The sequence below is a fragment of the Lathyrus oleraceus genome, chromosome 1, assembly GCF_024323335.1.
Source record: "Lathyrus oleraceus cultivar Zhongwan6 chromosome 1, CAAS_Psat_ZW6_1.0, whole genome shotgun sequence".
Classification (NCBI taxonomy): domain Eukaryota; kingdom Viridiplantae; phylum Streptophyta; class Magnoliopsida; order Fabales; family Fabaceae; genus Lathyrus; species Lathyrus oleraceus.
In genome coordinates, this window is record NC_066579.1 from 262829802 (window position 1) to 262901890 (window position 72089).

Here is a 72089-nt window from a genome sequence, read left to right on the forward strand (position 1 = left end):
TTTTCTGGAAACTTATGACAGATAAATGCGTGAATGCATGTATGTATGCAAAAAAATTGATATGTGCATATTTATTTATGTTATATTCATTTTTGTAAAAGGAAGAAATTTCCAAGGAATCCTTAAGTTTATTTATCAACATAAGCAAATACAAAGCATAAAGAGAGACAGTTTATGAAGCCAATAGCCAAGAAACTCTTTTATTCATATATCAAGAAAGTGGAATACAAGTACATATCAATAAGTTGCCCACTGGGCTACATGAGTCACAACATCAACCCTATCAGATATCATCCTAGAAACAAAAATGAAATATAGATCAAGCCCAAAGGGAATTATTCAGAAACATCTCGACAACAACTTCTTATAACAGATTTGAGAAAATTAGATGGCTTGTTCAGCGAACGGGGTCAGGCGTGTACTCCTTTCTCCCAATACCATGCTTCCTTCGGGGAAGTCAGTTGGTAGATCGTGATCAGGTTCATCTAAAATGCTTCGCACGAATGTTTCCTTCTGGTTGAGGAGTTCTTCAAGCTGTCCATTGTGTTTCTTCAGACGATCATTCTCTTGTTCAAGTGGGTTGGTGCCTTCCAGGTTCTTGCGTGATTTCTCTTTTAGCTTGCGGATCTCCTCAAGGCTCTGGTTTAGCTCATACTGATTTTGGCGAAGAGGGATCTCTAACTGCTTGGTGCGGATTTGGTTATCCTTCAGCTCTTGCTTTCAAGCTTCCAGCTGGTCTCAGAGCTTCTTGGTTTGTTCTCTGTAGTTAATCTCTGCTTTACAAGCCTGGTATTGAGTCTTAGCTAATTGTTTCTTCTTTGCTGTCAAAATGGAATAAGTTCCCTTGAGTGTATCACCCACCTTGATTCTTTTGAATACCTCAATTTGCACTTCGTTGTAAGACCCCAATTTTGGCCCTAAGATCCCTCATGGCCCATATCATATCGTATCATGGCCTCAAGGATCATTGCATGCCCTAGCTTCCCTCCTAGTGGGTGTTTTGCCTTGTGAGTGTGGTTCTTGATCACCAAGAATGTATTGCATTTGTATATCTTTGCTTTTCATATGTTTACTAACCAAAAAGTACAAAAATATTGCCAGCTAACCATGTTACTTGCAGATGAAGCAATCATCAGTCAAACAGTCAAATCAGTCATTAAACAGTGGATGGTGGCCATTCTTGAAGAATTTGGGCACCATGATCATTCATCAAGAGTTCATATGAGTTGTGACATCATGTTGGAGCAAGATCTCAAGTGATTAGGGTTTGGAATTCATCAGAACATGGTTCAGTCAAGCAAAACCCTAGAAAAGTCAACCTTGGTCAACTGTGCATTTAATCAGTGATTTGATGATGGGAATTGGTCTGAGAGGTCTCACTCATGTCCATATAAGCCTCATATATCATGTCAAACACCATCATGGAAGAATTTGAAGTCAAATAGAAAATTTCCAAAAATAGAAACTTGACCTGTAATTGGAATTTGCCAAAAATGGAAACTTCTTGATCCTAAACCTACATCATGATACAAGCTTCAAATGAATTTTTGCCCAACATGAAAGTTGAAGATCTTGTTCTCCCATTTCGAAAAAGTCCAAGAACACTCAATTCCCATGTATGGTTGGCAAGTTATGATCAATTCATTCTCAAAAATTCTTGAACTTCAAAAGGCCATATCTCTCAAACCATTTGGCCAATTTGGGTGGGGTTTTTTGCAACAAGTCACATTTGATCCCCTCTTTCCAAAAATGTCATCATCATTCATCAAAACTTCACAAATCAAAATGGCCTTTTTGCACTAGCATGAATTAATTTCAAGTGAGGGTGAAAAGTGAATTTTCAAATTAACCAATTCCAATCCATTTTTCCATTCAAATAAGTTATGAAATGTTGTTTAAGACATGTTGGAAGGCCCATTTTCGTGCAGCACATACACCTCATGCAAGCTTGGTTGTTTTTAGCAATTTTGTTATTTTGGCAAATTGGGATTACATTACCACTAACCATGATTAACCAACATAAAACAGCACATATATACTGCATTTTTCTCTCTGCAGAAGCCCTAGCAGCCTCAGATACCAAACAGAAAATCATTTTTCTCTCCATTCTTCATTTTGCATTTTGAACTTTTTCTTGAAGAAATCTCAAAGAGCACGATTCTTCTTTGTCTGCTTCATCATTTATCATCCTTTGTGAGCTCATTGCAAGCAGCATTCCACAACTGTAAGCCATTTTCCAGTTCCGTTTCTCCAAGCTCCATTAATGGCAATTTTCGATTTGAGCTAAAGGCAAGGTTGCTGAGCCAAAACATCTTAACCATTCATCATCTGGAGCTTGAACCTTCATCTGTTTCGGACCAAAACCATCAAACAACAACTATATCACAGCTGCTCTTCACTTTTGGTAAGATTTCGAGTCTCTCTATTTCCTAAATCATGCCATGCTTTAGTTAGATTATGCTATGCTGGTCACAATGAACTTTAAATCACTAAAAATGGTGGAGCAATGTGTGAGAAATCTGGTTTTTAATTTTTACATCCAAACATGTTTTTGCTTGTTGCTCCTTTGTTAGCTCGATTTAGGATATATGGATGTTGGATTATGAATGTGTGTGGTCTGCTGGTTCGAATGCTATGGCTGTTGTTTAATTTTGAGACAAATTTTTCCACGATTTTTGGAGAAGATGAAGGAAGTACTGTAGCTCACAAACCCTAATTTTCCATGTTTGCCCAGAATTCCTGTTCACGTGTGTGCATGAGACTTTACTGTTCCATTAGCCAACAGCCAATCAAAACATTTCCAGCCATGAGCCAATACGCCGCGTTTCATTAAGTTGGCCCAATATTTACAAATTTGCCATCCCCGTGCCATTGGTCTCATTAAGTCATGTGTGTTTTCAATATTCATTTCATTTTGTTACATCATCTTGCAAAAATCATATCACATTCATTTTAAATCCAAATTTCATGGGAATTTTTGCATTGTGTCCATATGGATCTCTATTATTTAATCATGATTTTTCCTGATTTTTTTGATGAATGGTTTTTAATTGGTATTAGGGTTTGTGACATGTATCCATATTTTGTACCTTTTGCCAAAACATTTGTGAAATGATGATGCATTATCCAATGGCCTTGAAATTTTTTGTGCATAAACTAGACACATTCATGGTGATTTTGGTATAGAGTTTATGAATTTATCATCTCTGGTTGCTGAGTTATGATTTTTTGAATTAGGGTGTGACAATTTGTGTCACACCATTGATGTGCAACTTGATGATTTTCTATACCATGCTTCTTGAACTCCAATTGGCTTGAATTTTTGCATGATTGAACTTATTAATGTCTAGTTTACATGTGAATTTTTCTGGAATTATTGATGGCATTTCCTAATTGTTTGAGATTTTTCTCCCCTGTTTGGTCTTATGTTGACTTTTTGTGACACATCATGCCATTTCATTTGTGAAATTCTCATACTTAATTGAATGAACTTGAAATTTGACATGTGATTGGTAGACATCTCAAGCTTTGTCATGGTGTTGATCCCATTCATTTCTCATACGTTGTCACTGATTTATGATTTTTTGAAGTTGATACATGTTTGGTTGACTTCTTTGAGCATGCTTAAACTTGCCTTGCCTTTCTGATTTTCATTGACCAACTTCCCTTGATCCAAATGAGCTGAAATTTGATATGCATGCCATGTTATGGATTGTGATTGATCATGAATTATTTGATAATTTTTTGAATTGTTTATGATTGATTTTGAGTTAAGTCTTGCTGTTGACTTCTATGAGCTTTCATTTGCCATGTCTTGACCTAATTTGTTTATGAAATCATGATGATGAATGATATGAATGTGGAACCAATTGAGTTTGTTTCTTAATTGTTTAAACTTGATTTTGGTTGAATTTCATTTGCTGTTTTGACTTTCTCATCCCTTTTTGACCCTAGGCTTGTCCTAGTGGTCCTGTTGCTCATGTTTGAGTTCATGTTTTCAGGTTGAGAAGCAATTACCCAAAAAAAGATCAATACAAGTTGATTGAGTTTACTTGATTATCATGAGCTAACCTCTTTGTTTTGTAGGTTGCTTGGCTCATATATGCCTTGAGCCTTGTGCATTGTATATTTGTCTGTTTGTTTTGACTGTTGATTCCTACCTCCTTTTGCTTTAACTTTTGAATTTTGTACTGATTCTGTTTGACTATTTCAGGTACCTTTAGTTGCTTAGTTCTTTAAGAACTTGCTTTGCTTTGCTTTATAGCAATTTGCATTGAGGTATAATCCCTTTTCTTCATGTAGTCTGGAAGACCTGGCCTGTTACTTGGCCAGGCAACTGTCTGAAGTCCTCCTTAAGAGGCAATGCTTGTGTGTGTTTACATTTGTCCCAAGCAGGAAAAGTCCTTCAAATAAGGCAATTGGTAGATCAAAGAGATAAGCAACCTATCTCCTACTATTCTGTGAGTCTTCTCCTTGCTCCCATTACATGGTTGTAGCATTGAGATCCAAACCCAAGATCTATCGAGTCAATAACTTGTGGAGAGAGTTCCTACTTTCTGAACTCCCACACCTTCTGATATTCAAATGCTCTCCCTGACCAGGGATAAGAGCAATGAGGCACACCCCTCATATCCTTTCATCTGCTTCACCTTAGCCCCTCAATGGCATGGTTAAGAGCACCACTGACCCTATTCCAGTTGGCTTCAATGCCTAACCTTTTGTATGAGCCTCATTGTTTGGTTATAGTGTGTGCTGAATGATTTCATTGATTGATTGCTTATCTTCATATGCACATGTTTGCTTGTATGCTTTATGCATTTATCATCATTAATTGCTTATTAGTGCATGATCATCTCATTTGTCTTTGTGACATTATCATTGTTGATTTCCCCATTGAGAACAATTGTAAGACCATTCCTTTGGCCATTGTTTCTATGATATGGAAGTGAGTTGTAAGACCATTTCATTGGCCCCTCATATTATCTTTGCATGTTGCATTTGTTTGATTGTATGTGAGGATACAATTATAAGTCCCTGTGATGTGGCATTTGTATTCCCAGGACCATACTGTGGAGTTTAGAATAAGCCCAAATAAATTGGCATCTGACATCCATGTTTTGCTTCTGTTTGTTTATGTGAGGATGCAATTATAAGTCCCTGTAAGTTGGCATTTGCTTTCCTATGATCATAAGTTGCTTTGTTTGATTGTGTGTGAGGATACAATTGTAAGTCCGTGTAATTTGGCATTTGTATTCCTATGATCATATGTTGGAGGTTAGAGTAAGCCCAGATAAATTGGCATCTGACATCCAAGTGTTTGCTCCCTTTGTTGGAGATTGGTATAAGTCCAGACAGATTGGCATCCGGTATCCACTTTCTTTCATTTTCTTTGTTGAGGAGATTAGTGTAAGTCCATTGAGTGGCCTCTGATATCCATTCCTGTTTTAGGAGATTGGTGTAAATCCATCTATTGGTATCCGGTATCCGCTTTTTGCTTGTGAGATTGGAGTAAGACCATTGAGTGGCATCCGGTATCATTTGTTTGTTTATGTTATTATTGCTTATTGCCCATCCCAAAGGACACACTTGAATCATCTTCTATATGATTTCAAGAGGTGAACTTTCTAAGAAGTTTTACAATCCATCTTCATCCATTCATTCCCATTATGTCCTAGACCTTTTCACACATTACTTTCAAACTTGAGATAGATATTGTGCAAACATCTTCATGCTTTTCAAATTAAAAACCTGGACCCAAGTCCTTGACTTTTTTCCAACTCCATTTCATAATACTTCTTTGAATTAATCTTAATCATACTTTGACCCTACTTTCATGAATACTCATAATCAATTAACTTCACCCATTCAATGTTTTTGTGGCTTTGTCCATTCTTGTTAAGTTTTCATACATGAGTTATAGGTTTGATTTATCTTAGTTGGTTGATGTCAATCTCACCTATTTGTCCTTAGTTGATTGAATTATAAGTCTTCCTTGCTTATTATAGGGTTAACCCCTCACTAGCAAGTTGAAGCTGTTCTCACATGGTGGACTTGTTGTTTGTATAAGGTTGAGTTTTCTCCCCTGGATAACGTAAGACCTTAGGGCTTGTGTTTAAAATTGAATCCACTAACTTTTGGAAATCTGTTAGCCGAACTACGGCGTTTTGATCCTTACCTTTGCTGGAAGATACGTAGGCAACGGGTTCATCCGTTCGAACACAAAAACAATAAAAATTGTATATTCTTTTCTCATCATCCCAATCATGTTTGCACAATAAATATTTCATAACAAATAACAATTTTATACCACAAGTGTGAAAAGGGCTCCCTAGGAGTACCTAGGACGTAGTGGGTGCCTAACACCTTCCCATTGCGTAATTTACCCCTTACCCAGACTCTCTGATCTTTTTATTAGTTTTCTACGTGTAAAACTTCTTAGGCTTTTGTTCGCTTTTTAGCCAGTCCTTTGGATAAATAAAAGTGCGGTGGCGACTCGAAATATTTGTATACCTTGCTTATGATTTAATCAATAGATCATATAGCGACGAATACACCGCTACAGAAAAGTGGCGACTCTGCTGGGGAAAATAATCCCTGGTTGTATTGCCTACTTTTCACCCTTGTTGTGCTATATTGTTATTTGTTATATGACATATTTTTGTACAATTTGGGATAACTGTATTGATTGTAATGTTTGAATTGCTTGATATACAATTGCTGTTTGCTTTGGTGATCTGTGAGATGAGTTCTATACCCGAACTCGAGTGCACTCTAGGATAGGAGAATGGCATAGTCTTGTTGACTGGTGTGGAGTATTCCTTAGCCAGTTGACTTGCGAGTCCATTCACTTGGTGGAGGTCATGTTGATTTAATAATGTCACACAAGTTATTTGTGGTTAGGCATTATTCTTTCAATCATTTTCCGCAGAAGCCAAGGACCGTAGTTTACCAAACCCATATTGGCCTATTATTAGGAACGTAGTGCGGAGGTCGTTCAGATGTCAGTTCTGATGCGATTGTTACGCGATACTACACTCATAAGAGTTTCTCTTGAGAATATTCTTGGAATACGAGTATTCGTTCCTCCGATAATATTCGAAAGATGGAACGATGATTATGGGAACCTCTGATAGAACATGTCTGGCAGGTCTAAACCCTAGTACACTCCCTTTGGGTGGTTCTTAACCGAGACTCCATGCTCGTGACTCTCAACAAACCCGTGATTCGTGGTTGAGTCGTTCAAGCACCATTAATATCAATGGAACCCGGATCAGGTGTAAAACCTAAATCCACCAAAGCGGCTGGTTGATATTAAGGATGTCCGAGCCGGTTCATGTACCGTTAATATCAATGGAACTTGGGTGTCGATAAGGTGAAAACCTAAATCCACCAAAATGGATGATTGATATTAGGGATACAATGAGCTTTCCCACGACCTTTGTTTGGTGTGCCTTGCTTGATCCTTGAGTGTGATTGTTACATTCACGCATTCATGCATTCATATGCATCCATATCATCAGAAAAAAGAAAATTTTCAAGGAACTCAAAGGAGTTTATTTGCAAAAAAATTTCAAACATGAAAAAACCGGGAAAATTTTTTCACCTGATATATCTGGTGAGATATTCTCATATATGATCAAAATGCTTAAATATTTCAAAGTTTGCAAATAAAACCCTCGGGTTCCTTTGATATAAAAACAAGCATATGCACAAACACTTCATGCATCATTTGCATAAGCGGGTGTTTTGTTCCGGTCTCCCGTCCTGTGGTCTGACCCTGCGATCTTCATTTATTTTGAAGACGCACTTCCCGGTACTATACCAGAGCCGATTCTGCCAGATTGATGGATCATCCTGAGCAAGAGCGTTGTGAACTCGAGGAGGATTTTGCCAGACTTAGTACTGTTGATGGATTTATTCCTGAGTAACCGATCCCGGGCTGGCATTGGCTGCTGTTCTGGGGCACTTAAGGAGCAAGGTTTGTTCACAAGTGGAGGATTCATCCATGCTGATCAACCTGAAGAAGAAGAGGCTGCTGCTATCTTGGAAGAGGATGCAGAAGACCTGAACAATTTCATCATTCCTGGTGGTGTCTGCCACAATTGGGTCGCTGTGGATGTTCCTACGGTCATTCATAAGTCAGTGTGATTTGTTCACTTTGTTTAAAACCCTTCTCCCATGCCAAAAGGAGAAGTGATGACATTGTTGGCAGCATTTAATACAATGATGTTTTCATTCAATTAATGCATTGCTAAAACATTTGTTTTTCCATTTGTTTTCACTTTTCGCTTTTTGCATGAAATCAGTGATCACAAAAAACCCTGAAAAACAAAAACAGCTTTTTCATCTGCATAAATGATTTGCTTGTTTAAATTCAAAAGCTTTTCATTATCCAGAATCATTAGGGATTTCTAAACCCATTGAACATAATGATCCAACGCCATCTCCCAATCTTGAATTCCTTGTATCTGAGGCAGAGGAAGATGATGTTAAAGGGGATTCCTGACGAGATTACCCGTCTTCTTGAGCACGAAAGAGGCTCATTCAGTTGTATCTTGAGAATCAGCTAAATAGTCAAACTTGGGCATTAAAAAAAAAAAAAAAAAAAAAAAAAAAAAAAAAAAAAAAAAGGAAAGAAAAAAGAAGAAGAGGGGGAAAAAGAAGAAAAAATCAAAAAATCAAAAAAAAATTTCAAATATTTTTTCAAAAGAAAAAAGAAAACCCTCAAGTCCTTAGTTGACTGATGCTGAATGGATTCAGAGTCGTTACGACCAACTGAATTTGATTGAAGAGAAGCGGTTAACTGCCATGTGTCATGGTCAGTTATATCAGCAAAGAATGAAGAAAGCATTCGATAAGAAGGTCAAGCCTCGTGTGTTCCGAGAAGGTGACCTCGTGCTCAAGAAAGTTTTGTCTTTCGCGCCCGATTCCATGGGCAAGTGGACTCCAAACTACGAGGGTCCATATGTGGTTAAGAGAGCCTTTTCAGACGGTGCTTTGATGCTTACAACAATGGATGGGGAGGACTTCACTCGTCCTGTGAATTCAGATGCAGTCAAGAGATACTTTGCCTAGAAAAAAAAAAGAGTATATGCAAATGAAAAACAGAATAGCTCGCTAAGTTGAAAACCCGAAAGGGCGGCTTAGGCAAAAATGAGCGTCTCGGTGGAGAACCCGCAAGGGTAATCCAGGCAAAAATTAGAGACTTAAAAAAGAATATATTTGCATCCCGCTAGATTGAGTACCTCACCCTGGGGCAATCTAGGCAAAAATTAGGGATTTGGCAAGTAACTGCATCCTGACAAGACTTTCTGTTCGCCAGTCGTCATTTCGTCAGAAGATTCTCGATTCGTCGTCAACCGAAGCTTCGGATACATCGAGATTCAAATTGGTAGAGAAAGGATCATTATGTTCAATGTAGCCCTCTTCCAATATATATCACTGATTTCAAATTTGTACAGATCTATGGAGTCTTGCCATTTGCAGGCTACCATTCCATCAAATCAATTTGAGCTTTTTATCCAATTATTTGCACTCTTATTTGTTTCAATTCAACAAATGTTTTGCATGTTTTTAATTGATAAAATGTCATTGTTTAAACAAAACAAATCTTTTCAAAATCATTTTTCAAACAAAGTGAACATTCACAAGATTGAAAGGATACTCAAGAATATCTCAGTGCTCTCCCGAGGGTGGCATGATCTCCAACAGGTAAGACATTTGTTCATATTCCTGGTTTGGTTGTATCTTCTTTCTTCAGACCTTTGTTGGGGTTGTTCCTCAAAGCAGATTTGTTGTTGGGGTTGTTCCCCAGTATAGTCGCAAGTAGAGTGTTATTGAAGACTTCGTTTTCTCCGGCAGCAATCTTCCCTAGCATGGATGTTTCCTTATGGAAGTTTCGGCGGTTGACAGTTTGTCATCTTGGTGCCCCGTCACTTTCTCCAGTGGGTCAACATTCCCAGACTTTATTTGTCTCCTCAACACAGTCACGAGTAGAGATGTTGTTGATATCCCCATCGGAGTCGCGAGCAGAGTTGTTGTCACTCTTCCCAGTGCAGTTGCCAGCGGAGTTGTCTGTTTCCTCAGCACGATCGCTTTCTTTTTGAAGACTCGGTAAGTCGGCGGTTTGATACCCGGTACTTTACCTTTTCCCCGGCAAAGTCGTTTGCGGAATTGATGCTATCTCTCCATCAGAGTTTTTTCTCTTCAGCAGAGCAGGATTTATTTTCCTATTCAGTGGTTGATTGGGTTGATATCCCAGTTTTTCATCCATCTTTTCCTCAGCATAGTCTGCAGAGTGTTTGTTGTGACAGTTTTGCCTGTTGAATACGCCTTCAATCCCCAGTATGGTCGGATAACGGCTCTAGCATCCAGAGAACGGATTGATTTCCTGACTGTTTGTGATCCCCAGTAGAGTGGCTTATATTGCAGAATCTACTCGTTGTGATCAGTTTGCTATGTGTATTCTCCCCAAGTGGAGTGGTTTGTTGCAGAATCTGCTTGTGTGATCTGTCCTCCCTCAGTGGCTTGTTCCCCAAGAGAGTAGCCGACAGTTTTCTCCAGTAGAGTTGCTTATGCAGTTAGATTCTATTTGGGATGATATCATTCTCCCTCAGTGGGTTGTTCCCCAGTGGAGTTTTGTGGACTTGCTTCTACAGCAGTTCGTGCTTATGCAATGCACCTTTTGTTTCTCAGTTGACGCTGGGATCCCCTGCAGATACCTTTGGGATTTTCTCTTGTGCCCCTACAGATTTGTCTTGGTGGCTTTTCTGCCCGTTGTGACTTTCTGTACCCTGATTTGGTTGTTTCCTGATATCTCTGACCCTCTGCTTCTTCAGCAGTACCCGCAGATCTTTGCTTCACAGCATGTAGATCTCCGCAGATTGGCTCTCCAGTTGGTTTTACCTCTGGAAGTATAATACCGGGCGTTTGGTTCCTGGACCTGTTTGTGTTAGAATTGTCTGTTTTGTCAGCATTCATCAAATATAAATCACGCATATTTATGCATATTCATAAAACATTCAGATATTCATGTTGCATTTCCTGCCATATCCTTTGTTTGTTGTTCCCTGCTTTTGGGTGATACAGATCTTCTTTATAGATCTTCCCCTAGCAGATGTCGGGTGTCAAAATCTCTCCATATAGAGTCAGCCCCATAAGCAGAAAATGTCTGATGTCTTTCCTTCTGCAGTTCCCCACTGAGATATATCCTCGTGGATGACGGTTTCTTCCGTTTCCTCCCAACACATATATTGGGATGGATTTTCCTATTTGAGTTACATCCTCATTAGGACATGTCTTGATTCAGTCTGTCTTTTCGGATTATTCCCGAATTGGCTATTTGTCAAATGTCTTGTGCTTCCCAGTGGGTTGTTCCCCAGTGGAGTAGTTTTCGGGCCTCTACCCTCATACCGGTAGTTATAAGTCCTATTTTTCCTGGCTTCTTGGCAGAATTTGTGGTTATACACCTTTTATTCCCCAGCCAGAATTGTTGGTTTTCTACCTCAGTCGGTAGTTGTAAATCCTACTTTCCTGCTCTCCAGCAGTTTGTGGTTTGTTATAAACCCTATTTTGGTTTCCTGTGCGGATTTGTGATTTGTTCTATCCCCACGCGGAGTTGTTGGTTTTCTACCCCGTATTCGGTAGATGTAAACCCTAAATTTGTGGTTATCTCCATCTAGTTCTTGATGTTGAGTTTCCTTTGCTCGGATAAGTTGCTCAGATGAACACTTATATCCCCAGCAAATCTTTTGTGGATAATTTCCGTATGCTAGCAATTTTATCCCCAGTGGGTCCTTTCACCTTTTGTCAGTGATTGCGTTCCCCGGATATTTGATTGTCATCATTATCCCCAGCCTGTTGTTGTGGATAATTGCTGTTTATGCAATTCATCCCTGGAGCATTGATTTTCACCAGTGAATCCTCAGCAGATTGCCTTTCATTTACCCTTTTGTTGGTAATGTCTGTTGCTCCTCTTGATTGGTCATCATTATATACCTAGTTTGGTGTCCCGATGCCTTTCTTTTCGGTTGATTTATCCTTTATTAACCCAGTAACCGGTTGCGGATAATCTTCCATGCGAGTATATTATTCACGGTCTGCCGGTAATGAATAATATATCTCATGCACTCTTCAGTCGAAGCCTTTTGTGTTTCCCTAGTCGAGTAAGATTCGTTATTTCCCTTTGTGGAATCGAATATTTCTTTGTTGTCGGATAATTGCCGGATGCTTGCAATTTATCCCTTTGAGTTGTCTTTCGTTTACCCGGATGCTTGGTATCGATTGTCTCTCTTTTTGGTTAGTCACCTATTATATACTTCGGTATCTCTGGTGTCTTTTCCTTTCGAGTATATTATTCACGGTCTGCCGGTAATGAATAATATGTCTCATGCGCTCTTTAGTTGGAATCCTTTGTTAATTTTCCCCAGCTGAGCAAGATTCGTATTCTTTGTAGAATCGAATATCCATCCTTTAACCAGTTTGTGTTTTGGATGATGAGTGTTTTGGCATATATACCAATCCACGTTTTCGGTAGATCACCTATTATATACCCAGTAACCGGTATCTCTGGTGTTTCCTACCATGCGAGTTTATTATCTACGTTCTGACGGTAATAGATAATATATCTCATGCGAGTATTCTTATCCACGGTCTGCCGGTAATGGATATTGTATCTCATGCACTCTTTGGGTTTGTGTCCCCAGTTGAGTAAGATTCGTTTTTCCCGTTGTGGACTCGAATGTCCATCCTGTAAGTCGATTTGCTTTTTCAAGCCCTCCTTTCGGATGATGAGTGTTTTGGCATATATACCAATTCACGTCTTTGGATAGTCACCTATTATATACTTCGGTATCTCTGGTGTCTTTTCCTTTCGAGTATATTATTCACGGTCTGCCGGTAATGAATAATATGTCTCATGCACTCTTGGATTAATCTTTTGATTGTTTTCTCCGCAGAGTAAGATTCATATTCCTTGTGGAATTGAATATCCATCCTATAAACAAGTTTGCTTTCGCTCTCTTCAGGATGATGAGTGTTTTGGCATATATACCAATTCACGCTTTGGTCGGTCACCTATTATATACCTCGGTATCCCTGGTGTTCCTTCCTTTCTGCTCCCTATTATGACCTCGGTCCCTTGTGGAGTCAGATTTTCCTGAGTTTATGTACCTTTTCCAGGTCTTTCTCAGATGTTTGGTTGATTGATATCTCTCACCCTTATACCGGTCTTAGATATTCATTCTTCCTGAGTTTGTTACCCTTATACCAGTAACATCTCATTCTTCAGTGCTTCCTCAATAAAGTTTTCCTGTTGCTTCTCCCCCAGGAGTCAGCTCGTGTCTCTCCAATGGATTTATTTTCCTTTGGAATTCTTTTCCCCGGTGTGAGTCCTTTACTTCCCCAGTGAGGCCTCCAGTCTAATTTTTGTTTCCCTAATCAGAGTCGTGTCTTGTTCACGCTGTATCAATCTTGTTTATCCCCAACAAGAATCTTGTTAGAGTCTCTGTTCCTGGTGAGTGTATTACTCCGATGGATCGTCTTTTCTTCTGTGTGAACCATATTCCCCACAGAATTTGTGTCTTTTGCATGCATACATTTGCATCATGAGGTCTCTTAGGGACCAAAATTTGTCTCATTACTGTTATTTAAGCCCATTCTACCGCGTCGAGATGAAGATTTCTAAACTTCACTTCTCCGGCTAGAATGACCTTAAATAGGGGCATCTGTAAGACCCCAATTTTGGCCCTAAGATCCCTCATGGCCCATATCATATCGTATCATGGCCTCAAGGATCATTGCATGCCCTAGCTTCCCTCCTAGTGGGTGTTTTGCCTTGTGAGTGTGGTTCTTGATCACCAAGCATGTATTGCATTTGTATATCTTTGCTTTTCATATGTTTACTAACCAAAAAGTACAAAAATATTGCCAGCTAACCATGTTACTTGCAGATGAAGCAATCATCAGTCAAACAGTCAAATCAGTCATTAAACAGTGGATGGTGGCCATTCTTGAAGAATTTGGGCACCATGATCATTCATCAGGAGTTCATATGAGTTGTGACATCATGTTGGAGCAAGATCTCAAGTGATTAGGGTTTGGAATTCATCAGAACATGGTTCAGTCAAGCAAAACCCTAGAAAAGTCAACCTTGGTCAACTGTGCATTTAATCAGTGATTTGATGATGGGAATTGGTCTGAGAGGTCTCACTCATGTCCATATAAGCCTCATATATCATGTCAAACACCATCATGGAAGAATTTGAAGTCAAACAGAAAATTTCCAAAAATAGAAACTTGACCTGTAATTGGAATTTGCCAAAAATGGAAACTTCTTGATCCTAAACCTACATCATGATACAAGCTTCAAATGAATTTTTGCCCAACACGAAAGTTGAAGTTATTGTTCTCCCATTTCCAAAAAGTCCAAGAACACTCAATTCCCATGTATGGTTGGCAAGTTATGATCAATTCATTCTCAAAAATTCTTGAACTTCAAAAGGCCATATCTCTCAAACCATTTGGCCAATTTGGGTGGGGTTTTTTGCAACAAGTCACATTTGATCCCCTCTTTCCAAAAATGTCATCATCATTCATCAAAACATCACAAATCAAAATGGCCTTTTTGCACTAGCATGAATTAATTTCAAGTGAGGGTGAAAAGTGAATTTTCAAATTAACCAATTCCAATCCATTTTTCCATTCAAATAAGTTATGAAATGTTGTTTAAGACATGTTGGAAGGCCCATTTTCGTGCAGCACATACACCTCATGCAAGCTTGGTTGTTTTTAGCAATTTTGTTATTTTGGCAAATTGGGATTACATTACCACTAACCATGATTAACCAACATAAAACAACACATATATACTGCATTTTTCTCTCTGCAGAAGCCCTAGCAGCCTCAGATACCAAACAGAAAATCATTTTTCTCTCCATTCTTCATTTTGCATTTTGAACTTTTTCTTGAAGAAATCTCAAAGAGCACGATTCTTCTTTGTCTGCTTCATCATTTATCATCCTTTGTGAGCTCATTGCAAGCAGCATTCCACAACTGTAAGCCATTTTCCAGTTCCGTTTCTCCAAGCTCCATTAATGGCAATTTTCGATTTGAGCTAAAGGCAAGGTTGCTGAGCCAAAACATCTTAACCATTCATCATCTGGAGCTTGAACCTTCATCTGTTTCGGACCAAAACCATCAAACAACAACTATATCACAGCTGCTCTTCACTTTTGGTAAGATTTCGAGTCTCTCTATTTCCTAAATCATGCCATGCTTTAGTTAGATTATGCTATGCTGGTCACAATGAACTTTAAATCACTAAAAATGGTGGAGCAATGTGTGAGAAATCTGGTTTTTAATTTTTACATCCAAACATGTTTTTGCTTGTTGCTCCTTTGTTAGCTCGATTTAGGATATATGGATGTTGGATTATGAATGTGTGTGGTCTGCTGGTTCGAATGCTATGGCTGTTGTTTAATTTTGAGACAAATTTTTTCCACGATTTTTGGAGAAGATGAAGGAAGTACTGTAGCTCACAAACCCTAATTTTCCATGTTTGCCCAGAATTCCTGTTCACGTGTGTGCATGAGACTTTACTGTTCCATTAGCCAACAGCCAATCAAAACATTTCCAGCCATGAGCCAATACGCCGCGTTTCATTAAGTTGGCCCAATATTTACAAATTTGCCATCCCCGTGCCATTGGTCTCATTAAGTCATGTGTGTTTTCAATATTCATTTCATTTTGTTACATCATCTTGCAAAAATCATATCACATTCATTTTAAATCCAAATTTCATGGGAATTTTTGCATTGTGTCCATATGGATCTCTATTATTTAATCATGATTTTTCCTGATATTTTTGATGAATGGTTTTTAATTGGTATTAGGGTTTGTGACATGTATCCATATTTTGTACCTTTTGCCGAAACATTTGTGAAATGATGATGCATTATCCAATGGCCTTGAAATTATTTGTGCATAAACTAGACACATTCATGGTGATTTTGGTATAGAGTTTATGAAATTATCATCTCTGGTTGTTGAGTTATGATTTTTTGAATTAGGGTGTGACAATTTGTGTCACACCATTGATGTGCAACTTGATGATTTTCTATACCATGCTTCTTGAACTCCAATTGGCTTGAATTTTTGCATGATTGAACTTACTAATGTCTAGTTTACATGTGAATTTTTCTGGAATTATTGATGGCATTTCCTAATTGTTTGAGATTTTTCTCCCCTGTTTGGTCTTATGTTGACTTTTTGTGACATATCATGCCATTTCATTTGTGAAATTCTCATACTTAATTGAATGAACTTGAAATTTGACATGTGATTGGTAGACATCTCTAGCTTTGTCATGGTGTTGATCCCATTCATTTCTCATACGTTGTCACTGATTTATGATTTTTTGAAGTTGATACATGTTTGGTTGACTTCTTTGAGCATGCTTAAACTTGCCTTGCCTTTCTGATTTTCATTGACCAACTTCCCTTGATCCAAATGAGCTGAAATTTGATATGCATGTCATGTTATGGATTGTGATTGATCATGAATTATTTGATAATTTTTTGAATTGTTTATGATTGATTTTGAGTTAAGTCTTGCTGTTGACTTCTATGAGCTTTCATTTGCCATGTCTTGACCTAATTTGTTTATGAAATCATGATGATGAATGATATGAATGTGGAACCAATTGAGTTTGTTTCTTAATTGTTTAAACTTGATTTTGGTTGAATTTCATTTGCTGTTTTGACTTTCTCATCCCTTTTTGACCCTAGGCTTGTCCTAGTGGTCCTGTTGCTCATGTTTGAGTTCATGTTTTCAGGTTGAGAAGCAATTACCCAAAAAAAGATCAATACAAGTTGATTGAGTTTACTTGATTATCATGAGCTAACCTCTTTGTTTTGTAGGTTGCTTGGCTCATATATGCCTTGAGCCTTGTGCATTGCATATTTGTCTGTTTGTTTTTACTGTTGATTCCTACCTCCTTTTGCTTTAACTTTTGAATTTTGTACTGATTCTGTTTGACTATTTCAGGTACCTTTAGTTGCTTAGTTCTTTAAGAACTTGCTTTGCTTTGCTTTATAGCAATTTGCATTAAGGTATAATCCCTTTTCTTCATGTAGTCTGGAAGACCTGGCCTGTTACATGGCCAGGCAACTGTCTGAAGTCCTCCTTAAGAGGCAATGCTTGTGTGTGTTTACATTTGTCCCAAGCAGGAAAAGTCCTTCAAATAAGGCAATTGGTAGATCAAAGAGATAAGCAACCTATCTCCTACTATTCTGTGAGTCTTCTCCTTGCTCCCATTACATGGTTGTAGCATTGAGATCCAAACCCAAGATCTATCGAGTCAATAACTTGTGGAGAGAGTTCCTACTTTCTGAACTCCCACACCTTCTGATATTCAAATGCTCTCCCTGACCAGGGATAAGAGCAATGAGGCACACCCCTCATATCCTTTCATCTGCTTCACCTTAGCCCCTCAATGGCAAGGTTAAGAGCACCACTGACCCTATTCCAGTTGGCTTCAATGCCTAACCTTTTGTATGAGCCTCATTGTTTGGTTATAGTGTGTGCTGAATGATTTCATTGATTGATTGCTTATCTTCATATGCACATGTATGCTTGTATGCTTTATGCATTTATCATCATTAATTGCTTATTAGTGCATGATCATCTCATTTGTCTTTGTGACATTATCATTGTTGATTTCCCCATTGAGAACAATTGTAAGACCATTCCTTTGGCCATTGTTTCTATGATATGGAAGTGAGTTGTAAGACCATTTCATTGGCCCCTCATATTATCTTTGCATGTTGCATTTGTTTGATTGTATGTGAGGATACAATTATAAGTCCCTGTGATGTGGCATTTGTATTCCCAGGACCATACTGTGGAGTTTAGAATAAGCCCAGATAAATTGGCATCTGACATCCATGTTTTGCTCCTGTTTGTTTATGTGAGGATGCAATTATAAGTCCCTGTAAGTTGGCATTTGCTTTCCTATGATCATAAGTTGCTTTGTTTGATTGTGTGTGAGGATACAATTGTAAGTCCGTGTAATTTGGCATTTGTATTCCTATGATCATATGTTGGAGGTTAGAGTAAGCCCAGATAAATTGGCATCTGACATCCAAGTGTTTGCTCCCTTTGTTGGAGATTGGTATAAGTCCAGACAGATTGGCATCCGGTATCCACTTTCTTTCATTTTCTTTGTTGAGGAGATTAGTGTAAGTCCATTGAGTGGCCTCTGATATCCATTCCTGTTTTAGGAGATTGGTGTAAATCCATCTATTGGTATCCGGTATCCGCTTTTTGCTTGTGAGATTGGAGTAAGACCATTGAGTGGCATCCGGTATCATTTGTTTGTTTATGTTATTATTGCTTATTGCCCATCCCAAAGGACACACTTGAATCATCTTCTATATGATTTCAAGAGGTGAACTTTCTAAGAAGTTTTACAATCCATCTTCATCCATTCATTCCCATTATGTCCTAGACCTTTTCACACATTACTTTCAAACTTGAGATAGATATTGTGCAAACATCTTCATGCTTTTCAAATTAAAAACCTGGACCCAAGTCCTTGACTTTTTTCCAACTCCATTTCATAATACTTCTTTGAATTAATCTTAATCATACTTTGACCCTACTTTCATGAATACTCACAATCAATTAACTTCACCCATTCAATGTTTTTGTGGCTTTGTCCATTCTTGTTAAGTTTTCATACATGAGTTATAGGTTTGATTTATCTTAGTTGGTTGATGTCAATCTCACCTATTTGTCCTTAGTTGATTGAATTATAAGTCTTCCTTGCTTATTATAGGGTTAACCCCTCACTAGCAAGTTGAAGCTGTTCTCACATGGTGGACTTGTTGTTTGTATAAGGTTGAGTTTTCTCCCGTGGATAACGTAAGACCTTAGGGCTTGTGTTTAAAATTGAATCCACTAACTTTTGGAAATCTTTTAGCCGAACTACGGCGTTTTGATCCTTACCTTTGATGGAAGGTACGTAGGCAACGGGTTCATCCGTTCGAACACAAAAACAATAAAAATTGTATATTCTTTTCTCATCATCCCAATCATGTTTGCACAATAAATATTTCATAACAAATAACAATTTTATACCAAAAGTGTGAAAAGGGCTCCCTAGGAGTACCTAGGACGTAGTGGGTGCCTAACACCTTCCCATTGCGTAATTTACCCCTTACCCAGACTCTCTGATCTTTTTATTAGTTTTCTACGTGTAAAACTTCTTAGGCTTTTGTTCGCTTTTTAGCCAGTCCTTTGGATAAATAAAAGTGCGGTGGCGACTCGAAATATTTGTATACCTTGCTTATGATTTAATCAATAGATCATATAGCGACGAATACACCGCTACATTCGTCATCTGCTTGACGCACCTTGTCTCTTTTCTGGTTCAAATTGAACTTCAAAGTTTCTTTCTCCAAGGAGATCTTACCAAGTCTAGACTTAAGATCAGCGTTCTCTTATCTAGGGCCTTGATAACTCTTTTCAGCTCATCGACCTCAGAAGTTTGATGGATTACTGGTTCAAGAGGCTTGATGCTCATGGATGGTTCAAATGGAAATGGCAGCAAAGTCTCATTAACCATGTCTTTTACCCATTTGGTGTAAGCTTCCTTGGCAATACAATTCTTCTTACCCATTTCTGCTCTCCCTTGAGGACAGATTGCTCCCCAAGCCTTGACGACCTTTTTGACTAATTATGGATCTTCAACCCCTTCATACAAGACGAAACCTTCTACACCTTTGAGATCAGGCTTATCTACCATGGGGTATCCCAACTGTCGTAATGCCAACCTCGGGTTATAATTGATTCCCCCTTTCGTACCATGAAGAGGTAGATTAGGGAAATCACCATTGAATATTAGTTTGACGTTGTCGTAGATTCGAGAATACCAGGAGATGTCTTCGGCGTTCAAGGACATGATCCGTTGAGACCATTTCAAATTGTCTTTGTTTTCAACGAAAGGACCTTTGCTGGGTAGATACGAAATAAACCATCTATATAGCAAAGGAGTACAACAAATGATGGTTCCTTTCTTCTTCTGGGTCCTCATGTGGATGGAGTAGTAAGTATCAACGAGAAGAGTGGGAATAGGGTTCTGAGTTAGGAAGATGTGAATAGCAGCCAGATCCATGAATTCTTCCATGTTTAGAAACAGTACGATCCCATAGATTAGTAGAGCTAGACTGGCGTTGAAGGTCGTCCAACTCCCAGCTTCGGAGAAGGCATTGGCTTTATCTACTAGAAACTTTGAGGTAAGGCCATGAATGCCACCTTTAGGTTTCAAGTTCAGCTCCACTCCCTTCTTCCCTATGTGGAGGGCTTCAGCAAGGACTTGGTATTTAGGGAGTTCCTTTGTTCAAACATAAGGCACTTGGTTCTTGATCCTAATACTTAGAATGTGTGAATACTCTTCCAATGTGGGTGCTAACTGGTAAACTTGGAATGTAAAGCATCTCAACGGAGGGTCGTAGAATTGCACCAGAGTGTGCACAACAGTGGTATTAACTTCAGTGTTTAGTATTCCCAAAATGTTACCATAGGACGTCTTGAAATCATCTTTGTTTCCAAGAACTAGACGTGCCCCCAATCCTCTCAGAATAGTCAGCAGAGGCTCCACGAACTTGTAATTGTGAATGCTTATCCTCTTGGGATTCATGCTTTATCTCGAATGCTTAGTCAACAAACTGGCTCTTGGATTCCTGGAAAAGAAATGCATATATAAAAAAAATTGTCATGATGAATGATGATGTAATGATGGGATGATATAAGTCATGCAAATTAAAAACTTTGATATATTATGAATAGTTTGTATATGCCATTTGTTGTAGGTTCAGAAGTTCGACGCAACATGAGTATCAAGGTAGGTAGAATTTATGGCTTCCTGCAATGAAAACCCATATCCCCCTCACAGGTGTGGACTATGCTCCAAGGTGGTCCCTAGAAGGTCTCCCAGAGTCATCGACTCGAAGTGAAAATATCCTACTGTAGTGAATACTCACAGGACAAAAGTACTCTCACGTGAATCTAGTTTGGGTGTGGTTCTCGTGACAAGCTAACACGTAAAACGCAGGTGTACACGATTATCCAAAAGTCTATCCTATGTTTATACTAAGCTCAGTTATAGAGATTTCCTCTCATGTAGTCTATCCCAACCCAACAGCAGCATAACAGATAATATTCATAACAATATCTAGAACAATAAAGTAAATATGATAAATAAAGCGAGTAAACCTACAAAGATAAGCACCTAAACTAACGGAGAAGCGATCAAAACTAGGCTCGACTCCTTTTAGCGACTTGGAAGTACTCCAAGTAGCGAAGTATCCCCAGCAGAGTCGTCAGCTGAAGCTAGGGGAAATATACCCGAACGTATCGCACGCTCGAACATACAACAGAGTCGCCATCAAACTTTATTTATCCCCAAAGGGATGGGAAAACATCGATAAAACCCGGGGGAAAGAGATATGTTGGGTAAGAAAGTCAGTTATGCAAGGGGAAGGTATTAGCACCCCAAACATCCATGGTACTCCATGGGAACCATTTTGATTGTTCTCGCTCGAATAGGTATTATATCTAAAGATTACTCGTAAAATAATGGGAAAGGAAGAGAAATAGATAAAGTGCTCAGTGAGGATTAGGGCCCTCATGCCTACGTATCTTAATAGTGCAGTGAAGAATTTAAAGCTTCGTAGTTCAAGGAACTAGAGGCAGGAGGTGAAAAGAAGTGTGATAGAAATATGGTCTGAACCAAAGAATAGTGTTTTAAACTCTAACCAGTGCGCGGGCTAGTAAGACCGCCACTATAGGGTAAAGCAAAAAATACGAAGAAATAGGTGTTTGGGCACAGTCCCAAACATCTCTTGGTTCATAAGGTGACGCAAGGAGGAGCACAAAGAGGTAGTCTGTTTGGCTCAAAGATAGCTGATATATCACGTGGAGCGAAGGAAGGTTGAATATGAATGCATCATGGGGATGAACGGAATGAAGTGACCAAAGTCACTAAAATGAATATCTGGTGATAAGTGACTGAAGAAGTATTGTTTGAAATAGAAAGGTGAAAGTGTATTGGAATCCATAAGAGAAATGTGATTTGTACCATAGAGGGAAATAGCTTTAACTGATATGTGGACTAGCAGGCCGCCACTATAGGGTGTTTAGCCCAAAAAAGGAAGGAATTAAATGTTTGAGGTTGTAGCCCAAACAACTCTAGGTAGAAAGACGAACTACATTAGGTGTCCTAAAAGGATGTATATGGAATTCCAAAGATATTGTATTTCGATGTCAAAGAGACAATATGTCACTGGGTGAACGATTTATGATCGAAGGTAGGTAATGAATCGTGAAAGATATGAATTATGCCCTAAGGAGAAGGAAGAATAATTAGAAGCATGCTCGCGAAGGATTCACATCCTCGTGCCTACGTATTCTCATCGTGCAATGAGAAAGTCAGAGAAATTGTAGTTCGGAACCACGAGAATAGAAAGAGGGACATAAAATGATGAAGAGTATGCCTTGTACCAACAGAATGGTATCAAAAGGTTAGCTGCCATGAAACAAGGAGACAAATATTTGTCTAAGAGACGGGGGCTCACAAGACAAACACCAACTCAAGGAATGATTATCGTACGGTATAGTACAAGAAATAGTGTATCACTGGATGGGGAACAAACAGTTCCAGATCAAATAAGAATAATATCTTGGATCCGAGAAGGGATAGAGACTCTGAATCGAAGAGCAAGGTAGGCATTTACCAATACGTGGATTAGTAAGACCACCACTATAGGGTAAAGCCAAAAGGAAAGATTGAATTAAGTGTTTGGGCATAGCCCCCAAACAACTCTCGATTGAGAAGATGGACTGTCGTCAAGACATCCCAAAAGGATAGACAAGGAGTCCAAGGAGAATTATGATTGATCTCAAAAAGATGGTATTGATTAAATTAATGGAGAATGATTTATTGATAAATAGGGTATAAATAGATAAGGTAGCTTAATAATAAGATAGCTCGCGAAGAATCTGGGTTCTCCTTCCTACGTATCCTTATAGTGCAATAAGGAAATCAGAGCAATCGTAGTTCAACTTACTAAGGCTCAAAGCAAGATGATTGAAGGCAGAAGAATATGATTGAATGATTGAATGGAAATGATTAGAATGGAGAATGGAAAGACTGGAATAGACTTGATAGTTACTTGATAAGAATCACACTAAAGTCTATGAGTAAAGGTGGATACGATAAGCAACGAGCCAAACATCTCACACCCAAAGCTATCCAGAATGAGTGTAGGAAAGCTCTAGTCTCATTCCTTCTTTACTACTTAAGGCTCATGGCATGTAATTCTTGTCTTAACTTTCAAGTGGAGAGAGAAGAACATTTGTTGTTGTTTCTTATGTTTATGAAGACCTTATCAATCGTTCGATGCAAATTGCACTAAAGTCTATTAATAGAGGTGAATACGAGCGTTGGATCATTCATCCCATACCCAAAGATACTCAGAATGGGGGTAGGAATTCTCCAGTCCTATTCCTTCTCCATTGCTTAAGGATCGTGTCGTACAACATGATTCATGATTGATAAGTTGTTGATGTAGTCCTTGCTTGTTGTATTGCTTTGTAGTGAGAGAGACTCGTCAATCGCATGATTGTAATTGTGCTTAAGTCTATGAGTAGAGGTGAATACGATGAGTGCTTGGTCATTTGTCCCAAACCTAAAGATATCCAAAATGGGGGTAGGAATTCTCCAGTCCCACTCCTTTTCTATTACTTAAGGCTCATGCCACACAGTTTTAACTTTGATTTAACAAGCTTTTGTAGTTTTCCACCTTTTATATGCTTGCAAAATCCACTGCTTAGTATGACTGAGGACACCTTGATTGAAGATCTGTCTTGAGGCCTTGCACTCCACAACTTAGAAGAAAAATTCTTATTAAGTGACCAATGGCTTTTGGTCACTCAATTTAGATTGTGGGATTATACAAGTTCAAAGGATTTAATTGATCAAAGTTGCGTTTGGCTAATTCGAATTGGAGGTTTGATTTAATTTTGAGAACTAGGTTAGAATCTAATCTAATGGTTAGAAAATAACCAAGTTGTCCTAAGGGAGCATGCATTGGTTAATCCAAGTTGATTAAAAATTCTATGTTAAAAGTCCTAAGGGAGCATGTCATTATATGTCTAAAACACCAAAATTACCCCTAAAGGGTAAAATGGTCAATTTAAAAAGATATCCAACTATTAGCACGAATTAAATTCTAGTTAATGTCCAGCTAAAGCCAAAAAATTGATTAAGTCCTAAAGCTTGATTTTAACCAACTTGTGTAGAAGTTAACTAAGTTCTAAAAACCAACTAAAATCTAATTATTCCTAATTAATTCTAATTTTCTAAATCAAGCTAAAACTATATTAAAAAACCCAATTAAAATTATACAAAATTTAATTAATCCCTAAACTATTTTAATCTAATTACCTAATTAAAAAACAATTAAAAGGCAAAACAAGAATATTAAAAGGAATGTAAGAGAAAAATTGAAAATTGGGCTAAAGGGGGGTATTAAACCCAAACTGGAGGTGTAATAGGGGAACAGTCGTATGGACCTAGTTCTACAAGGCCACTGGAAATTGATTTGATTAGGGGGGTGTAGCCTGATACAGCAGGATTGTTGAAGAATTTGTGTGGGTTTTAAGCAAGATAAAGCCCAATTTCCCTCTATCATGAACATGAGGGTGAGATGTAGAAAGGGGGTGTCTCTAACACTCTTGTTGGGCTCAAGCAGGATAAGCCTAAGTCCAAGACCATGCCAAAGGAAAGCCAAGTCAAAAAATCTGAATTAACCAAACCTACGTGCGCTACCTAGTCTTCCCTGGTTCACCGAAAATGGACTTCCTCCGTAGGCCACCGCGTCGGCCGCCACTCCGGGCAGCGGCAACCACCTATAAATGAAACGGAGCTACGAAAAGACTCCTCTGTTCACCCCCTAGCCAAATCTAAACCAGGTTTCGAGTAATTTAACCTCTAAGTCCCTAATCCAACTCAAATGTTCCAAGAAACCTAACATGGTGAACTCAAATTAAACTCTAATCTCCCTAATTTAAAGCCTCAGGGGTGAGGGCTTCGAACCCTCTCATCGTGTCTCACATGTTAGTGACGAAGAAATGGGAAAACGTGAGGATTTCAGACGTACCTTCGAGTTCCAGGTAAGTGGTTCTGAATCTTTCTCTTTTGCCTTGGCTTTCGAGTTCTCGTCCTTATTCTTCTTCTGGATCTGAAAGTAGTGAATTGAGAGAGCTGGTGAATGGGCTAAGCACAGGCGATATTGAAGATCTGATGATGAGCTTCAATGGCTTTTGAATAGTGCGGGTAGTGAGGTTTAGAGGGAGAAAACACAGAGAGTGCAGTGAGAGAGATGAAATTGGCTCAGTGTGATTTCTTGTGAAAAAAATGATTCCCCTTGGTTGAATGATGAGAACTGGATTTATAGTTGGAGTTGTAACTGATTCAGTTGGAGTTTGTTATAATGAACTCAGTGAGTTCAATCTGTTAACTCATTGAGTCGACATTTAGCTCTTTTTTCTTTTGGATTCCAATGTGGGATAAGTTAGTTAACCCTAGTTCATGACTGGTAAATGCAGATGATATAATGAGTTAGAGTTAGGTGATGTGGCTATTGAGGATCAAAGATGACCTACTAAACTGGTAACTGTTTAACTACAAATTTGGTTAGTTGCTTTTAAGATGTAGGTTTTACTGTGGTTTGTTGCAGGTTGCAGATAAATCCATTAGACTAGTTACTGCAGGTTGAACAGGTTTCCCTTGTGTTAACTATTTGGAAATATTATATTGATTGAAACCTATCCATATCACTGCTACCCTGTTGGAATGTTGTGAGGTTTGTCATGTCTGGTTGTTATAATGAAATAGTTAGTGAGAAAGAAAATTTAAAACGACGAGTTTAGTTAATGTTCACTGCTTTGCAATTCTGTTAAATGGTAAGTTAAATGAGATGTTAAGTGCATGTCAATTCCTACTAACTGTGATGTTTACATGCCATTGTTGTGAAGTGGTCTGTCCTGCCATGAGAGTATGCTTACTGAACTGTTATTTATGTGAATGTTTAATGCAGGATTTTGTATGATGTGTTAGAATGCAGGATGTTATCACTCATGTGGATGATTTACAGTTGTTTCAGGTTGCGATGCCATGAAGGTTTTGGTTGTACAATACAACTCAGTCGTGGGAATGGGAATGCCATGTGAATATCGCTTAGTAGTTGCTGCTATTGTTTATGGCTTGGTCCTGGATTAATGGTGTGTTCAGCTGGTGTTGATGTCTTCCAATAGGTCAGTATATACTGCTATGTGTTCATGCTTTTGTGGCATTGCGTTGGATTATTGGGACAATGTGATGTTCTGATGTAGGCTCATATGGTCATGCAGTGGGGTATTCAACTCAGGATTTAGGTTGTTTTCATGCAACCAATGGTTTCAAGTATGTATGGTATGGTTTCATGACTTCACACCCTGTACTGCTTGATGAAATGCCCTGCTGTTACTAAACATGCTACAAATGTGTCTGACCACTGTTTTGCATTTATGATGCAGTTTGTATGATGATGTTATTGTCATGACATGTCTGGCTGTAGTAGATAGGTTTTGTTACAGGTGTAACTTGGTCTTGGCAGAGTGTGCTGTAGATGCAACTATGGTTCTTGGTTGGCTCAAAAACATGCAATGGTATCTACCAGGTTTAATTGTATGTTTCCATTCATCTTTTGTGGTTCAGTTTATGTTTAATGAAGTTTTGAACCAATGTCTATTGCAGGGCCATTTACAGGTCTATCATGGCATTTTGATTGATAGCATAAAAATAAGGTAATGTTTATGTGCACCATGATTCAATTGGCTTGTAACATGTTCATTTCCATTTCTATTTTTGGGTTTAATGCAACAATGGCCATGATTAGCTTCATGTAGCATGGTCCAAACTTATGCTTTATAGTTCTGACTTGGTAAAGGCAATGCAACTAGGTTCATAGTGTAAGACCCCAATTTTGACCCTAAGATCCCTCATGTTATCTCATCATATGCATTGGCATTGGGATCACACCTTGGCATTTTTCTTACCCCTTATTCATTGGGTTTGCATTGGGAGAGATCTCCAAGCACTTTTGATTGTGTCATACTTTGTTTTTCATTATTTACTAACCAAAATACCAAAAATATGTCAATGCCTAGTTTATTGTTTCTGTAGGTAGTGTGCATGCTCACATATGCTCTATCAGGCTCATATCTAGGGTTTGAGACCCTCATTGCAAGAAGCTCAATCAAGAATTGGTTTACTTTGGCTCTAAGTTTCATATCTGAATCCCTATAATCTTCACATGTTATTTTGATCAAGAAATCATCAAGAGTTTGGAGTTGGTTTGCCTTGGAAACCCTAATTCATCTGGGTATGTTATGTGACTTCTTCAACAAGTTTCTTCAACATTTGATCAAAAATTTCAAGTGATACTTCACATTACATCATATTATTCATATATTATCCTCCATGAGTCCCAAAAGTCAAGAGAATATCAACCTAGCAAGTTTGTTCATCGTGGTTGACCAGAGGATTTCAACTAGTCAAAACTGGGGTTCCCTAGACCCTATCTCCTACAATTTTTATCATATGAAAATTATTCCAAGATGAAAGTTACTCTAAATGACATTACAAACAACTTTAATGTTAAGGTAAAGAGCTATTTTTTCTTGGAAAGTCATTTTTTATGGTGAAAGATTATAGGTCATTTTGTTTAAACCCTAATTTGGAGGTCAACTTCCCAAGCTCATAACTTGCTCATTTTGTATGAGATGAAATCCATTCAAATTCCATAATCAAATTCAATATGTCTAATTCAACTTTTATGTTTGGAGGAAGTGAAAATTCAACTTGCAAATGCATGTGCCAAGAGGAAACATTATAGGTCATTTTGGGCCAATACCATTGAACAAGTGATTTTCCTCAACTTCTAAAATGCATAACCACTTCATGCCAAATCCAAATGAGGTAAAATTTGTGACCAAATTGAAGGTATTTGAAAGAGATACAACTTTTATGAAGGAACTTTTCTCATTTGAAACCCATTGAAAAAGTTATTCAAGGTGGAAGAAGTGAACATATGGCTTGGTACTTAGAATTGTTTTTGATATGTTTGATTTTCCAAACTTACACCTCAAAATTAATCATGATTCAAGCTTAAAATGAAAAAGTTTTCAACATGAAAGTTGTTCCTCTTGATCTAACCGTTCTAAAAAGTCCAAAATCATCTCATTTGGACAAAGTATAAATGACTTGCGCATGGCTTAAAGTTGAAGGACCATTTGGATAATTTGAAGTTCCACTTTTCATACACGAGTGCATGGCTTGTCAACATGATTTCAGCATTGCTTACACACAATTTTGGACCTAAGTGCATCATTTGATGGGCCTACCACACGCCCATGCAAGCATGCAAGTGAGATTTTCAACTTTGGCCAAAAATGGAAGTGTGCAATTATCAATCTCCTTGGCTATAAATAGAAGTTCTCTTGCTCAGAATTGAGGACCCTGGCGTGCAAGCTTTGAATCAGCAACCCTAAACCCTCACCATTAAAGGATAAGCTTGAAGATTTTCTTTGAAAATCGAGTTTGAATCTCCTACTGTTTTTGAGATTGAAACTCCAAGAGTCTATCCCTTTCCTTGATCCATTTCCATTACATCAAACATCTGAAGCAAGGCCAAGCATAATTGAGAGCAAGATCGTGCCAATCTGAAGCTGCAGTGAAGGTGATTTTTTAGAATTTTTCATCTCTTTGATTCTCACTCAATTCTCCACTATTCTTGTTGATTTTTGGTTGTCTGAAGTCCTACCAATGTAGGCAACAAGATTGAGTTGCTTTAAGGTCCAATCGAATCAACTCAGATCATGATCCTCAAAATTCAACTCCATGTATCTTTCTATATACTTGGAGTTAGACAAAATTGAGGCCAAATTTGAGCTCCTGAGCATTTTTTCTTTAAATTCATGTCCTCCTTTTTCATTTTGGTGATGGTTGAAGGTGGACCAGTCCGGTGAGGTCCACCAGAGAAGAAGACCGGAGCTCTGTCTCCGACAAAGTGTTGGTGTGACTCTGAACCACATGATTCATTCATTTTGTTTTAATCTTAGGCGTTGGTTTTGATTACCACATGTGCAGCGCTGTTGACTCAAGACCACATGGAACGCGCGCTAGAGACCATCTGATCTGCCACCTCAATTAATGAGGGAGATCAGATGGTCCACGTATTTTTGTAATTTCTGGTTTTCATTTTAATTGCTTTATTTTTATTAATTCATATTAATTTTAATATTTATCCAAAAAATATGGGACTTTCACAAAAAAAAATCAAATATTTTTCTTTCATTTTCTGAATTAGAATTTTTTTTTGAATCAATATTAATATTTTTCATGATTTAATTGTTTTTGTGCATATTTTTAATTGTTTAAAAATACTTTTGCATTTCCAAAAATAATGAAATTTTTTCTCCAAGGTCCTTTGACCTTGTTTGACCTATGATAAATCTCTTGGCAATTTATTTGGTGTTTTGAAGAGGTTTTAGGTTTTTGATCAAACATAGTTTAATTTAATGCATTTTTAATTGATTTTTAATTGTTTAATTATGAATAAATTGTGTTGAGCTATTTTTATTGACTTGTGAAGTTTGACTAATGTGTTTGGGCCTTGGTCAAGGTTGACTTGACTTTGATGGATTAAAATCATTGGATTTAGGGGATTGATGGAATGGACATTCCATCTCCCAAAATGAATGAATGATTTTAATTTGATAAAATCCTTCCCTTGTCCAATTTGTGTTTGTGTCATTTCCCCTCCCTCTTCATCTTCAATCCCCTTCTACCCTATTCATTCCTTTGACCTATGATATCTCTATATCCTAAGGCTAATTGGTTGATAAACCAATACAAGTATCGATGAGATTAGGTCCACCCTTTTGCCATTTTCTTTTAAGTGTGGTATGTTTTAGGAGTATGGTTCATTATGCCATATCTCTAACATGCATTAACACTAAAATTTCTATTTCCCGACCTCAGATAGTTGTTACTTCTACATAAGTCCAATTACGATTGCTTAGCATAGCGCTAAATTTTTACCCAACAACATAACATTCTAGTAAGTGAGATTGTAAGTATCCCCCCTTTCATGGTATTGTATGGAAACTTGGCCCTTTTTCCTTCCGTTGGAAGATATCTTGGTTCAAGGATCCATGCTTATGAATAGAGGGTCGAGTGTTTTCCAAAGAATGACTTAAACAATTGAAAAAAAAAATACTAACACCTAATCAACTAACATTTGACTGACTTTTAGTTTCAAGTCATTTACCTTATGCACTTTAAATTCAAGCCATTTATCATTTTTCATTATACATATCATTTAACTTGTTTATTTTAATGTGATTTTTACTTTTCTCACTTTAGCCATATGTTGTTAATATATTGTGATTGTATATACTTGTCTTGTACCTTGTTTGTGTTTGTGGTCTTAGGACCTTAATGTACATAATAACAACAAAAACCCTTAAAAAAATACTTGTGTGGACTGTTGGATTTGATCTGAGACTTGGACTTAGAATTAGGCAACACTCCCTATGCAAAAGGACTTAGCCAATGCCAACTTTTCTGAAGCCAATCCATAATGAGTTTAACTTTCATCTGATGCAAGTATTCAGATCCCTTTTTAGTTCATCTGCTACATGATCTTGATGTAAATGTTACTTTGAACCTGTGTCTAATGCCTTATTCTGAGCCATTCAAGGAGTATGTCATCTGATACATGGGGAAGATTATGAAAAAGACTATGGAGTTGCTAGCTTGGATATGGCTATCTTTATTTGATGCCTTGTTCTTCATCTTACTTGCTTATTGATGTTGCTTGATTTTAAAGTCCAAAGGAAAATTGGGTTTCTATATGACATTCTTGTCTATTGGATTGCATCCCACCGGTCAGATCTTTTTAACTCTTAACTTTTAAATTCTTGCTTAGGATTAGTCTTTTCATCTCCTCCCATTTCTTAAATTTCAAATCTCTCCCCCCTTTCAAAATCTTTTTTGCTTGTGATTTTTAAACTTAGACTCTTTATTGCAAATTAGAAACTTTGGCCTTATGCCATTGCATCTTTTAACTTCTCTTTCTTAATCAAACTTGTAAATGAACTTAACCATACTTGACTTAAAATTTTAAAAGACAAAAAGAACTAACACTCATCCAAACTCTTTTAGGCCTTTTGTGCCTCTTTCAAACTTAAACTTTTGTTAAAAGCAATCAACTCACTTTGAAATTTATACCACGAACTACGAGGTTTTGATCCCTCATTTTTATGTTGGAACGTAGGCACAAGTCCGGAGGTCTTGTCAAACACAAAAATATAATTAATGAATTCTTTTCAAATCTCCCCTCTCTATTTATTGCAAACATCTTTTATGCCAAAATACATACACACATATGACACTTTGGGTGCTAACACCTTCCCTCTGTGTAACCAACCCCCTTACCTGTAATCTCTGGCATTTTATTAGTTTTGATTTGAAAACTTCTTATCTTTGGGTTTTGTTCGTACTTTTCCCTTTTCCTTTGGAAATAATAAAAGCACGGTAGCGACTCTAGTTTTATTGACGTTAAGTTTACCCATAGCTTAATGGTCATGAATTTACCTCTACATAAATTAAGTGGTGACTCTGTTGGGGAGTAGTCCTCAGTGGGTTTAGCCTACTTTTTATGTGTATATAATTGTATATTTGATGTTTGTATATTTGTTTGTGTGATATAATCTGCTTGTTGTGCTTGGTGATCTATGGGTGGTGAGATAAGTTCTAACCCGAACTTGAGTGCAATTAAGATAAGAGGATGGTATAGTCATGTTAGACTTGTGTGGAGTAGTCCTTAACAACTTGGCTTGAGATCCATCTGCTCAATGGAGACCCTTTTAGAGTTATGAATGTCACACAAGTTATTTTTGGTTAGGTATTACTTTCTCTGATTTGGGGTCCGAGAAGCTGAGGACCGTAGAACATTTAACCCAACTTGGCCTATTTAGGACGTAGTGCGGAGACTGTTCATGGGTAGACTTGATAATAGTTGTTACACGATACTACACTCAGACGAGTTTCTCTTGAGAATATTATGGGTTGATGAGTCAGTCACCCTAACCTGTAATATCCAATAGATGGAATTAAGACTATGGGAACTTTTTAGAACATGATTTACAGGTTTTATACTTAGTACACACCTTTGGGATGGTTCTTAACCTGACTCCATGCTCGTGACTCACAACAAACCCTTGATTCTTGGTTGATCCAATCAAGTCTTGTCAATATCAATGGAACTTGGGTGTTGATAAGGTGAAAACCATAATCCACCAAAATGGATGATTGATCTTGACAATGACTTGATTCATCCCTTGACCTTTGTTTTCCTTGTGTGTGATCCCTTATTTGTGATTGTTGCATTCGTGCATTCATGTGCATCATAACATTCATCACACAAAAAATAACTTCAAGGAACTGAGGTTTTATTTGCAAATATTTTTAGAGCATGGATTATGGATGAAGGAACACTAAGAAGTACAGTTTCAGATATCCGGATTCGAAAGAGTTAAGGAAGATATCATCTTTTGTATTAGATCCCTTGGACTTCAAACAACGTCATGGGAAGCTTCTACCTGTATTATATGCTGATGTAATTGAAGGACTCTTGAGTAACGCTTCTGTCAACATGGTGGACGACTGTCCAGGGAATTTCTGAGTTTTTGATGTGAGACGTATCAGAAGATCTCTAGTGGAGATGCATAAGACTTTGTGTTTAATCAGTGATTGTGAACATGACCATGATGGTCGTGTCGTTTGCAGTGTGAACCCCCGTGGGTGTATGGTTGTCAAGAGGGACATCCAGAAGTTGATGGATGAGAATGTAATCCAGATTCAACAATCGAGGGATATGGGAGATGATGTAAATATGATTGTGCTAGTTTTCAAGGCCCCTAAGTGGGTAGTTATTCAGTTTGATAGTAGCAGCATCAATAATGTCAATAGATTGGTATCATCGTTGGTTATACGGATAGCGGGCCATGTCCCTTACTCATCCGGTAAAGCTGTGCCATATCAGTATAATGCCACAATGGTTGAAAATGGTCAAGAGGTTCCTCTACGAGTTGCAGACTCAGTGGTAAGCATTGCATATATTGTGAAGGTGACCCGTAGCGGTCGTGTGTTCAGTCCAGTATTTCCGAAGATAGTAGAAGATGTTTCCGTGAATAAGAAAGTAGAGATTCTTGTAGCAAATCCAGTTAGTACTCCAACATGTCAGTCTGGTGAGTCCAGCAAGTTGAAGACTAACGATGATGATGAGGTGTTAAGATTAATAAAAATAAGTGAATTCAATGTTGTGGAGTAGTTGATACAGGCATCGTAAAAAATCTTTATGCTATCATTGTTGATGAATTCTGAAGCACATAGAGAGGCATTGTAGAAAGTGTTGGAACAGGCCTATGTTGAACATGATGTTACTGTGGATCAGTTTGACCACATAGTTTCCAACATTACTTCTTGTAGTAATTTGAGTTTTTGTGATGAAGAACTTATCGAGGAAGGCAGAAATCACAATTTGGAATTACATATTTCAATTAACTATAAAAAGGACGCTTTGTCCAATGTGTTGGTTGATACTGGTTCACCGTTGAATGTGTTACCAAAATCAACCCTGTCAAGACTCTCTTATCAAGGCGCCCCAATGATGTACAACAACGTAGTTGTCAAAGTGTTCGACGGTTCTCGTAAAACTGTCATTGGAGAAGTGGACCTTCCAGTGAAGATAGGTCCGACTGATTTCCAAATTACTTTCCAGGTAATGGATATCCATCCGGCCTATAGCTGCTTGTTAGGAAGGCCATGAATTCATGAAGCTGGATTAGTGACGTCTACTCTTCACCAGAAGCTGAAATTTGTGAAGAACAACAAGCTTGTCGTTGATGGTGGAGAGAAGGTATTGTTGTTGAGCCATTTGTTATCTTTCAGGTATGTTGATGCTGAGGAGGAGGTTGGAACGTCGTTCCAATCCTTATCTATTGCGTATGAATTGAAGAAAACTGGGGCACTCATGTCTTCTTTGAAAGATGCACAAGAGGCTATTCAAGCTGGTAGTATTGATAAGTGGGGTCGTGTTGTAGAAGTCGCCGAGAACAAAAACAGAGCAGGGCTAGGATTTCAACCGAGGCCATTCAACGCCAAAGCCAAAGTTATACAGCCAATATTCCACAATGGAGGGTTCATTCATGGGAATGATCATCACACAGCTGCCATTATTGAAGACAGTGGTTTTAAAGACGAAGCTCGCGCCAACTTTGTGACGCATGGGCAAATTTGCAACAACTGGGTTGTTGTTGACGTTCCTGTTGTCATTCATCGTTCTAAGTAATTTTTTTATTATTTTTAAGAAAAATACTTCTTCTATGCCTAAGGGAGAAGTGAACATTATTGGGCATTTTCCTTATTATCATCAATAAAATACAATTTTATTCATCCACATCTATGATGTTTTATTTTTAATTTTTGCTCTTTCTGAAAATGGTAATCATAAAAAAAACATAAATAAATAATAATCTTCCATTTGCGTAATATTTGTTTGCACTCGACTTCTCTAAAATCAAAATATCAAATCATTATCCAGGTTGGTTCTCAAACCCATTGAATATAATGATCCTACTCCCTCTCCAAACTTTGATTTCCCTGTGTTTGAAGCTGAGGAAGAGAATGATGATAAAGAAGTACCTGATGAGTTATCCCGTTTTCTTGAGCACGAGGAAAAGGCCATTCAGCCGTTTGAAGAGAAGATTGAATTAGTCAACTTGGGTTCCGAGGATGATGTGAAGGAAGTCAAGATTGGATCTCAATTGTGTCCAGAAGCTAAGAAGGGGTTTATTGATCTTGTTCGAGAGTATTCTGATGTGTTTGCTTGGTCATATCAAGACATGCCTGGATTGGTTTGTGAGATTGTGGAGCATAGATTGTTGTTGAAGGCAGAATACCCGCCATGAGCAGAAGTTGAGAAGAACTCATCCTGATATGGCAGTAAAGATCAAAGAGGAAGTGCATAAGTAGATTGATGTTGTTTTTATTGTAACCTCCGAGTATCCGCAATGGGTGGCCAACATTGTGCCTGCTCCAAAGAAAGATGGAAAAGTCCGCATGTGTGTTGATTATAGATATTTGAATAATACCAGTCCGAAAGATGATTTTCCTCTGCCACACATTGATATGTTGGTAGACAATACAACTAAATTCAAAATCTTTTCGTTTATGGACATATTTTACGGTTACAACCAAATCAAGATGACACTTGAAGATATGGAGAAGACCATATTCATTACACCCTAGGGAACATTTTGTAATAGAGTGATGCCTTTCGGTTTAAAGAATGTTGGTGCAACGTACCAGAGAGCTATGACCACTCTTTTTCATGATATGATGCATAAAGAGATTGAAGTTTATGTTGATGATATGATTGCCAAATCAAGCGATGAATAAGAACATGTTAAGCATTTGTTGAAGTTATTCCAGTGTTTGAGGAAATATAAACTCTGCATAAATCCCAATAAGTGTACTTTTGGTGTGCGTTCTGGTAAGTTGTTGGGTTTCATTGTCAGTGAGAAGGGTATTGAAGTTGATCCTACCAAGGTCAAAGCAATACAAGAAATGCCTGCACCCAAAACTAAGAAGCAGGTCAAAGGTTTTCTCGGCCACTTGAACTATATCTCAAGATTCATATCGCATATGACTGCCACATGTGCGCCTATTTAAAGCTTCTTCGGAAAGATCGGTCTTGTGATTGGAATGAAGAACTCTAGAAGGCTTTTGATAGTGTCGCAACGCGAAAAACAACCGGCGGGAAAATACAGAGCCGCCACCGACGCTATTCATCCTATGACGGAAAGGGAGCGCAGGACTAACCTAAGAAAGGGAAAGGAACGGTCTTACGACCAAAGATTACAAGGTACGGGAGTCGGTTACGCAAGGGGAAGGTGTTAACACCCCTCACGTCCTCCGTACTCGACGGGATCCACGCTCTAAAGATAGCTCAAAGGAAAGGAAAAGGGTTGCTAATAAACAACTCAAAGAAATTGCACAAACTAGAATAATAAACAGGTGAAAGAAGAAAGAAGACGGAGGAAATGGACTCGGCAGGATGTTGCAACCTGGGCCTACGTAGTTTGTCAAAAACAAACATCAGAGTCAACGTAGTTCGGGAAAAGGGAGACATGCTCGCTAGGAAATCGCGTCCTATGCCTACGTATCTTCTTTATCCAGAGAAGAATCAGAGCACTCGTAGCTCGGCTAACGCACGCCGAAACAAGACACCAAAAAGAGACGCTGAGACGTCAAAAGACACACCCAAAAGGAAACAGAATGCCAATACATGGACTTACACCCGACTCCTAACGATAACAAACGCTAACCAGCGAACACCAAAGATGAACCCCAAATGATAACAATCATCACGAATGAACCCCAAAGATGAACCCCAATATGAAAGACAACCGTCATAAATGAACCCCAAAGGTGAACCCCAAAGATGAACCCCAATATGAACCCCAAATGAATCTCAAAGAATAACAATCACCACAAATGTACCCCAAATGAACCCCAAGTGAGTGACAATCGTCACAAATGAACCCCAAGATGAACCCCAAATGAACCCCAAGTAATAACAGGTAACCAAGGTGAACCCCAACTAGTGAACCCCGAATGATAACAGAAGAAACCCCCCAAGGTATAACCATACCACACACGCCCACGCTGGACAAACAAGTACTCACACCCAAAACGAAGAAAAGGATGAACAAACAGACGAAAACAACACAGCAAAAAAAGAAAAAGGGTGCCCGGAGAGATTGCTCACAACCTCCTGCCTACGTATCTCATCTGGTATGAGAATCAGGGCGACGTAGTTCCCCTTAACAGGGGTAAAACACTCTCCTAATCAGAGACTGGGGAAGCAACAAACTAATAGGGAGACTAAGACTCGAGCCTAATAGTTGTCATGCCATCAATATCCCTAAGTCGAGGTCTCTAACAAGAACTTAACTCACACAGGAAGCGAGTCAACTCGAAAAAACAAATAACCACACCAACACAAGTGAACAAGCATCACACACTATATCCATACAAAAGCCTCAAACAATGGGTGGGCTTTAGTCAAGAGGGGTCATATCAACCTCGACAAACAAGCCAAACTGTAAGGGTAATCTGTAGCTCTTAACCACTAACATTGAACGCTAGGGTGAAGCTGATCAAAGTGGTAATGAGGATGAGACCTCATAGCTCTTAATCCTGGCCAGGGTGAGCTCATGACAAAGAAAGCGTGGGGATCCAGAAAGTGGGATCCTATTCCACTTGACAGACTCTGGACAAAGATCTGTGGCACATGTTCAGAAGCATCAGCACGTAGTGCGAGCATAAAGAACGACACACTGAATAACGGGGGATTGGCTACTAATCCCTTTTATCCGTCCATTGCCTCTTCTCTTGGAGGTCTTATCAAATATCACATGCCTCTCCTTGGAGGTCTTTGGGCACAATTGTAAACAAACACAAACAGAGCCTCTGAAGGAGGACTTGCCAGCAAAATGCCTGCCAAAAAGGCGACAGGGCTTCCAGACTACATGAAGTAAGAAGCTAACTACCTGAGTGGTGTGTCAACCACAATCCAATGCTCAAGCAAGAGCAAAAGCAAGCAAGCAACTAAGGTACCTGTACAAAGACTAAACAGTTAGTACTTCAGTCATAAAACCAGAAAACCAACAGTGAAACCATCTAACAGTTACACAATTCAATGCATAATGCCCTAGCACTCAAATGAGCTCATGAGCTCACCACATCAAAACAAACCTACAAAGCAAACATAAGTCAGAACTCAATTCATTTTGCATCTCACAAGTGAGAACAAATCCAACCATCAATGATAAGTGTCCAAACCTGAAACACAAAACCAAATTAGTTCATGTACAAAACCCTAGTACAAAGACAAGATTCAAAACCTAACCAAATAACCAAACCAGAACCCAATCTTCTACACATTATACCTTCAAACACTCCCCAAAATGTCCTCAAAAGGACCAGCATCAAATCAATAATCAAATGCCTCAAATGTCCTATGCCATGTAATGACCAAAAACATGCCCAAAATGAACTTCCAAATTAGAAAATTCAAATCAAATCAGAAATGCATGCAATGACTTTGGGATTTTTTGTACAAATTCCTCATGTCATGAATAATCATCATGCAAAAAATCAAATCCAGAATGATTCAAATGATATGTGAACAAAAAATGCACCAATCCAATGTCAAAAATGTGACACAAATTGTCACATTATTCTCTATGTGCCAAAAACAATGATAACATGTCAGGAAAATTCCAAACCAGTGACCAATAAATCACATCATGTATGAATGTCAAGCATGCAAAAAATTGGATCAAATGGCTCAAAAATGAGAATTTCACAACACATTGATTACACCATATCAAATTAGCACCACATGGATTCAAAAATTCACACATAAAAATACAGCCATCAATAATTCATGAAATTAACACCATAAAATAGTAGACATCCATACAAATCTATGAAAAAAATTGGGACTCAATTGGATCATTTTTGCATTTTTTATGATTTAAATAAAAAAAACAAAATAATTGAATAATGCATGAAAATTGGAGGGAAACAAATTAATTCAAATTAAATCTGGAAAATCCTAAACCGTTGGATATGGCGCGCATAAGCAATCAATGGCTCAGGTTTAAATGCATGAAACGCACCGTTTCATTTATGACTCAGCATCCCAAGTCATCAGTCAAACGCTTGCGTGGCTTTGGTCAAGAGATCCTCCTCCAATCACACTGCCACGCGACGCACACATGGAGTCCACATCACCTAAAACCCTAACATAATACAGACGCCGGAGCTACAGCTCCGGTCGTCTTCTACGGCGAGACGCGCGGTGGCGCCGCCATGAGATTTTCCAGAATTCTCTTAAACTTATATCATTCGAACCGTCTCTCCATGTAGATTCCAAATCTCAACTCACTTTCTCCTAATTCCTCATGGATTTTGCAAATCGAAGAGGAGAAGTTTCTAGATCTAAACTTACATTCACCATATCATACTCACTTCTCAGTCATTTTCAATTCTAATCACATACTCGTGCTCTACACATCAAGCTCTACAATCCTATATCCAAAAAACATCAAAAGATCAAAATGAAATTCGACCTACCTGAAATTGAAGCTTCTTGAAATCGCGTCCTCACAAGCTATGAAGCTCCAGATCCACTCCTATGAACTTCTGTTGAAGCTTTGTGCAAAAAGAATTGGATGAAACCTCTTGAATTCGCCTCAATTTCCAAAATCCATTAACATGAGATTGTGCTTGAACTGCTCGAATTCTAGATGAATTGTACCAAATGAGTGATGATTCTTGATCAGTGAAGCATGAGGATCAAGAATATGCAAGGATCTTTGATGTTTATGTGGAGAAAATGAAGAATCGAAGAGAGAGAAAATTTGAAGAGTTTCTTGAATTTTGATCTCAAAAGTTAGTTATTGCTGTTAGGATTAGGGTTTGGCTATTTATATCCCATGCTAATCACAATGCTATTCCTCTTTTCCATTGGTTAATCATGATTAGTGAGATATGAAGCATCTTGCAAAAATGCAAATGGAGTTCATATGCCCATAATACACGTGCCCAATGCCATGCTATGATCTCTATCCACTTAAGAACATCCAATGGTCATGATTTGAGTATTTGTTTGCTTGCATCTTAAGCCAAAAATGAATGGTGAATATTTTCTTCAATTTGCACATGTGTGAAATAATGAGCATACAAACTTTTCCCATGCATGGCAAAGCTCATTTTGAGATGTCTTGAACATGAGAAGCATCTTGCAAAAAGAATGAACCAATTTGGAGCATTGTATCAAAAGTTATGCCATTTTGAATTTCCATGCACACCTTGTGATCAAATGACCATAATTCCTCAACCACTCATCATATGGACATGAATTAGGACTTTTTGAAAAGGGGAGACAAAGATCTACAACTTTCATGTTCACCAAAAATCCATTTTAAACATCTTTGATATTGGAAAGTCAAGTTGAAAGTAGACCAAAAACTTGCCAAATTTGGAAACTTTGAATTATAGGTCACTTTCCATTTTTAGTAACTTTTTCCATGACCTTTGAATCTTCAAGATGGATGTTTAAAATGATGAATGGATCCCATTTGAACATGATTGAGGTGTCTCAACTCATTTCCCCACCTCATAGCCCTCAGTTGACTGCACACTTGACTTTTTGGTCCTTAGATGACCTTGAAATGCCTTGATCCACTTGAGCCTCTACCACTTGGGGAAATTGCTCAAAAATGAAACCCTAGCTCATGTAAGCTCCTTATAACAATCATGTGATCCTCATCCCAAGAAAATACCTCATCTCTTTGAGAAACCCTAGTTGGAAGAATGGCATTGATTAGGGTTGACTAGAGGTCACGACCTAAATCCAGAGGAACCTGAGGAAGAACTCTGAAACCCTTGATGATGATAGAACCATGATGATGGTAATATATCCTTTCAAACAAAATGATGCTCAAGACCTTTGAAGAATCAAGAAGCCCTAATTGAAGCTCATACCCTCAGATGGTTGATAATCAATTCATAGAGACCCCCAGGCTTGAATCATGTAACTTCTCCATCTTTGAAAAGATTTTGGAGGATGACCTTCTTATCTTCTTATGAGATGCAAAATGCAATGCCTAATGCTCTAAGCATGAAATGCAATGTGTCAAACTAGTCTCAAGAAGAGGAGGGCAAATTTTGAGGTGTTACAGATAGTATCAAAGAGTATCTGCTTGAACCTCCAATTTTGTCTCCACCTGTTGAAGGAAGACCATTGATCATGTATTTGACTGTGTGTGATGATAGTATGGGCTATGTTCTTGGTCAGCAAGATGAATCTGGAAAGAAAGAATATGCCATTTACTACCTCAGTAATAAGTTCACCGACTGTGAGACTCAGTATTCTATGCTTGAGAAGACATGTTACGTGTTGGCTTGGGTTGCTAAGCGTCTACGCCAATATATGTTGAATCATACTACTTGGTTGATAACCAAAATGGATCCCATCAAGTACATTTTTGAGAAACCTGCTTTAACTGGGAGGATTGCCCATTGGCAGATGTTGTTATCTGAGTATGATACTAAATACCGATCTTAGAAAGCTATCAAGGGTAGCGTCTTGGCTAACCATCTGGCTCACCAACCGATTGAAGATTATTAGTTAGTACAATATGATTTTCCTGATGAAGAGATTTTGTACTTGAAGATGAAAGATTGTGACGAGCCATTGCTTGAAGAAGGGCTAAAACCTGGTTCCCGTTAGGGCATGGTATTTGATGGAGCTATTAATTCGTATGGTAATGGCATTGGGGCAATGATTATTACTCCTCAAGGAACTCATTTTCCGTTTATAGCTAGATTGACCTTCAAATGTACAAACAATATGGCTGAGTACGAAGCTTGCATTATGGGGCTTGAAGAGGCCATTGATCTCAGAATTAAATATCTTGACGTCTATAGAGATTCAACTTTGGTGGTGAATCAGATCAAAGGTGAATGGGAGACGAATCAACCTAGTTTGATACCATATAGAGACTATGCGAGGAGGATATAAACTTTCTTTACAAAACTTGAGTTTCATCATATCCCTCGAGATGAAAACCAGAGGGCAGATGCTCTTGCAACGTTGGCTTTAATGATTATGGTGAAATTTCGGAATGAAGTTCCCAATTTGACTGTGATGCGTCTTGATAGGCCAGCTCATGTGTTTGCTGTCGAAGAAGTCAAATATGAAAAGCCTTAGTATTTTTATATCAAATGTTTCCTCCAAAGTCATAGTTATCCCGCCTGGGGAATCTTTATAAGAAAAGAAGACTTTGAGAAGATTAGCTGGGAACTTCTACCTGAAGGGTGATGTGCTTTATAAGAGAAATTTCTATATGGTTTTACTCAGATGCGTGGATAGACACAAAGCATACTTATTAATGATTGAATGGTAAAAATCACTTAAAATCAGTGAGATTAAATGGTAAAAATGCCAAACAAAAGCCAAAAGATCATGTTTCATGTTATGAATGAGCATGTTAAATTTCAAGGCAATTGGACAAACAATGAGCATTTCACAAATCAATTAGCACAACATGTCATTTTTGCATCATGTTCAAACAATGAAGCACAATTAAAATTCCAGAAGTTCAAAAATCATGAAATCCCCATCACAAAATAATAGACATTCAAGCAAACATGTGGAAAAAAGTTTGAATTAAATTGGATTAGTATACTATTTTTTATGATTTTTTGAAGTTAATGAACAAAATGAAATAATATTGAAAATCATGTGGAAATGAAAATGAAATGAAAATTGGAAATATGCAAAAGGTGAGGATTGAACACAGGTACATGAGGTCAAAAAGGCGCTGGAAAAATAAAATGGAAAATGCAAACGCAAGGTTCGAACCCTGGTCATACTGGTTACAAGCGCGCTCACTGAAAATTCAATTGGCAATTAAAAGAATGCACAGCCAAGTATCGAACTGGCTTGCCTAGGGTTACCAGCGCGCTATCAAACGCTGCGTTTGGACCAAGCGAGAATTACAAGTTGGAAATTAAAATGTTCACGCAAGGGATCGAACAGGGGACGGCGAGGATAAAGGCGCTACACAGAAAAACCTAAGCAACGAACCAGATGACCGGAACAGTACTTCTGGTCATCTTCTCCGGTCAACTCACGGCGGAGACGATGAACATTCATAATTTTTTTCCAGAATTTTGCATGCCATACACCGTTAGAAAGGTCTTTTTACGTAGAACACGGATCTATGATTATCTAAGCCTAGAACTCCATGAATAAAGCAAATCGAAGGAAAACAATTTGCATACCAAAACATCAACTCATCGTATCTCTCTCAAAACTTAGCCAATTTTAATAATATTCATATCAGAATCATCAGTGAGACGAGATCTATCTAATCATGGCAATGAATTAGAGAAACGTGAGATTCGAATTTTCACCAACCTGTTATGCAGTGTGATGAAACAGTGGATTCAAGGCCTCAAATGATCCAGATCTCCTCTATCAACCTTGTGGTGAAGCTTTATGCACGAAACATCAGCTGAAAAGGCTTGGATCTTGCTGAATTTCAGAACACCATCTTCATCTTCAAGCTTTGTGTATGCTCGATTCTGCACCAATTTCTTCAATCCAAACCTTGATTTGTACTCAATGATGCTCCATGAACACGAATATCCAAGAAAATTGGTGTGTTATGTGAAGAAATTTGAAGTTTGATTTGAGAGAATTTTTGGAGGGAAATGCAATTTCTAGATCTAGAATCTGTAAAACTGAGCAAAACAGTTAGGATTATCTATTTATACCCTGTGTTAATTACCATGCTAATCCAAATTAAGCTTGGCTAATGGAAACTTAATGAGAAATGAGGTGTATGACCAATTTGGCAAATGCACCCTTGCATGGCAAAAATGCACGTGAACAGTGCCCATGCAAGGTTCAAAATCACTTAAAATCAGCTCAAGAACAACATAGAAGTGGAATTTTGCATGTATGATTCACCAATTTCAAATTATGCACTTTCCCTCCAAAATGCACTTGAATGGACAAATGATCATGTGATTCTCTTTCATGCAATGCAATGGTAGATTTGGAAAATATTGGTCATGAGAAGCATTTTGCAAAAAGAGTGGCTCAATTTGGAGTTTTGTAGCCAAAGTTATGCCATGTTGAATTTCCATGCACACTAGCTGATCATTTGCTCATAACTTCTCAACCCTTCATCAGATGCTCATGATCTTGGACTTTTTGAAAATAGGAGAGAAAGATCTTCAACTTTCATGTTCACCAAAATTTCATTTGAAGCTTCTTTGATGTTGGAAAGTCAAGTTGAATGTGGACCAAAAACTTGCCATTTTTGGAAACTTGAAATTACAGGTCACTTTCCATTTTTGGAAACTTTTGATTTGACTTCAAAATCTTCAAGGTAGATGTTTGACATGATTAATAGGCCTTGTATGAACATGAATGAGATGCTTCCACTCACTTCCCCAACTCAAAGCCCTCAATTGACTGCACGGTTGACGTGTATGGGCCTCAGATGACCTGGGAATGTACTGATGAATATGGGCCTCTACCACTTGATAAAGTTGCTTCCAAATGAACCTTGGCTCATATAAGCTCTTTCAGAATAATCATGTGGCCTTCATCTCAAGGAAAAACTTGCCCTTTTGCACAAAGGATCCTCTTGATGCCAAATCTGACTGCCATGGTGCAATGCAATATGGAATGATAAATGTCCTAAAAAATGAAATGAATGCATGAATGGGGGGTGCAAATTTGAGGTGCTACAGCTGCCCCTATTCAATCAACTGGGGACCTAAACGGATGAAAGCAGCGACTATCAGACCTTCAAGGTAAACAGGGATTGAATACCAAAAGAACCGTAAAATTTGCACTCTGCAGGCGACGAAGTGAAGGAAGCGAGGCAAGCGAGGCCACTTACCGATGGCGGCTTCAAAACAGTTGACTTGATATGCACTGATATCAAGGAAAGCGAGGCCATTTACCGATGGCGGCTTCAAAACAGACGACTTGATATGCACTGATATCAAGGAAAGCGAGGCCATTTACCGATGGCGGCTTCAAAACAGTCGACTTGATATGCACTGATATCAAGGAAAGCGAGGCTATTTACCGATGGCAGCTTCAAAACAGTCGACTTGATATGCATTGATATCAAGGAAAGCAAGGCCATTTACCGATGGCGGCTTCAAAACAGTCGACTTGATATGCACTGATATCAAGGAAAGCGAGGCTATTTACCGATGGCAGCTTCAAAACAGTCGACTTGATATGCATTGATATTTAGGAAAGCGAGGCCATTTATCGATGGCGGCTTCAAAACAGACGGCTTGATATGCACTGTTATCAAGGAAAGCGAGGCCATTTACCGATGGCGGCTTCAAAACAGTCGACTTGATATGCATTGATATCAAGGAAAGCGAGGCCATTTACCGATGGTGGCTTCAAAACAGACGACTTGATATGCACTGATATCAAGAAAAGCGAGGCCATTTACCGATGGCGGCTTCAAAACAGTCGACTTGATATACACTGATATCAAGGAAAGCAGGGCCATTTACCGATGGCGGCTTCAAAATAGTCGACTTGATATGCACTGATATCAAGGAAAGCGAGGCCATTTACCGATGGCGGCTTCCACTGCAGGATCTGATATCTTCCGATGAAAGGATACATGACCAGACATTTACCGGTGACTGGGAAGAAAGGATACATGACCAGACATTTATCGGTGACTGGGAAGAAAGGATACATAACCAGACATTTACCAATGACTGGGAAGAAAGAAACCACGACCAGACATTTACCGATGACTGGGAAGAAAGAAACCATGACCAGACATTTACCGATGACTGGGAAGAAAGAAACCATGACCAGACATTTACCGATGACTGGGAAGAAAGAATACATGACCAGACATTTACCGATGACTATGAAGAAATAAACCACGACCAGACATCTACCGATGAATGGGAAGAAAGAAACCACGACCAGACATCTACCGATGAATGGGAAGAAAGAAACCACGACCAGACGTCTACCGATGAATGGGAAGAAAGAAACCACGACCAGACATCTACCGATGAATGGGAAGGAACTCGATGTTTACCGACATCGAAAGATGATGTTTACCGACACCAAAAAAAGAAGGCATGACCAGACATTTATCGATGACTGAGAAGGAACTCGATGTTTACCGACATCGAAAGATGATGTTCAGAAGTGAAAAAAGACCAGACATTTACCGATGACTGGGAAGAAACTCGACGTTTACCGACAGCAAAAAAGAAATAACACACACGGGTGTTGACATGACACTTACCGGTATCACAAGGACGACGTCTACATAGGTCAAAACAAGGCAGACACTTGTCGGGGACTAAACCGGGGAGAATCAAGCTTTCCCTTCACGGACGGGTGAGGAAATAAATCTCTCTGGGGATTATCCATTCTGAATGCTACCAAGAGCAACCGCTACAAATGTGCCATACAGATGTTGAAAAATGATCCGCCTCCGTTGGGGATATGATCCAATATGCAAGATGCAAGGGGAGGAAAACTCCTGCTGGGAAAGCAAATGATCACTTTGCTGAGCACACGACTCTGATTCGATCTTCCAACTCTGTGGGGAAACACAATAATTCTGCTGCGGATACTTACTGATCTGACATTCTCGGAACGGCAGAGAAACCAACTCAACTAGGGAGTCGCTTGTTGGGAAAACACAAAACTCTCAATCATGCTGGAGAAACAAATTCTGAAATCGACCTAGATGACCCAACGTCGCGATGCTAAACTCCTCAGAGTAACATATTCACCAACCAGCTAAACCGATCCTCGAACGGTAACCACGGCTTGGGACTAGCTTATGCTTGCAATGTTGATGCATGAATTTTACAACGTAATTCTCCATAACCATGGAAATGCTACACAATTAATGATGCAATATGCTATGCTCCTTTAAATGATGAATGCATAAAAAATATCCCCCTCCGGGGACAGCACGAGCAACTCTACTGAGGAACTTGATATCACTCCAATCTCCACCCTGCCGGGAAATAGCACTGCTGCTGGGGAAAGGATAATCCTCAATGGGGACGACCTCCACTGAAGCCGATATGCTTGGGTATTTCGCTGGGGAGAAAAACTACCAACACACCTCCGTTGGGGAAACAACAACCTTCAGACTTGCTGGGGAAAAACACTCTAAACCCTGCTAAGGGAAACAGCAAACTTCAGACCTGGCTGCCAAGGAAACACCGATCTCGGACCCACTGGGGAGATAACAATCTCAAACCGCTGGGGAGGTACGAAATTTTGACATGGAACACCTGTCGACTCGTCGAACGCTGGCATTCACCATCTAACCATGGTGTCAATTTTCCACTTTTGAGAGCTCCCAGACTCATCCGGTCTCTTCTGATTCATCACCTTGTATTCTCGACTTCTCTCTACTTCGAGACAAATGATCTCCTTAGATCCGGGCCAACTCTCTAGTCCTCGTACTTTGAAGAGTCTTCTTGATTACCCTCTAGGATCGTCGCCATTCTTTCGCCGTCTTTTCACCGTTCTTCTATCCTTCGTCCCTGATTGAACTTCAAAGGGTCTTTTGTCAAAACGCTTCGCGCCGCGACCTGCAAGTGAGTGAAAATAACCAACAGCACCTGCAAAAGAGATCGTTAGATAAAAACGTGTCCCAAGCGTGCCGAAATTTCAACACCTAGGTCACTCAACCTTCCGAATAAGATTTCAGATTTTCAATCTTATGAACATGCATTGGAAGGGATCTCCATGTCTCAAAATGCAAAGATTCTTTGTCAAAATAAACAGATGTTTTTGCAATCAAAGCGGTAATGAAAACAAAAAGAAAATTATTTGACTGAATATGCATTTTATTGATTTGAAAAAGGTGGCTCGTAACTGAGCAATTCACAGGAAGCAATCCCTGAAAAGAGGTAATTGCGCACAAAAGGAAAATATATCCTAATGGCAATGTGAACCCGTGATCTCATCGAGTTCCAACTCGGTTACACCCCATAGGTCCTCAAGACTCTCTGTGCTTTCTGCCTTCCGAAACAAGACGCTTCCGACTGATCTCCGCTTTCAGATTATCCAGGTGTCTTAACCAAAGTACAAACGATCATGCTAGACGCAGTTGTTCGTTTCATTCCCTCTTTTGCCTGGACCGCCCTTTCGGGTTTTCAATCCACCGGGATACCCTTTTTTGCCCAAGCCGCCCTTGTGGGGTTTTCGACTTGCCTGGTGTACAGTTTTTTTTTCCTTTTTATCCCTAATTTTTGCCCGAACCTTTTTCATTTTTTTTTTCGGTTCGCCGGGATGCCCCTTTTTGCCTGGACTATTTTATTCTTTTCGTCCAGCGGGTCTTTTATACGAAGTATTTTTTAACTGCGTCCGCATGCACAGGGGATGAAAAAATCCTCACCATCCATGGTCGTCAACAACAAGGCTCCGCCAGAGAAAACCTTCTTGACCACGAATGGACCTTCATAATTGGGTGTCCACTTGCCTCAACGATCGTTCTGAGGAGGAAGGATCCTTTTCAACACCATATCTCCCACATGATACACACGAGGTCGCACCTTTCGGTCAAAAGCACGCTTCATTCTCTGCTGGTACAACTGCCCATGTCAAATGGCTGCCAGCCTCTTTTCCTCAATCAGGCTCAACTCTTCATACCGAGTCCTTACCCACTCCGTCTCTTTTAATTTCACGTCCATCAGGACTCTCAATGACGGAATCTGGACCTCGACCAGTAGCACGGCTTCCATCTCATACACAGCGAAAAAGGCGTGCCCCAGTAGATGTACGCACCGAGGTTCGATACCCATGCAAGTTTCGTGTTCAGCCACATTGTTGGTGCATTCAAATGTTAGTCGGGCAGCAAAAGGAATGTGGGATCCCTTTGGCGTAACCAAAACAGCTCCAACTCCGTTACCATCCACATCAACGGCCCCATCAAACATTAGAATCCGTTCGGATTCAGGGTCGGGCCCTTCCTCCGAGATCGGTTCCTCACGATCTTTCGATTTGAGAACCATGATGTCCTCATCAGGGAACTCAAACTTCATCAGTTGAAAATCCTCAATGGGTTGCCGGCCGAGGTAATTAGACAATACACTCCCCTTCGTTGCTTTCTGAGAGGTATACTGAATATCGTATTCAGTCAAGATCATTTGTCATCTCGCAACCCGTCCGGTCAATGTTGGCTTCTCAAAGATATACTTGATCGGATCCATCTTGGAAATCAACAAAGTGGTATGAACCAGCATGTACTGTCTCAGTCGGCGAGCAGCCCATACCAAAGCACAGCAAGTTTTCTCGAGTAGTGAATATCTTGTTTCACAGTCGGTAAACTTTTTGCTAAGGTAGTAAATTGCATGCTCTTTTCGACCAGACTCGTCATGTTGCCCCAGTACACACCTCATAGACCCCTCGAGGATCGTCAAGTACAGGATTAATGGTCGTCCCTCCACAGGGGGCATCAGAATCGGAGGCTCCTGCAAATATTCTTTTATTTTTTTCAAATGCCGCTTGGCAATCATTATTCCATCTGACCGTTTGATCTTTTCTCAACAACTTGAGTATGGGTTCATACGTGGCTGTTAGATGAGATATGAACCATGAAATGCAGTTCAATCTACCTAACAAACCACGAACCTCCTTTTCTGTTCTCGGTTCAGGCATTTCTTGTATTGCTTTTACTTTAACAGGATCAACCTCGATTCCTTTTTCGCTCACAATAAACCCCAACAACTTACCGGACCGCACTCCAAAAGTGCACTTATTCGGATTCAACCTCAGTCTGAAATGTCTCAACCGGTCAAACAACTTGGCCAGGTCTACAAGATGCCCCTCTTCTGTTTGGGACTTTGCTATCATGTCATCAACATAGCATTCAATTTCATGATGAATCCTATCATGAAACAAAGTCACCATAGCTCTTTGATACGTGGCACCGGCGTTCTTGAGACCGAATGGCATCACCTTATAGCAAAAAGTGCCCCACGGTGTGATGAACATTGTTTTCTCCATATCATCTGGCGACATTTTAATTTGATTATAGCTAGAAAAGCCATCCATGAAGGAAAACACTGAGAATCGAGCTGTATTGTCTACCAACCCATCGACGTGAGGTAATGGGAGATCATCCGTCGGGCCAGCTCTGTTCAAATCCCGGTAGTCCACACACATCCTCATTTTTCCAACCTTCTTCGGCACTTGACACTTACCTCCAAAGCGACCCCAACCTTCACTTCCTTTCTGACCTCCTCGGTGCCTGGATTGACATCCTCAACCTGCTCTTCGTGCGGCTGAATCACCTTCTCCTCTTGCTTCAACAACCTGGCTAATACTTCCGACAATTCACAAACTTCTTCGCCTTCTTCTTCGGCATGATAGATCGGATTGTCGAAGTCATATGAGGGTGTAACAAGATTGTTATCAATGAGATCCGGAGAATGATCGCATCTGCATGAATTTTGGTTCATGCACTACTTTTGAGGTCGGGACGAGACGAATCAAAAGAAGGACAAATGAAAATAAACATTGCCATTTTTATTTTTTAAACTGCAAAAATAAATTAAAAACAGGGAACACCGCTTTTAATACAAAAAAATCCATTTATTAATGATGCAAAATGTTGCAAAATGAAACACATGAGGTGGCCCTTACAATGGACCATTATGTTTCGGGCAAAACGTATGGCTTTCATGCAAACAAAATTGAAAAACAAAAATATTACTCTTCACGTAGAGTGACAGTGATGATCTTTAGGCCTTCCAGTTCTAGACCTCCATCCCTGGTACGCACGATTTTATCCAACGATCGAGCTCGCAGTCACTGTCAATCTCTTCACCCTCCTCACAAGCGCGATCTGGATCTAGCATTCCAGCCCTGGTGAACATGAACGGTGGTCGACTTCCTCTGTTTTGCCCAGACGAGCCTTGGCCCGGCTGATAGCCAACCCCGAACCTGTCTGCTTTCACCGCAATGTCTATCATTCTTCCCCAGCTAAAGCCTCGGCCTTATCCATCTTTTCGGTGATCGCTTGCTACCCCAGGGCAAACCCTTTTCTGGCATTGATTAACTCACCCATCTTCTCTTTCAATTCGAGAATGTCAACGTTGGGTGGATCCATCATTTTGGATTTGTTGCGCCTGGTGGGGTATCCGTGCGGACGAGCTATGTGCAGAGGAATGACTCGGCGTGCGCGAACAGTGATTCCTAAGTCAATCACACAGGTTAGAAACTGACACCTGCAAAACAGAAGACAGGTTAATATGACTCACACGTGAATGCAATGTCTATCCGTATGAGGAACATTCGGTCCTTCGATTCTGGCTTCATCGAGATGGATAATAATTCGACAACATTCTGACATCAATATGTCTCTCAACCAGAATCTCAATCGAGAATGTACCCTGAGTATGGATAAACCTGGGTTAAATGCAAATGAGTGCAAAATGGGAATGATGCAGATGCACGAATGCAAGTCACGGTGCCATCCTCCAAGTCATCTGAACATCAACTGTGCTGAATCCGGTCTTAGAACTGATCACAACCATCTGAGGGACCGGGTAACCACAAATCCAACTTGGGGAGTTCCGAAATAAACGGAACGGGGGATATACCACCATCATCACAGGACAACCACTGGAAAGATAGCCACAAGATCCTCTGAACAGGTACCCTCAAATTCCACTTGGGGATCCGAAATAAACGAAACCCGCTGATAAATACCACGGACAGAAATCCGGTGTGTCAGAAATAACTCCATAAATCCAACTTATCGATAGGACCCAGATCAAGAATTGAACCAATAGTCACCGTCAAAGAGTCACCAACAGGACACGGTCACCAACAGAACAAGTCGCCATCAGTACCTGTAAATGATTCATTCCCGCCCCACTCACGGGCGTCATCTAGGCCAAGGTAAGGTCAAGAGAAACGCAGGATAAACAATCCTTTCAAGAATATCATCATATGCACACCAGGTGTATGCAACGATAATATCCCATTAGAATCTGAACTGCTCGTGATACCATGTTCCGCTAAGTGGCGCCATACCACCCGCTTCCCATGAATCACTCTATTCCTAGGTGTCCTAAAGTTCACTCATAGCCTGTGTATTGGGCCTTTTACCTCTTGTTATTCCCACCCAACAGAGAAACAAATACACAGCCAACAGAGTATGCATGAAACAGTAAAGCGCACATAGGATGCAATGCAAGTAGATAGGTATGCAAAGCAATAAATAAATAACACACAATAGACTAAAAACAAACAAATTCTAGGAAAGTCCCGCTAGGGAAAGATGGACCAGCAAGAGGTCAACTTCTGATTATCCCCAGCAGAGTCGCCAGCTGTCGCTCCCCAGGATTTCCCGAATCCAGGTACAAACGCGAAGAAGAGTGGCGAGAAGAAAAGGATAGAGTCTCCAGCTATGTACTTTTATCCCAAGAGGAGGGAAAGGTAGTACTGCATAACCTAGAGGGAACGGATAAAACAAAGTCTCGAACCAAAGAAACTGAGTAAGGGGGCCGGTTACGTGAAGGGAAGGTTATCGCACCCCTTCACGTCTGTGGTACTCCACAGGATCCATGTTTTCTATTTATGTCTACAGTGTGTATAAAAGTCCTATATGCAATGCAAAAGAGAGAAAATCAAAGTAGGGAAAATAAAGAGTTATTGCTCGCACAGGCCCTACCCTGCTGCATACGTATCTCAAGAAGGATTGAGAATCAGAGCACCGTAGCTCGGCTAACCTGTTTCTGTTTGTTTTGTGTTTTTTAGATGAACGACGTTACTACACAATCTACCGGATGCTCGACCTTTGGAGACTTACTCACCTGTAGTAGAAGGAGTCAACGTGTCCTTAAGAGAAGATAGAGTTTGTTTGTGTTTTAGGAATGCGCATGCCATAAAGGAAGTCCTAGACGAAGGAACCGTGCTACCTTAATTGACATGCAAACGAGAGACTATATGAAGTCTAGCAATCCTATGGGGATACGATCACCCCACACAAACACATATACATGAAGTAAACACACCAACAAGGGGGCTCAAACATCCGAGGGTAAGGCTTTAGTCAAGAGGGGTCATATCAACCTCGACAAACAAGCCAAAACTGTAGGGGTGCTCTGAAGCTCTTAACCACTAACATTGACCGTCAGGGTGAGCAGATGAAAGGTAATGAGGATAAGACCTCATAGCTCTTAACCCTGGCCTGGGTGAGCTGCAAATCAATGAAAACATGGGGATCCAGAATGGGGGACCCTATTCCACTTGACTGACACTATATACAAGGATCTTGGGTTAGGTTCAAGAGCATCAGCACGTAGTGCGAGCATAATCAACGACTCAACGACTAACAGGGGACTGATTGCTAGTCCCTTCTATCTGTCAATTGCCTCAAACAATCAATATTTACATTCAGAAAACCAAAACAGACAATAGAGGAATCATCCAACAGTTATACACAAGGTAAGTCTCAAATGCAATCACTCAAGTGAGCTCATCACATCAAGGGACCTACAACACAACAAAGGTTAGTAAACAAAGCAAATGGCATCTCAAATGATGAGGCCACACCAATCATTAGTGCTAAATACCTGAAACACAAACACAATTGGTGAGTACAAACCACTAGTACAAAGACTAGGGTCAAAGGTAAGTCAAAGGACCAAAACAGAAGTCAAAATTGGATATCAAACATAAAAAATCCACATTAAAACAGAAATGAATCCAATGATCATGAAATTTTTTATGTGCACACAACATGTTATGGACAAGCATCATACCAAAAATTAAGTCCAGAAGACAACAAATGGTGTGTGAATGAAAATGCACATGTACAAGGTCAAGAATGTGACACCAAATGTTACAACATATGTTCATGTGTCTAAAATAGTGAGATTAAATGGTAAAAATGCCAAACAAAAGCCAAAAGATCATGTTTCATGTTATGAATGAGCATGTTAAATTTCAAGGCAATTGGACAAACAATGAGCATTTCACAAATCAATTAACACAACATGTCATTTTTGCATCATGTTCAAACACTTAAGCACAATTAAAATTCCAGAAGTTCAAAAATCATGAAATCACCATCACAAAATAATAGACATTCAAGCAAACATGTGGAAAAACGTTTGAATTAAATTGGATTAGTATGCTATTTTTTATGATTTTTTGAAGTTAATGAACAAAATGAAATAATGTTGAAAATCATGTGGAAATGAAAATGAAATGAAAATTGGAAATATGCAAAAGGTGAGGATTGAACACAGGTACATGAGGTCAAAAAGGCGCTGGCAAAATAAAATGGAAAATGCAAACGCAAGGTTCGAACCCTGGTCATACTAGTTACAAGCGCGCTCACTGAAAATTCAATTGGCAATTAAATGAATGCATAGCCAAGTATCAAACTGGCTTGCCTAGGGTTACCAGCGCGCTATCAAACGCTGCGTTTGGACCAAGCGAGAATTACAAGTTGGAAATTAAAATGTTCACACAAGGGATCGAACAGGGGACGGTGAGGATAAAGGCGCTACACAGAAAAACCTAAGCAACGAACCAGATGACCGGAACAGTACTTCCGGTCATCTTCTCTGGTCAACTCACGGCGGAGTCGATGAACATTCATAATTTTTTTCCAGAATTTTGCATGCCATACACCGTTGGTAAGGTCTTATTACGTAGAACATGGATCTATGATTATCTAAGCCTAGAACTCCATGAATAAAGCAAATCGAAGGAAAACAATTTGCATACCAAAACTTCAACTCATCGTATCTCTCTCAAAACTTAACCAATTTCAATAATATTCATATCAGAATCATTAGTGAGACGAGATCTATCTAATCATGGCAATGAATTAGAGAAACGTGAGATTCGAATTTTCACCAACCTGTTATGCAGTGTGATGAAACAGTGGATTCAAGGCCTCAAATGATCCAGATCTCCTCTATCAACCTTGTGGTGAAGCTTTATGCACGAAACATCAGCTGAAAAGGCTTGGATCTTGCTGAATTTCAGAACACCATCTTCATCTTCAAGCTTTGTGTATGCTCGATTCTGCACCAATTTCTTCAATCCAAACCTTGATTTGTACTCAATGATGCTCCATGAACACGAATATCCAAGAAAATTGGTGTGTTATATGAAGAAATTTGAAGTTTGATTTGAGAGAATTTTTGGAGGGAAATGCAATTTCTAGATCTAGAATCTGTAAAACTGAGCAAAACAGTTAGGATTATCTATTTATACCCTGTGTTAATTACCATGCTAATCCAAATTAAGCTTGGCTAATGGAAACTTAATGAGAAATGAGGTGTATGACCAATTTGGCAAATGCACCCTTGCATGGCAAAAATGCACGTGAACAGTGCCCATGCAAGGTTCAAAATCACTTAAAATCAGCTCAAGAACAACATAGAAGTGGAATTTTGCATGTATGATTCACCAATTTCAAATTATGCACTTTACCTCCAAAATGCACTTGAACGGACAAATGATCATGTGATTCTCTTTCATGCAATGCAATGGTAGATTTGGAAAATATTGGTCATGAGAAGCATTTTGCAAAAAGGGTGGCTCAATTTGGAGTTTTGTAGCCAAAGTTATGCCATGTTGAACTTCCATACACACTTGGTGATCATTTGCTCATAACTTCTCAACCCTTCATCAGATGCTCATGATCTTTGACGTTTTGAAAAGAGGAGAGAAAGAACTTCAACTTTCATGTTCACCAAAATTTCATTTGAAGCTTCTTTGGTGTTGGAAAGTCAAGTTGAATGTGGACCAAAAACTTGCCATTTTTGGAAACTTGAAATTACAGGTCACTTTCCATTTTTGGAAACTTTTGATTTGACTTCAAAATCTTCAAGGTAGATGTTTGACATGATGAATAGGCCTTGTATGAACATGAATGAGATGCTTCCACTCACTTCCCCAACTCAAAGCCCTCAGTTGACTGCACAGTTGACTTGTATGGGCCTCAGATGACCTGGGAATGTACTGATGAATCTGGGCCTCTACCACTTGGTAAAGTTGCTTCAAAATGAACCTTGGCTCATATAAGCTCTTTCAGAATAATCATGTGGCCTTCATCTCAAGGAAAAACTTGCCCTTTTGCACAAAGGATCCTCTTGATGCCAAATCTGACTGCCATGGTGCAATGCAATATGGAATGATAAATGTCCTAAAAAATGAAATGAATGCATGAATGGGGGGTGCAAAATTGAGGTGCTACAGTATATCCTTGATATGTTCATCCTAAGCGATGACGAATATTCTTCCTTTGAGTTTATCCTTGATATGTTCACTTTAATCAGGTGACGAATACTCTCTCTTTGGTCTTCTGCCCAGTAGCCGGTAGTTGTAAATCCTATTTGATTTCTCTCCCCAATAGGGTATTCTTACCCAATTGGCCGGTAATGAATACACCTTTTTTCTCAGCGAGTCATCCTTGATATGTTTATCCTAACCGGTAACGGATGTCCCTCTGTCAGAGTATGTTATCTTTCTACCTAGTAACCGGTAAAAGATAACATATCTCTTGTACTCCTGTGTTGAAGTTCATTCTTCCCTAGTTGAGTTTGAGTGTGTATTTGTAGCGGTAAATTCATGATCATCAAGCTATGGATAAGCTAGACATCAAATAACAAGAGTCACCACCGCACTTTTATTGTTTCCAAGGGAAAAGGGAAAAGTACGAACAAAACCCAAAAATAAGAAGTTTTCAAATCAAAACTAATAAAATGCCAGAGATTACATGTAAGAGGGTTGGTTACACAGAGGGAAGGTGTTAGCACCCAAAGTGTCTTAGGTACTCTTAGGGAGCCCTTTCTTGTGTGCATATGTATTTTTGTTCAAATTGACGTTTACAAACAAATAGAATGGGGGGATGAGAAAAAAATTCATTAATTATATTTTTGTGTTTGACAAGACCTTCGTACTTGTGCCTATGTACCAACATAAAAATGAGGGATCAAAACGTCGTAGTTCGTGGATTAAATTTCAAAGTGGATACATTGCTTTTAACAAAATTTAAGTTTGAAAGGCACAAAGGCCTAAAATGGTTTGAATGAGTTAGTTCTTTTTGGCTTTTGAAAATTTTAAGTCAAGTATGGTTAAGTCTATTTACAAGTTTGGTTAAGAAAATAAGTTTGAAAGTGCAATGGCATAAGGCCAAAGTTTCTAGTTTGTAAAAGTGGTCAAAGTTTAGAAATCAACAAACACAAGCAAAGAAGATTTTTGAAAGGAGGGAGAGATTTTGAAATTAAAGAAATGGGGAGGAGATGAAGAGACTAATCCTAAGCATAAATTTAAAAGTTGAGAGTTGAAAAGATCTGACCAATGGGCTGCAATCCAATAGACAAGAATGTCATATAGAAACCCAAATTTCCCTTGGACATTAGAATCAAGCAACAAACAATGCACAAAATATCAACTTGAAGAGCAAGGCATAAAATAAATATAGCCACATCCAAGCTTAGCAACTCCATGGTCTCCTTTAAATTTGCTTATGTAGCAGATGAATTCCACAATGCCATAAGTCACAGGTTAAAAATAACAGCTTCACAATGATCATATTGCAGATGAACTCAAATGGATCCTCAATGATGTATCAGATGAAGTTTCAAGTTATAAGCACTTGGTTACATGAAAGTTGGCATTGGCCAAGTCCTTTGCATAGGGAGTGTTGCCTAAATTCTAAGTCCAAAAGTCTCAGATCAAACCAACAGTCCACACAAGATCTTTTTTAGGTTTTTTTTGTTCTTATTATGTACATTAATGGTCAAAGACCACACAATCAAACACAATATACACAAACGAAATATATCACACAAATATGATCCAAATGGACAAAGTGAAAATGACATTAACATAAACAATTAGAATGGTATGAATAATGGCAAATGAATAAGACTTAAAAATAGAATGCATTAAAGTAAATGACTTGAAATTAAATGTTAGTTGTTAATGAGTTAAAAGTTAGTATTGCTTTTTCTTTTTTTGTTTAAGTCATTCTTTGGAGAACACTCAACCCACTTATCACAACCATGGATTCTTGAACCAAGACATCTTCCAAAGGAAGGAAAAAAGGCCAAGTTTCCACACAATACCATGAAAGAGGGGAGACTTACAATCTCACTAACTAGAATGTTATGCCTTTTTGTGTCAGAATTTAGCGTTATGTTAAGCGATCGTAATTGGACTTATGTAGAAGACACAACTATTTGAGGTCGGGCAATAGAATTTTGGTGTTAATGCATGTTAGAGACATAGTATAATGGACTATGCTCATGAAACATACCACACACAAAAAGAATATTCAAAAATGGTGGCCTAATCTCATCCATACTCATGTTGATTTTGCAATCAACTAGCCTTAGGATATAGATATATCATAGGTCCATGACATGAATGCATAAGGATCGGGAATGAGATGAAGAGGGAGGGGAAGTGGATCAAACTCAAATTGGACAAGGGAGGAATTTTACCAAATTAAGATCATTCATTCATTTTGGGAGATGGAATGTACATTCCATCAATCCCCTAAATCCGATGATCTTAACCTAACAAAGTCAAATTAACCTTGACCAAGGCCCAACAACACAAGTCAAACTTACAAACCAAACAAAATGGCTCCACACAATTATTTGGCATTTATTCAATTTAAAAATACTAAAACTAATGCATTAAATTAAATATGGTTGGTCAATTTCCTAAAACCTCATCAAAACACCAAAGAAATGGTCATGAGAATTATCATAGGTCAACCAAGGTCAAAGGACCTTGGAGAAAAAAATTCAGAATTTTTGGAAACTTAAAAGTATTTTTAAACAATTAAAAATAATCACAAAATCAATTAAATCATGAAAAATATTAATAATGATCCAAAAAATGAGTTTAATTCAAAATATGAAAGAGGATTTTATTTTAAATTTTTTTGTGAAACTCTCATATTTTTTGGATCAATATTAAAATTAATATGAATTAATGAAAATCAAAAGGAATAAAATGAAAATCAGAAATTACAAAAAAAAAGTGGACCACTTGATCTCCCTCATTAATTGAGGTGGCAGAACAAATGGACACAAATGCGCGTTCCATGATGGAACTTAGTCAGCGCGCCACATAAGAGATAATCAAAACCAATACCTGTGATTAAAATAATTTGAAAAGGACCAATGGTTCTGAACCGTGCCACCTCGCTGCCGGAGCAAAAAGGCTGGTCACCTTCTCAAGCGAACCTCGTCGGACTGGTTCTATCATCACCATGACTAAAATAAAAAGGAGGACATGATCTGAAAGAGAAAATGGCGTAGAGCACGAATCTGACCTCAATTTCAACTAACTCCAAATATATAGAAAGATATGAGGAGTTGAATTTTGAGGTGTGTCAACTGAGTTGCTTCGATTTGCCCTTAAAGCAACTCAATCTTCTTGCCTACATTGGTAAGACTTCAGACAACCAAAGATCCAAGATAATTGATGAGAATTGAGTGAGAATTGAAGAGAAGAAAAAATTTGAAAAATACCTTCAATGTTGTGCAGAACTTGGTCTCTCTTACTTCAACTCACGTTTGATCTTGCTCCAATAGCTTGCAGAAGTGGTTTCGAATTGGTACAAAGCTTTGGATCCTAGAGTTTTTGAATCTCCAAACAGTGTTATTTGCACAGGTTTTCCTTTGAATTATGAGGGTTTGAAGAGGGGAAGCAAAGTTGGCGCGCAAGGATCCTCTCAAATAAGCTCAGAGGGTCTCTATTTATAGCAAATTGAAGTGTTATTTGCACACTTAAAATTTCTTCCAAAATTGGCAATGTCATGCTCATGCTTGCATGGGCGTGTACAGGCCCATGAAGCAATGCACTAAGGTCCAAATTCAACTGTGCTGAAGTCTAAATGAAGCTTAATTGGTAAGGCAAAGTGAAATGGTCATTTGGAGTTTTGATTTTGCCAATTTATGCAAACCTGTTAACACCATGTGCAGCCCTAACAAACCTCATCCAAAATGAATGAATTAGGACTCTTTACAAATATTAGATCAAGAGGAACAACTCTTATGTTGAACATTTTTCCATTTGGAACTTGGATCATGATGAATTTTGAGGTAGAAGTTTGGAAATTTCAACATGTTGAAAATTTTTCTAAGTGTCAAGTCATATACCTCAATATTCCACCTTACTTAATTTTTTATGCGAGCTCCAAATGAGAAAAGTGTATTCATAAAATTTGTATCTATTTCAAAGACCTTAAAAATGGTCACCAATTTGACATAATTTGGATTTAGAATGACAGAGTTATGCATTTTTGAAGTTGAGGAAAATCACTTGTTCAATGGTATTGGTCCAAAATGACCTATAATGTATCCTCATATCACATGCTCATAAAAGTTGATTTAGATTTCACTCCAAACATCAAAGTTGTAGTAGACACCTTGAATTTTATTTTTCCACTTTGAAATATTTCATCTCATAAAAATTGAGCAAGTTATGTCCTTGGGAAGTTGACTTTCAAATTAGGGTTTAGGCAAAATGACCTATAATGTTTCAACATAAAAAATGACTTTCCAAGAAAAACTAGCTCTAGACCTAAACATGGAAGTTGTTTGGAATGTCATTTAGAGTAACTTTGATTTTGGAATCATTTTCATATTATGAAAATTGTAGGAGATAGGGTCTAGGGAGACCCAATTTTGATTAGATGAATTCATCTGACCAACCACCATCAACCAACTTGCTAACTTGCAATTATATTGACTTTTTAGGCTCATGTTAGATCATATATGCATAATATGATGAATTTTGAAGTGTCCCTTGAGAAATTTGATCAATTGATGAGGAAGCTTGTTGAAGAAGTTACTCAAGATACCCAGTCAAACTAGGGTTTCCAAAGCAAACCAACTCAAAATTCTTGAAGAAATATTGATCAAAATAACATGAAAAGATCATTGGGACTCATATATGATGCTTAGAAATAATGTGGATCATTCCTTGGTTGTGCTCTTAGCCATGAGGGTCTTAAACCCTAGATATGAACTTGATAGATCAATAGGGATCATGTCGTCCCTACAAAAGAAGTTAGACAAATGCAAAGACATATTTTTGGTATTTTGGTTAGTAAAATGACAATATACAAGTATGATACAATCACATGGTGCTTGGTGATATCTCCCAAAACAAACCCAATGAAAGATGGGTAAGGAGGATGTCAATGTGTGATCCCAATGCTAGTGCATATGATGAAATTGCATGAGGGATCTTAGGGTCAAAATTGGGGTCTTACAGTATTCCCTCAGTGGAATCTCCTTTTCCTATTTGATTTGAGTATTTCAGTTTTATTCTGATCTATTCCTCTCCCCTGCAGATTTCACTGGTTCCCCAACCGAGTCTTTCCATCGATTTATTTTCATGGAAATCCCTCACGTCTCCATGAGTTTTAAGTCGTAGGCTGGCCTACGCATAAATTGTTATCCCTCCGGAGTCTCTATCTCCTCAGTGAGCTTTCCTTATGGAATGTGTTATGCTCCTATGGACTTTCGGTCTCTCTGGATTCTTTTCCTTTGTGGCAATATATTCCCCACAAAGATTATTTTTACATACATATCATATGCATCATGAGGTCTTTTAGGGACCAAAATTTGTTTCTGTACGTTGTTATTTAAATCCATTCTACTAAGTCGATACAAAGATTTTAACCTTCACATCCTCAGTTAGAATTTCCTTAAATAGGGGCAGCTCTAAGACCCTAATTTTGACCCTAAGATCCCTCATGCTATCTCATCATTTGCATTAGCTTTGGGATCACACCTTGGCATCCTCCTTACCCCTTATTCATTGAGTTTGCGTTGGGAGAGATCATCAAGCACATTTGATTGTATCATACTTTGTTTTTAATTATTTACTAACCAAAATACCAAAAATATGTCTATGTATAGCTTTGTTTCTTTTGCAGACAGTGTATGCATCCACCAATGCCTCATCAAGCTCACAACTAGGGTTTGAGACCCTCAATGCAAGGACATAAATCAAGATATGGTTCACAATTGTTCTATACATCATATATGGATCCCCATGTTCTTCATTTATCATTTGGATCAAGAAATCATCAAGAGTTTGAAGCTTGTTTGCCTTGAAAACCCTAATTCATTTGGGTATCTTGTGTAACTTCCTCAGCAAGTTTCTTTATCATTTGGTCAAATATTTCAAGGTATACTTCATTATACATCATCTTATGCATATATGATTCTCCATGAGTCCAAAATATCAATAGAACTTCAAGTTTGCAAGTTGGTTCATGGTGGTTGACCAGAGAAAGTCAATTGGTCAAAACTGGGGTTCACTAGACCCTATCTCCTATAGTTTTTGTCATACGAAAATGATTCAAAGAGAAATGTTACTACTAATGACACTCCAGACAACTTTCATGTTGAAGTCAAGAGCTAGTTTTGCTTGGAAAGCCATTTTTTATGAGGAAAGATTATAGGTCATTTTGTTTGTGCCGTAGTTAGGAGGTCAACTTCCAAGGACCATAACTTGCTCCATTTTTATGATATGAAGTCGATCCAAGTTTCATGATAAATTTAAAGATATCCTCTCTAACTTTTATTCTTTGAGAAACTTCAAATTCAACTTTTAAAGGTATGTTCCAAGAGGAAACATTATAGGTCATTTTGGGCCATTACCATCGAACAAGCAATTTTCCTCAACTTCTAAAATGCATAACTCCCTCATTCCAAATCCAAATGAGGTCAAATTTGTTACCAAATTTAATAGGTTTTAATTATATACAACTTTGGTGAAGGAACGTTTTCCATTTGAAGCTCATGGAAAAAGTTATTCAAGGTGGAAGAAGTGAACATTTGACTTGGTACTTAGAAAAATTTCAATTATGTTTGATTTTCCAAACTTCCACCTCAAAGTTCATCATGATCCAAGCTTCAAATGGAAAAGTGTTCAACATGAAAGTTGTTCCCCTTGATCTCTCTCACCTTTCCAAAAAGTCCAAAATCACTTCATTTGGCCAAGGTTTGAATGACTTGCGCATGGTTATTCTTCATGGTTCCATTTGGATGAATCTCATTACCACTTTTCAATTTCAAATGCATAGCTTCATGTTACACTTTCATCATTCCTCATGATCACTTTTGGACTGAATTACATCATCTTATGGGCCTATCACACGCCCATGCAAGCATGCATCTCACCTTTCCAATTTTGGCCAATTTTTGAAGTGTGCAAAAAGCAATGAGTAAGCCTAAAAATACAAGTGCCTTGAGCTCAAATATGGATCCCCTCTTGCCTAAGCTTCGTCCCCATTCTCTTCCAAACCCCATTGAAAGGATAATCTTGAAGATTTCTTGAGAAATCGAGTTTCAATTCTCATTCTGTTTTTGAATTGAAACTCCAAGAGTCCAAGCTTTTTAACCATCCAAATCATCTTCTGCAAGCTTCTAGAGTCAAGCCAAGCCAAATTGAAAACAAGATCAAGCCAATTTGAAGCTCCTCGAAGGTGGAATTTCAGAAAATTTTCTTCTTCGATTCTCTCTTATTTCTCATCAATTTTGATCGATTGTTGGTTTGTTGAAGTCCTACCAATGTAGGCAATAATAGTGAGTTGCTTTGAGGTCAAATTGAAGCAACTTAGATCATGAACCTCAAATTTCAAATCCATGTATCTTTCAATATACTTGGAATTGGAAGAAATGGAGGTTAGATTCGTGCTTCTGAGCATTTTTCCTTCAAAAACATATACTCACTTTCCATTTTTCATTTGGTTGAGGGTGGACCAGTCCGGTGAGGTCCACCGGAGAAGATGACCGGAGCTAGGGCTCCGGCGGTGTGTTGGCAAGGTCCAAGCCATATGATCATGAATCCACGTTTTAATCTCATCCTTCAATTTTGATTACCACTTGTGTTGCGCGTTTGACTCAGGTGTTTGGTGCATTCTAGCGCGTGGCCATCAGATCTGCCGCCTCATTTGATAAGGGAGATCCGATGGCCCTTGATTTTTTGAATTTCCTTTTATTTTCTGATTTTTCATTTAATCCCTTTATTTTGTTTAATTCATAATAAATCCATTTTTAATCCAAAAAATATAGGACTTTCACCAAAAATATTTAAATATTTTTATTTTCCATATTCTGAATTAAAATTACTTTTTGGGTTAATTTTGATATTTTTCATAAATTAAATGTTTTTTCTGCATATTTTTAATTATTTAAAAATACTTCTGACTTTTCAAAAAATAGTGAAATTTTTTGTCTAAGGTCCTTTGACCTTGTTTGACCTAGGATAAATCCCTTGACCATTTATTTGGTGTTTTAAAGGATTTTAGGTTTTGACCAAATTAAAATGTATTTTAATTCATTTTTAAATTGATTTTTTAATTGATTAAATGCTTGAAAATATTGTTGAGCCATTTTTATGGTCTTGTGTTGTTGGACTTTCTGTTTGGGACTTTATCAAGGTTGATTTGACTTTATTGGATCAAAACCATTGGATTTAGGGGGTTGATGAAATGTACATATCGCCTCCTAAAATGAATGGATTGTTTTTATTTGATGAAAGTTTTCCCATGATCAATTTGTGTTTCTATCTTCCCCTCCCTCTTCATCTTCATCCCCATCCTTCCCCATTCCATCATTTGACCAATGAAATCTCTAATGTTTAAAGGCTAATTTATTCATCAATGACCATGTGTCAGATGAATCAATGTAAGTATGACTGAGATATGTCACTCCCTCTTGACTTTTCTTTTAGTGTGTGGTATGTTTTAGGAGTTTGGTTCTTCATACCAAATCTCTAACATGCATTAACACCTATATTTTTATTGCCCGACCTCAGATAGTTGTGACTTCTACATAAGTCCAATTACGATTGCTTAATATAGAGCTAAATTTGACCCTCAAGGCATAGCATTCTAGTAATTGAGATTGTAAGTCTCTCATTCTTCATGGCATTGTGTGGAGACTTGATCTTTTTTCCTTTCAGAGGAGCAAGTGGCATACTTGTTGAATTATCCAAGTTGAAGCCCGTCTCATGGAAGATGTCTTGGTTTAAGGATTCATACTTGTGAACGAATGCTTGAGTGTTCTCCAAAGAATGACTTAATCAATTAAAAATCACCTCTAACACCACTAACTTTTGACTAACATTTGACTAACTCTTATTCATTATACTTTTACTTTCAAGTCATTTACTTTATGCAATTTAAATTTCAGTCATTTATCATTTATTGCCATTTATATTTCATATAACTTGTTTATGTTTATGTCCTTTTCACTTTGCTCATTTGAGCCATATCTTGTGGTTTGTATATATTGTTTGTGTGTTTTGACTTTGTTTGTGGTCTTAGGACCTTAAAATACCTAATAACAACAAAAACCCTAAAAAAACATCTGGTGGACTGTTGGAACTTGATTTGAACTTTTCGACTTAGAATTAGGCAACATTCTCTGTGCTAAAGGAGTTGGCCAATGCCAACATTTGAGACTGAGCTATCCTTGATAACTTTCATCTTATGCAAGACATTGGATCTCTTTGGTTCATCTGCTACTTTGTCTTTGTGCTTAATTGTTATTTTAATCTTGTGTCTGATGTTTTATTCTAAGTTGATAAAGGAATATTTCATCTGGTACATTGGAAGACAATGAAGACAATGAAGGTTTCTAGCTATTGGAATGCTTGCTTGGATGTGGCTATTTTTATTTGATGCATTGATCTTCATGATGTCTGGATATTACTCATTGTTTATTGATCATTGCTTGATTAAAGTCCAAAGGAAAATGGGTTTCTATATGACATTCTTGTCTGTTGGATTGCATCTTATTGGTCAGATCTTTTCAACTCTTAACTTTTAAATTTATGCTTAGGATAACCTCTTTATCTCCTCCCACTTCTTTAATTTTAAAATCTCTCCCCCTTTTCAATAACTTCTTTGCTTGTGATTTCAAACTTAGACTTTGTTTCAATAATTAGAAACTTTGGCCTTATGTCATTGAATTTTCAAATTCTTTCTTAAATCAAATTTGTAAATAAACTTAATCATATTGACTTAAAATTTCAAAAGACAAAAAAAACTAACAATTCCATTCAAACTTTTGGCCCTTTGTGCCTTTTCTTATTAAACTTTTGTTAAAATCAATTCATCAACTCATTTGAAATTTTTACCACGAACTACGAGGTACGTAGGCACAAGACCGAAGGTCTTGTCAAACACAAAATATAATCAATGAATTATTTTCACATCCCCACACTCTATTTTACCAAACATCATTTATACCAAAAACACATGCACACATAAAAAAGGGCTCCCTAGGAGTACCTAGGACACTTTGGATGCTAACACCTTCCCTTTGTGTAATCAACCCCCTTACCTGTAATCTCAGGCATTTTATTAGTTTTGATTTGAAAACTTCTTATCTTTGGTTTTTGTTCATAGTTTTCCCTTTTCCTTTGGAAAAAATAAAAGCGCAGTGACGACTCTTGTTTTATTGAGGTTAAGCTCATCCATAGCTTGATGGTCATGAATTTACCTCTACACAGATTCAAAGTCATGTTAAAACGGAAGAAAAGCTAAACCTAAAAAATACTTGAAGATACTAGGAAGTTTGAGCAAGTAAGAAATGATTTTAGCATAAACCAGAGGGCATTATAGTTATTTTGTAATGTGTATTACAACTGTAATGGCCTTGAGAATTTTGGCCTTCTAAATATAAAGTTTTAGCGTGATGCAATGGCCATTACAGCCATAATTGTTGGGTCATCGATTCTAGAATCCACATGAGACATCATTTACATTCATTGAGGAATTCCTTTGGGGGAAACACATCTTGTGAGAGATACACCACATATTCATCCAAAACTTTAAGATGATAGGTGTATGGGTTCTCTTATTTATAAAGTGTTCAATCTCCATTTTTCTAATTAATGTGGGACTTCCCCACACAACTTTCTCAATACTTCTAACTCAAAATTATTTTTCTCAAGAATAATGGGCCTATTAACAGTTGAGATTTCACTTTTCTACTATTTCATTTTGTCATTTAAGTAAAATTTATTACTTCAGTCAAATAGCTTTATAAACTATAGAAAAAAAATTAATATTTAGATTTTACTCTAGTTAAGAGTTCCCTGTCTAATAAGATGTGACTTTAACTTATACATCTATGAGTAAAGATATTTTTCACTTTATAAATTGATTTTATAACATTAAATTGGATTGAACATAAATTTTAAAATAATATTCAAATATGTTGTGTCATATATTAGATAATATACGAGAAAATAGAAAATGGATTGTCAGTGTAAATTTATTTTACACTGTAATTCAATGAACAACATGTATCCGCCACATTATACTAATAATTTAAAATTATTTAGATGATTTAACAAATTGATAATGTTTTATTAGACAATCGTATAGTTCTTTAACAAATTGACGATGCATGTTCATTAACCTCATAACTCATAATATATAACATTAAGATATATTCATAATGGAAGCAGACATCACCTTACAATATATAAGGTAGAGTCAAATCCAGTCTAAATTTTAAAAATGAATATTTCTTACATGGACCAAACTACAATTCTCTCATAGAATTTCAATCTATTATACTACTATTGTTACTATTGTGTTTGTTTGAAAGTAATACCATAAATTGAATCTTTTTTATAGATAGATAAATTGGGCATAAGCCCAGAAAATTAATATATAAAAAGAGAAGTAAGTACAAAAACGAGGTGGACAAAAAGTCAAAACCTCAAACCTATCTGATCCTAAAATTAGGCTAACTTAACCGGTTTTTAATAGGTTCAATAGCGAGATGAACATCATTTCACACAAAAAGTTAGTTATATCTAATCCTATGTTAGCCAGCTTATCAGCATAGTGATTTCCTTCCCTATATAAATGAGTATCCAAAACATTAAAATTCCCTAGAATATTCGTACAATTGTCCCATTTGTTCCTGATTTTCTAAGGCACGACATATGGTTTAATGAATTCTACCACAACTAATTTATAGTCCGAATCTAACCAAAGATTTGTCCAACCATGAGTGTAAGCATGCTCGATAGCCAAAATCTCTCTCATAAGCTCTGCAAAAAGAGCATTCATAATGCCTAAATTGAACACAAAGCTCTCAACATGATCACCTAAATTATCCCTAAAGATCGACTCATAAGTTTCCTTAATCGGGACTCCACTGGAAGCTCCATCCATATTAACCTTTATCCATCCTCTAGATGGAGGACTCCAAATAACTTATGTACAATTATGAGGTTTTGGAGGATTGGTGGAAATAGAGAACTTCTTAAGAACTTGAAAATCACTATTGAAATAATTACCAGCAAACTGTCAAAGGGAAAACATGAAAGATCATGTAGTTCTTCAAAGAATTAACTTGTTCTGAAACCACACTTGATAACGAGAATGCCTAATGTCGTTGACTGCAACAATAATTGAAGCACAATAAACCACCTTGCATCATGCAGAAATGGGTTTACGCATAACTAACATACAATCATCAAGATCAACAATTCCTGAATTCATGTTTAGTATGCTGCAATTCCAGTTCCAGATCTTCCAAGAGTAAGAGCATCTGAAAAAAATATGGGGGATTGATTCCTCACTTTGGAAATAAATATTACAAACCGAGGGGCCAGTCACGCCAAAATTCTGAAGCACGTCGTTTGTTGGCAGTCTATGTTTTGCTAATATCCACACAAAAAAATATTGAGAAGGAGGGATGTTGGATTCAAAATAAAACTTCCCCAAGCACTACCTAGACCTCACTTTATACAATGATTGTAAGTATCCTTAACACAAATGTTACAAACTAGCAGAGGAAGATCAGGACAAAGAGTAATCAAAGCATTAGGCAAAACAATGGAGTTACCGCGCAATATAGAACATAAATCCACCTTCATCATAGACATCCTATCAGCTAGAACATGAAAGAGAGAAGCAATAATCATCCCGCACAATTTATCACGCCATAAGTTGATTTTATCTCCTTTGCCAATTGCCTACATAGAATGTTCCATAAGATCAACATAAGCCTCCTTAAAACCCATCCAAATGGAGGAGAAAACATGAGACTTTCAAATCTAACTCTTCTTGAAAACACGAGCTTTAACAATAGTGGCCCAAAAGCCAATCTCATTCACGATTCTCCAGCACTGAACCAATCAGTTAACTACATTTGTTTCCCTATGAGAACGGATGTCCAACCCCCCTTTGTTGAGATCCTAACAACAAGACTTCCCTACCACCGTTGCCAACTTCCTTTGATGAATGTCCCCACTCCAAATAAAATCACGACACCAAGTTTCAATCTGAGTGATTAAACTAACATGCCAAGAGTAAATTATGATATAGTGGAACAGCATGTTGTGAATCACTAAATTGACCAATTAGACTCTACCAGCTATTGACAATAAACTAGCATTCCAATCCTCCATCTTGAAACCAATTTTGTTAGCCAAGATGGAGAAAAGGGAAAAACCCCATCTTGAAACCAATTTTGTTAGCCAAGTAACCATGCCTAACAAAAGTCACCGAACCTGCAAACAATATGGACTTGGTAGGTTTATAGACCTGTCCAAAACACACAACTTATCTTTCGAATAAATTCTTAATGGCTTCCAATGAGGAAGAGTAACCCTTCGTAAAATTAATGATGTCATCCGCGTACAAAGTATAAGATGGGAACATCACTTTCTTGTAAGCTTTGATACATTTCAACCTATTGTTTGCAACCCAAAGAGAAAGGCCTATGCTAAGAACATCCCCGACCAGGAAAAAAATAAGCGAAGATAATAGCCTCTTGCAATTGAAGAATCCCTTAAGATCCCCATTAATAGAAACAGAAGCCTTAGCGGATTCTAACACCAAATTAATCCAAGAACAAAACTTCTTATTGAACCTGAACTACTTAAGGGCTTTCAAAAGAAATTTCCATTCAAGAGTGTCAAATTCCTTGGGTATGTCCACCTTGAGCATAACATTACCACTAAGAGACTTTTTCTGTATCACATTGGCCACCTCTGAAGTTAGGCAAATATAGCCCTTGATGCTACGACCATGAAAGAACCCCTTTTGCTCTTTGGAGATTAGTTGAGGAAGCACTATAGCCAGCCTATCCGTTAGGACCTTTGAAATGATCTTAAACTTGAAATTAGCAAGAGATATTGGTCTGTATTGGTATATGTTGTCAGCTTGTTTAACTTTTGGGATCATCACCAATGTGTTGGAATTGTAATTGGGAGCTAACCAACCATCTTAAAAAAATTGAATAGTTCCTTAATAACATCTTCTTTAATGATGCTCCAATATGTCTGATAAAAAATGGGACCGAATCCATCAGGGCCAGCAACATTATCCTGCTTAAGATTAAAAACGGCACTTCGAATTTCTTCATCTGAGGGCAGATAAGTAAGCAACAAGTTAATTTGATTAGTCACCAAACAAAGAATAACATCCTCCACGAGAAAATTATCCTGCAAAACAATAGATTTGTCAAATAAGTCAAAATGTGATACCACATGATCAAAAATTTGGTCATGATTGTTGATGGAGACTCCATCAACTTTCATCGAGTGAATGTGATTTGAGGAATTTCTTATTTTTGTTATCCTATGGAAATATTTGGTGCTCCTTTCCCCATGAAAGTGCCAATTCACTCTAGCCTTATCCTTCCAAAATAATTCCTCAATATTGAGGGCCTGCTCTAACCTAGCTTGAGCCACTTTCTCCTGCTGAGCCAAATAGTTAAGATGACCTTCAACATTGATTCTCTCCTGAATATTAGCAAGTTCGTGCTCATCCAATTTCACCTTATCGTGAACATTACCAAATCAGTTCTTATTCCATACTCTATGGCTATCCTTCAGAACTTTCAACTTAGAGGCCAAAACAAACATAAGGCATCCAACAAAATTGATCTTCCAAGAAGATTTCACTACCTTAATGCAATCTTGATGAGTGATCCATATTTGCAAAAACCTGAATTGAGACTTGAACTTGAAATCATTAAAATAAAATGCAACATAATAGGGAACTGATCTAACTGGGACTTGATAAAAGTAGAGCAAGAAGATTGAACACACGAATTGATTCAATGTTGAATACATATGACCTTGTCCAACCTTTTTCTAGTATGTTGTAACCCACTTCGACCATTAGGCCATGTGAACTTCGCCCAGCAGTAGGCATATGAATTAAGTGATTATGATTTGACCAGTATGCAAACTCATCCATCGGGCCCCTGGCTGGACTAAAGGAGCCATCATGAGCACCAAGGATTGTGTTGAAATCACCCATGAAGCACCATGGAATTTTGTAAGTATGAAGGATAGTTTATAGAGAATTCCACAAATATCTTCTTGTAATATAACTTGTCGAAGCATAAACAACCGATATACCAATAGAAGAGCCACTTACCAAAATAGTAAAAGAGACTTGTTGATCATCAATATGTAACACCTCGGGAGTGAGGCTTATATCACAGAGACACCATAGATTTGGAGCCAAAGGGTGCCTACTATTAATAGCAAAAAATTTGAGATTTAATCTATTAAGCCATGACTGGTGGAAAAGATCCTTATCCATCCAAGGTCCAGCTATCAAAACGAACAAAGGTTTGGAACTCATCTCAAACCTTTTAAGAGCCAATTTTGTAGGAGAGTTAGCTAATCCTCTCGCATTCCAAAATAAACAATTCATGGGGAATTATTTGCGCTTCCAGGCCTCGACATTATCTTGTAATTACCTATTGCTACAGATTTTTTATGTACTTTTTTCTTGGACTTTGATTTCACTTTCATGAAGCCATTAGCGCCGTCTCCCAAAGAGTTTTGCTCACTATCACCAATGCCTTGTTTTGCTAACTCCTGGTGCACCATATTATCCCAAGATGAATTAAGGAACATCAAATCCTGTTGAAGCTCATGATTAGTTTCAGGGACTTATTCATCAGAATTCTTTTGTGTGTTGTCTATGAAATTAGAATTTTCAATTGTGTCATCCGACTCGCTGACCAAAGCTAGAGTTTTGTCAATGTCATGTCTTACTTCTTCTGTTTCGTCCACTACATTATCAACATCCATGATAACCGTAGGACCACCAAAATCTAAACGGGTCCTCCTTCCCAAATAAAATACTTTTACCTTTGTCAACTCCATTCACAACTACAGTGAGTGTGATTGATGAATGAGCTTCCAGATTAGTTATGTGATCATTCTCAT